The 62,657-nt window shown below is 43.1% G+C and overlaps 2 protein-coding genes across 2 annotated transcripts in view; one reads left to right on the top strand and one right to left on the bottom strand.

The window, feature by feature from the left end:
* Positions 1-40,713: 40,713 nt before the first annotated feature.
* Positions 40,714-41,804, bottom strand: LOC119295125. Its single transcript, XM_037573462.1, has 3 exons — positions 41,388-41,804; positions 41,132-41,281; positions 40,714-40,953 (listed from the first exon to the last, which is right to left on the bottom strand). The coding sequence occupies exons 1-3, from the start codon at positions 41,444-41,446 to the stop codon at positions 40,824-40,826; spliced, it is 339 nt and encodes a 112-aa protein (XP_037429359.1). The 5' UTR covers positions 41,447-41,804; the 3' UTR covers positions 40,714-40,823.
* Positions 41,805-62,463: 20,659 nt separating this feature from the next.
* LOC119292529 overlaps positions 62,464-62,657 on the top strand; it is a 5,689-nt gene continuing 5,495 nt past the window's right edge. Inside the window, exon 1 of the mRNA XM_037571340.1 lies at positions 62,464-62,649. Within this exon, the coding sequence (XP_037427237.1) occupies positions 62,464-62,649 (186 nt within the window). The remainder of the gene's footprint in view (positions 62,650-62,657) is intronic.

Raw genomic sequence — 62,657 nt, 5'->3', positions numbered from 1 at the left:
CGCGGTCGCCGAGCCCCGCCGAAACCGCCTCAACTCGCCCCGCCCTCGCCGGAGGTAGCCACCGCCGCCGCCGGCTGTTCGTCAATTTTTTTTAGAAAAACCATTCGTTTTTTTAAAAAAACCTAGATCTAGTTTTTTTAGACCGGTTTGGTTTTTTTTTGTTTAGTTAGTTAGCGGACGTTCGTCCGTACGTTCATTTTAACAAACGGTGTTTGTCGATTAGTCACACACAGCGAACGTTCATTCGTTAGCATGTTCGTCTCGTTTTGTTTTTCCAGGGTTTAATCGTGATTATTTCCGATTGGATTTCTGCCCTAATGTTTGATCTAGTATATCTTTTCGCTCGTTTATCGGAATCAGGTGATTCAAGCGCCTAGATCTTCGTCTTGAAGCCCTCTTTATGTTTAACCAGCTTGAATAAGATTTTGGTATTGTAAAAATTGACTTTAGTCCAGATTAGTAATCGGGTCTTGTTTCCTTCGTAGTTTGAGTTTCGTTTCTCCGTTTGATTTGATTCTTTTTGCAAACCGAAGTTCTTCAGTTGAACTTTCTGGTTAAATCTTCTTATTTGAGTTTTACTCGTGCTTCTAGTTGAGTGCTTATGTATGCTATTGTTTGTTTGTGATAGAATTCCCGGAGTGCGAAGCGTGCTACTACGAGTCTCTAGGTTTTGCGGATCATCAGCAAGGCAAGTAACACTTTGATCATACCCCTTTATTACCCAGTTTTTATGCATTAGTTTCAACCCTCAAACATTGCATGGTTAGGATCTGAATAACATGTGGGTTTGGGGAAGTAGATGATGAGGTAGAACCTATTTCCCTGTTTATTGTCAAACCTTTGGGAGTTACTTCTACGTTATGCTTAGGATTGCTATGCTATGCTCGCAGATGTGGATTGGGTGAGTGTATACATGACAGATGTAAGTATTGTTAATTAATGGTTAACTTAAGGTGGCTACTTAAAATCACATCTGGGTGGTTTGCTTGTGGGCACCTGGAGAATCCAGTGTTGTTCTAGGATATCCCGGGGTTCCGTGTGATCATCCTAAGGTCCGCCACCCAGGCTCAAAGGGATCATAAGATTTTTCATGCTAGAAACTTCCGTGTGCAGGCACAAGCTATTATGGGCTCTAGCATAGTTGAGTATGTTGTGTGACCTCTTTTAGTGGTAGACTAGCAGATGTAGGGGATGTAGGTTGGTACTGTCCACCCAGAGTAAAGAGTTAATGCTTCTGAAAGACTGTGTCTCATTCATCTGTTTCTCAAACACCGTGTAGTGCGAGAATTCCAACGGAGGAGATTGAGTCTTGTGTGGAAAAGTGCGCAAACATCTGCAGAGTGTACAAACTAATCATGGTTAGACGTGTCCCGGTTATGGACATCTTGAGTATCTGGTTCTTGGATTATCATGTTGATCTCATCACTCTAAATTTATTTTGATTGGGTAATTGATGATGCTTAATTGGGATTGAGTTGGAGGAACCTTCTCAATGTTTAACAACCACCATGATAGTTAAATGAAATTTATTCCTTTGTTGTAGGGAAAAAATTGGCTTTATGCAAAACTGTAACCATAGAGCTTTCCACCAGCCATATATTGCATGTAGTGATAGCCTTTATTCTGTTCATTACTCTATGTGTTACATTGCCAGCATATTCCATGTGATGACCTGTTTCGGGCTGCAACATATCATGTTGCGGACTTTTCAGAGGACGAGTAAGGTGCCATAGGTCGTTTTTGTTCACTCAGCTATGTCATTGGAGTTGATGGACTCACTTTATCTTCCAAGCCTTCCGCTGTTATCGTTTTTAGATGGCCTTAAGCCATATTATTGTAGTAAGTTCTCTTTTGAGACATTCATGTACTAAGTGTGTGATTGCAACTCTGTTATAAATCCTCAAGTATTGTGCGTGTCAACATTACCGATCCAGGGATGACACTGATGCACAGAGACTGGACTGTTTCAGGTCTAGTTGCTACAAGATGGTATCAGAGCACACGCTGACTGTAGGACACGACCACTAAGCTAAGACCATAGTACACTCTTCTCTACTAATTTCGGACTCCTCTCCCTTTTCTACTCTATAGGATAGCGGATGCAAGGAACAAGTTTGCACAACTGGATGAAGATACACCTTTTGGACGACACTTGGAGGAAGTCACTAGGTACCTGAACATCGGAATACCAAGCTTCACCGGGACCTACATCGCCACTTTACCAGAAGAGGAGCGTTGGATGATTCAAGTTCAAGTTCCAGGGAGGACGTTCATGCCAGTCACTGAGCCCATAGAGTTTTCCTTTGATGCACCAACCTGGAGTCTAGGAAAGAGCATGGCAGCCCACATCGCCATGGGACGCATTGGAGAAGTTTACCACAAGGATCTTAAGGACACTATCTACCAGATTTGTGGGCGTCGAGATGAGCAATGGGAGATGATCAGCACCAGGAGGGACAGGTCCATTGCAGCTTTCATCCAGGAGTTAAACCAACACATTCGCCGCCAGGAGAACCAGATGTGCGCAGGCATGATAGATCTGAAGAAGGCAATGACCAGGATTTCAGAGCTAGAAGAAGAACTCAAGTCTACACGCGATGGATATGAGGAGGAAATGACGATACTAGTGGAGAAGAATGACAACCTGACGAGGAAGCTAGGAGTGTTCATGGGAGACCTCGCGCCAGGAGGAGATGACGACGAATCCAAGGACTACATCATCATCGACAAGACCGACTCAGACCCCGATGATAGTGATGATGACTATGTTGATGAAGCTAGAGCAGATATTATGGAGTCTTCCACTGATCAAACTTTCTAGTCGGCCACCATATCAGTAGTAGTATTCCCCCATGGAACTTAGACCGATTGTATGCCCTTGTTTGAATTGATTGATGTGATATTGATTTTGTTTGTCTCATGTTCATATGGGTAGTGCTTTCCCTCTAGACCTCATTCTATTATGTTTTCTCATCTTTTCTAAGCCCGTCAGATGCCTCCGAGACGTGATAATGGATTTGCATTCCCACCGGAGCTCACTCAGCTGATCCAGCAGCAGAATACCCTGATGCAGCTACTAGTTCAGAATCAGAACCAAGGAACAACAACAACAACCCACCACCACCACCACTTGTTGATCACTTAGCCCGTTTCCTAAGGTTGAATCCGCCGGTGTTCTCCAGTAGCACCGAGCCAATTGTGTAGATGATTGGCTCCGCAAGATAGGAAGGGAGCTGACCACTGTAGGATGCACAGATGCGGAGAGTGTGTTTTGCCGCACACCAGCTTGATGGACCCGCAGCATCATGGTGGGAGAATTTCACAGCCACTTACCCCATTGACACTGTTACATGGGATCAGTTCCAGGAGGCTTTCTGCACTGCCCTGTTTCAGCAGGAGCTATGGCCATGAAGAAGCGCGAGTTTCGCAACTTGCGCCAAGGAGGACGCACAGTAGGTCAGTATGTGGATGACTTTAGTAAGTTAGCACGTTATGCCCTTGATGACGTTGCTACAGATGTCGCTAAGTAGGAGAAGTTTCTGGAAGGATTGAATGAGAGTTGAGCATGCAGTTGATGGTGGCAACCTTCAACAACTACCAGGAGTTGGTAGATAGAGCTCTTATGATTGAAGGGAAGAAGCAGCAGATAGACAGCTGCAAGAGGAAGTATGGACAAGGGAAGTACAATTCTGGAGCTCAGCAGAGACCCCATTTTACCCCGAACTCGGGAGGACACATTCACCATAACCATGGAGGCTATAATTCTAATGGAGGAATTCCACATAACCATAGTGGCCCCAAGAATGGGAATGAGAATGGAGGTAGCAACGGTCAGAACCGTTCCAACCTAGCAACACCCGCCAAGAAGGATCTAAGTCACATTACTTGTTTCAAGTGCGGGAAGAATGGACATTACGCCATGGAGTGTTCTGAAGTAAAGAACGGAAATGGCAATGGAAGCTCTGGGAAGAAGCCTAACCCTTTCAATAGGGGACAGGTGAACCACGTTAGCATGGAGGAGGTTGAAGCTCAACCAGATGCAGTAATAGGTAAGTTTTTGGTTAAGTCACTTATTGCATTCGTTCTTTTTGATACTGGTGCATCGCATTCATACATATCAAGGGGATTTGTGGATAAGTATAAGTTGCCAACCCAAGCCCTTAGGTCACCCATGTTAGTAACCTCGCCAGGAGCAGAGCATATGGCCATCCTATGGTGTGATCGGTTACCTTTAAGGATTGGTAACTATGTGTTCCCCTCATACCTAATGGTATTGGAGTCACAAGGACTAGATGTAATATTAGGCATGGACTGGTTATCGAAGTATCGAGGGAACAATGACTGCGCCAGTAAGTTGATTATGCTCACCACCTCAGAAGGAAGAAAGATTAAGTATGTATCCCGGCATATGCCGAAGAGGACTCAAGTGAATTCCTTATCAGGAGTTGAACAGGAGGAAGTACTAGTGGTGAAGGATTGCCCAGATGTATTTTCGGAGGAGTTGCCAGGCATGCCACCAGATAGAGACATTGAGTTTTTTATTGAACTTTTGCCAGGCACCGGGCCAATATCTAAGAGACTGTATCGGATGCCCGCACAGGATTTGGAGGAAATTAAGAAGAAGATTAAGGAGTTACTGGATAAAGGTTTTATTCGACCAAGTTCATCACATTGGGGATGTCCAGTACTTTTAGTGGAGAAGAAGGATGGGTCGTTAAGGATGGTTGTTGATTATTGTGCATTGAATGAAGTGACAATCAAGAATAAGTACCCACTGCCGATGATCAATTATTTGTTTGACCAGTTGCAAGGAGCTAAAGTGTTTTCCAAGACCGATTTACGATCAGGATACCACCAACTGAAGATTCACGAGCAGGATATACCTAAGACAGCTTTTACCACAAGGTACGGGCTATATGAGTATACTGTTATGTCATTTGGTCTGACTAACGCACCTGCCTATTTCATGAACATGATGAACAAAGTTTTTATGGAGTTTTTGGATAAGTTTGTCGTGGTGTTCATTGATAATATATTGGTCTACTCGGAGAATGAAGAGGAGCATAAGGAACATTTGCGTTTGGTTCTTGAGAAGCTCAGGGAGCATCAGTTGTATGCCAAGTTCAGCAAGTGTGAGTTTTGACTGAAGGAAGTTGGATTCCTTGGACATGTTATATCTGGAGAAGTAATAGCAGTAGACCCTACCAAGGTTGAATCTGTGACCAAATGGGTAGCACCCACATAAGTTGGGAAGATCAGGAGTTTTCTTGGACTCGCGGGATATTACCGGAGGTTCATAGAGAATTTCTCCAAGATTGCAAAGCCCATGACGGAGTTGTTGAAGAAGGACACCAAGTTCAACTAGACTTAAGAGTGTGAAGCCATTTTTCAGGAGTTAAAGAAGCATTTGGTTACAGCCCCAGTGCTGATTCTTCCAGATCAACGTAAGGATTATCAAGTGTATTGTGATGCTTCGTGTTGAGGACTTGGAGCAGTGCTTATGCAAGAGGGAAGAGTTGTTTCTTATGCCTCACGACAGCTTAAACCTCATGAGCTAAATTATGCCACCCATGATCTGGAGTTAGCGGCAGTAGTGCATGCTTTGAAGACGTGGAGACATTTTCTCATCGGAAACCACTGTGAGGTGTACACGGATCACAAGAGTTTGAAGTATATCTTCACGCAGAAGGAGTTGAATCTCAGGCAAAGGAGATGGTTGGAGCTCATTAAGGATTATGATATGAAATTGCACTATCATCCCAGAAAGGCTAACATAGTAGCTGATGCGTTGAGTCGCAAGAGTTATGTCAACACGCTCATAACCGGAGAATTACCCAAGGAGTTAGTAGAGGATCTTCGCGAGCTATGTTTGGAAATAGTTCCGAGAGGTTATGTAGCAGCATTGGAAATTCATTCCACTTTGATGGATAAGATCAGAGAAGCTCAGAAGACTGATAAGGAGATTGCCGAGATAAACGAAAGGATGAGCAAAGGAAAGGCCAAAGGATTTCGTGAGGATGAGCATGATACTTTATGGTTTGAGGATCGCGTATACATGCCTAATGACCCCGAGATCAGGAAGTTGATTCTGCAAGAGGCCCATGATTCACCATATTCCATTCACCCAGGAAACACCAAGATGTATCTGGATTTGAAGGAAAGTTTCTGGCGGACTGGAATGAAAAAGGATATTGCGGAGTATGTAGCCGTATGTGATGTATGTCAGAGAGTGAAGGCAGAGCATCAGAAGCCAGAAGGATTGTTACAGCCATTGCCGATACCCGAATGGAAGTGAGACAAGCTAGGCATGGATTTTATCATGAGATTGCCCAGGATTCGTTCAGGCTATGACTCGATATGGGTTGTAGTTGAACGCTTGACGAAAGTAGCTCATTTCATCCCAGTGAAGACCACCTATACAAGTGCTAAGTTGGCAAAGATATACATGACCAGGATCGTATGTCTGCATGGAGTTTCGAGGACCATTGTATCAGATAGAGGAACCCAGTTTACCTCAAAGTTCTGAAATCAGTTGCATGAAACTTTGGGTACTAGGCTAGAGTTCAGTACGGCCTTTCATCCATACACAGATGGACAGACCGAGAGAGTCAATCAGATTCTGGAGGACATGTTGAGAGCTTGTGGGCTAGATTATGGATCTAGTTGGGACGACAATTTGCCGTATGCAGAGTTTTCTTACAACAACAGCTATCAAGCGAGTTTGAAGATGGCCCCTTTCAAAGCCTTGTACGGAAGGAGGTGCAGGACACCATTATTGTGGGATGAAGTGGGAGACCGTCAGTTGTTTGGACCAGATTTGATTAAGGAGTCTAAAGAGAAAGTTAAGTTGATTCACGACAGACTCAAGGTAGCCCAGTCCAGGCAAAAGAGTTATGTGGATTCTAAACGCAAGGAAATAGTTTATGAAGTCGGAGACAGGGTTTATCTTCGAGTATCCCCACTTCGAGGAGTTAAACGTTTTGGAGTAAAGGGAAAGTTAGCACCATGTTTTGTGGGACCATACAAGTTTTGGAACATATGGGAGAGGTTGCTTACAAGCTGGAATTGCCAGAAGGATTGTCAGGAGTTCACTATGTGTTTCACGTTTCCCAGTTGAAGAAGTGCCACACGGAGATGGCCGATATTCCTCTGAGGGATACAGTGCCACTGGAAGCGATTCAGCTGGATAGGGATTTGACTTATGAGGAGAAACAAGTGAAGATTCTCGAGTTTGCCAGCCGAGTCACCCGCAGTAAGGTTATCAAATTTTGCAAAGTTTAGTGGAGCCACCATACCGAGGAGGAAGCAACCTGGGAATGAGAGGAAGGCCTACAGAAGGACCACCCACACCTATTCTCTAGCCAACCCGAATCTCGAGGGCGAGATTCATCTTAAGGGGGGTAGGTTTGTAACATACCAAATTTTCAATTTGGAATGTTATATATTAGATCATCTTTGCATATCATATTTTATTGCATTTTGGTTGATCCAAGAAATTTTAAGCAACTCAAGGACCCGCGGAGAGAGTTGGGGATTTCGTTATTTTCATATTTGAGTTTTCTCAAATATTGAGAAGAGGATTATTGTGGTTTTAATTATTTTTCTCTCCTAAAATATTTCCAATGTCAAATTAAATGAGAGGAGATAATATGACTTCTCCAAAATAAAAGAAATATGGGAGGAAAAATATTAAAATCAATTTTATTTCTTTTTGAAGTTTTATTGCTATTTTATTTGCATTACAAAAATATCCATATTTTCAAAATTGCACTTTAGGCCAGAAAAATGTTCACTTTGCTCTAAATATTCCATTTAGACGGTGAAAATTTGTTTTGGCATTTTAGAAAAAAATATGTTTTTTCTGTTCGGTGGAATTTTATTGAAAAAAGAGTTGTTTCGGGCCGCATTGGGCCGCAGCCCAGCCGGCCCGTACCGCCGCCGCCTCCGCGCGCCGTACCCGCGTCGGACTCCGGTAGGAGTCCGGGTAGCCTTCGCCGCTCGCTGCCCCCTCTCCCAAGTCGGAGACCACGGGGGGAGGGGGGCTTTATAAGCCGCTGCCCCAGGCCCCCTCTCACCAACCCGAGCCGCCCCGTCACCTACGCCCCACCACCGCCGCCGCGCCTCCCGCCCCTGCCGCAGCCGCCGCCCGCGCCGCGCCGCCGCCCCTCGCTGCCCCGCTGCCACTGCTGAGCCCCGCCGGAGCCGCCTCGCCTCGCCCCGCCGGAGCCAAAGGTAGCCACCGCCGCCGCCGGCCGTTCATCGTTTTTTTTAGAAAAACCGTTTGTTTTAAAAAAAACCAGATCTAGTTTTTTTAGATCGATTCGGGTTTTTTCGGTTTAGTTAGTTAGCGGACGTTCGTCCGTACGTTCATTTTAACAAACGGTGTTTGTCGATTAGTCACAGATAGCGAACGTTCATTCGTTAGCATGTTCGTCTCGTTTTGTTTTTCCAGGGTTTAATCGTGATTATTTCCGATCGGATTTCTGCCCTAATGTTTGATCTAGTATATCTTTTCGCTCGTTTATCAGAATCAGGTGATTCAAGCGCCTAGATCTTCGTCTTGAAGCCCTCTTTATGTTTAACCAGCTTGAATAAGATTTTGGTATTGTAAAAATTGACTTTAGTCCAGATTAATAATCGGGTCTTGTTTCCTTCGTAGTTTGAGTTCTGTTTCTCCGTTTGATTTGATTCGTTTTGCAAACCGAAGTTCTTCAGTTGAACTTTCTGGTTAAATCTTCTTATTTGAGTTTTACTCGTGCTTCTAGTTGAGTGCTTATGTATGCTATTGTTTGTTTGCGATAGAATTCCCGGAGTGCGAAGCGTGTACTACGAGTCTCTAGGTTTTGCGGATCATCAGCAAGGCAAGTAACACTTTGACCATACCCTTTTATTACCCAGTTTTTATGCATTAGTTTCAACCCTCAAACATTGCATGGTTAGGATCTGAATAACATGTGGGTTTGGGAAGTAGATGATGAGGTAGAACCTATTTCCCTGTTTATTGTCAAACCTTTGGGAGTTACTTCTACGTTATGCTTAGGATTGCTATGCTATGCTCGTAGATGTGGATTGGGTGAGTGTATACATGACAGATGTAAGTATTGTTAATTAATGGTTAACTTAAGGTGGCTACTTAAAATCACATTTGGGTGGTTTGCTTGTGGGCACCTGGAGAATCCAGTGTTGTTCTAGGATATCCCGGGGTTCCGTGTGATCATCCTAAGGTCCGCCACCCAGGCTCAAAGGGATCATAAGATTTTTCATGCTAGAAACTTCCGTGTGTAGCCACAAGCTATTATGGGCTCTAGCATAGTTGAGTATGTTGTGTGACCTCTTTCAGTGGTAGACTAGCAGATGTAGGGGATGTAGGTTGGTACTGTCCACCCAGAGTAAAGAGTTAATGCTTCTGAAAGACTGTGTCTCATTCATCCGTTTCTCAAACACCGTGTAGTGCGAGAATTCCAACGGAGGAGATTGAGTCTTGTGTGGAAAAGTGCGCAAACATCTGCAGAGTGTACAAACTAATCATGGTTAGACGTGTCCCGGTTATGGACATCTTGAGTATCTGGTTCTTGGATTATCATGTTGATCTCATCACTCTAAATTTATTTTGATTGGGTAATTGATGATGCTTAATTGGGATTGAGTTGGAGGAACCTTCTCAATGTTTAACAACCACCATGATAGTTAAATGAAATTTATTCCTTTGTTGTAGGGAAAAAATTGGCTTTATGCAAAACTGTAACCATAGAGCTTTCCACCAGCCATATATTGCATGTAGTGATAGCCTTTATTCTGTTCATTACTCTATGTGTTACATTGCCAGCATATTCCATGTGTTGACCTGTTTTGGGCTGCAACATATCATGTTGCAGACTTTTCAGAGGACGAGTAAGGTGCCATAGGTCGTTGTCGTCCCCTTAGCTATGCCGTTGGAGTTGATGGACTCACTTTATCTTCCAAGCCTTCCATTGTTATAATTTTTAGATGGCCTTAAGCCGTATTATTGTAATAAGTTCTCTTTTGAGACATTCGATGTACTAAGTGTGTGACTGCAACTCTGTTATAAATCCTCAAGTATTGTGCGTGTCAGCATTACCGATCCAGGGATGACACTGACGCACAGAGACTGGACTGTTTGAGGTCTGTTCGCTATACCCAGTATTGGAGAGGTATCTCTAGGCCCTCTCGGTAATGCACATCATATGAAGCCTTGCAAGCAATGTGACTAATGAGTTAGTTGCGGGATGATGCATTACAAAACGAGTAAAGAGACTTGCCAGTAACGAGATTGAACTAGGTATGAAGATACCAACGATCGAATCTCGGGCAAGTGACATACCGATGACAAAGGGAATAACATATGTTGACATAGCGGTTCGACCGATAAAGATCTTCATAGAATGTGGGAAACAATATGAGCATCCAGGTTCCGCTATTGCTTATTGACCGGAGAGGTGTCTCGGTCATGTCTACATAGTTCTCGAACCCGTAGGGTTCGCACAATTAACGTTCGATGATGATATCTATTATATGAGTTATGTGTTTTGGTGACCAAAGGTTGTTTGGAGTCCTGGATGAGATCACGGACATGAGGAGGAGTCTCTAAATGGTCGAGTTGTAAAAATTGATATATTGGAAGGTAGTATTCAGACACCGGGAAGGGTTCCGGAGTGTATGGGGTACATACCGGAGTGCCGGAGGGGTTGCTGGAACCCCCCGGGGAAAGATATGGGCCATATGGGCCATAGGAGGGAGGCTAACCAGCCCACAAGGGACTGGCGCCCCCCTCCCGACTAGGGAGGAGTCCGAATTGGGCAAGAGGTGGGGGCGCCACCCCTTTCCTTCTCCCTCTCCCACTCCTTCCCTCTTTCCCCCTCCGGTAAAAGGAAGGGGGCGAATCTAACTAGGAGTCCAATTGGGACCTTCCCACCTGGGGCGCGCCTAGGATCGGCCTCCTCTCCCTCCCTCCTTTATATACAGGGGGATAGAACACACACCAATTGCTCCAAGCCGTGTGTGGTGCCCCACTCCGCAGTCTATGGCTCCGGTCATATTTTTGCGGTGCTTAGGCAAAGCCCTGCGCGGATCACATCACCATCACCTTCACCATTCCGTCGTGCTGATGGAACTCATCTACTCCTTCGACCCTCTGCTGGATCAAGAGCTTGAGGGACGTCATCGCGCTAAACATGTGCAGACCTTGGAGGTGTCATACGTTTGGTAATCGATCGATCGGAACGAGAAGACGTTCGACTACATCAACCGCGTTGAGCAATCGCTTCCACTTTCGGTCTATGAGGGTACATGGACACACTCTCCCCCTCTCGTTGCTATGCATCTCCTAGATAGATCTTTCATGAGCATAGGATTTTTTTTTTGAAATTGCATGCTATGTTTCCCAACAGTGGTATCAGAGCCAGGTCTATGAGTAGATGATATGCACGAGTAGAACACAAAGAGTTGTGGGCGGTGATCGTCATACTGCTTACGACCAATGTATTATTTTGATTTGGTGGTATTATTGGATGAAGCGGCACGGACCAACCTTACATGACCACGTTCATGAGACCGGTTCCACTGACAGATGCTACCTCTTGAGCACTGCGTTGGATTTCCCCGAAGAGGAGAGGATGATGCAGTAAAGTAGTGTAAGTATTTCCCTCAGTTTTTGACAACCAAGGTATCAATCCAGTAGGAGATCACGCTCAAGTCCCTCGTACCTACACAAAACGATAGCTACTCGCAACCAATGCGATTAGGGGTTGTCAGTCCCTTCACGGTCACTTACGAGGGTGAGATCTGATAGAGATGATAAATAATATTTTTGGTATTTTTGATATAGAGATGCAAAGTAAAAAGTAAAAGGCAAAGTAAAATAAAACAAGTAAATAAAGTAATGGAGATTGATATGATGAGAATAGACCCGGGGGCCATAGGTTTCACTACTGGATTCTCTCAAGAGCATAAGTATTCTACGGTGGGTGAACAAATTACTGTTGAACAATTGATAGAAAAGTGAATACTTATGAGGTTATCTAGGTATGATCATGTATATAGGCATCACGTCCAAAACAAGTAGATCAAAACGATTCTGCATCTACTACTATTACTCCACTCATCGACCGCTATCCAGCATGCATCTAGAGTATTAAGTAAAACAAAGTAACGCCTTAAGCAAGATGACTTGATGTAGAGGGATAAATTCATGCAATATGATAAAAAACCCATCTCGTTATCCTCGATGGCAACAATACAATACGTGCCTTGCAACCCTTTCTATCACTGGGTAAGGACACCGCAAGATTGAACCCAAAGCTAAACACTTCTCCCATTGCAAGAACTACCAACCTAGTTGGCCAAACCAAACGGATAATTCGAAGAGACTTGCAAAGATAACTCAATCATACATAAAAGAATTCAGAGAAGAATCAAATATTGTTCATAGATAAGCTGGATCATAAACCCACAATTCATCGGTCTCAACAAACACACGGCAAAAAGAAGATTACATCAAATAGATCTCCACAAGAGAGGGGGAGAACATTGTATTGAGATCCAAAAAGAGAGAAGAAGACATCTAGCAAATAACTATGGACCCGAAGGTCTGAAGTAAACTACTCACACTTCATCGGAGAGGCTATGGTGTTGATGTAGAAGCCCTCTGTGGTGGATGCCCTCTCCGGCGGAGCTCCGGAACAGGCCCCAAGATGGGATCTCGCGGATATAGAAGGTTGCGGTGGTGGAATTAGGTTTTTGGCTCCGTATCTGATCTGACGGGGGTACGTAGGTATATATAGGAGGAAGGAGTACGTCGGTGGAGCAACAAGGGGCCCACAAGGCAGGGGGCGCGCCCTCCACGCTCGTGACCTCCTCTCGCACTTCTTGGAGTAGGGTCCAAGTCTCCTGGATCACGTTCGGTGAGAAAATCACGTTCCCGAAGGTTTTATTCTGTTTGGACTCCGTTTGATATTCTGTTTCTTCGAAATACTGAAATAGGCAAAAAACAACAATTCTGGGTTGGGCCTCCGGTTAATAGGTTAGTCCCAAAAATAATATAGAAGTGGAAAATAAAGCCCAATATAGTCCAAAACAGTAGATAAAGTAGCATGGAGCAATAAAAAATTATAGATACGTTGGAGAAGTATCAATAGACATGCAACTAGTTTTGCATAAAGGTAGCTTACGGGTGTCTGTTTCTCCAACTTTAGTCGAATCGAATTTGACTGCGGCCGATCCTTGTGAAGGTTAAAATAGCAAACTTGATAAATCACCGTTGTGGTTTTTGTGTCGTGGGTAAGAAAGGTTCTTGCTAGAAGCCCGTAGCAACCACGTAAAACTTGCAACAACAAAGTAGAGGACGTCTAACTTGTTTTTGCAGGGCATGTTGTGATGTGATATGGTCGAGACATGGTGTGATATACGTTATTATATGAGATGATCATGTTTTGTAAAAGTTATCGGCAACTGGCAGGATCCTTATGGTTGTCGCTTTATTGTATGAAATATAAACGCCATGTAATTTCTTTACTTCATCACTAAGAGGTAGTGATAGTCGTAGAAGCAATAGTTGGCGAGACGACCACGACGCTACGATGGAGATCAAGGTGTCAAGCCGGTGACGATGGAGATCATGACGTTGCTTTGGTGATGGAGATCAAAAGCACAAGATGATGATGGCCATATCATGTCACATATTTTGATTGCATGTGATGTTTATATTTATGCATCTTATTTTGCTTAGTATGGCGGTAGCATTATAAGATGATCCCTTAACTAAAATTTCAAGGTATAATTGTTCTCCCCGAGTAGGCAAAAAACAGCAATTCTGGGCTGGGCCTCCGGTTAATAGGTTAGTCCCAAAAATAATATAAAAGTGGAAAATAAAGCCCAATATAGTCCAAAACAGTAGATAAAGTAGCATGGAGCAATCAAAAATTATAGATACGTTGGAGATGTATCAAGCATCCCCAAGCTTAATTCCTGCTCGTCCTCGAGTAGGTAAATGATAAAAAAGAATCTTTGATACGGAGTGATACTTTGGCATAATTTCAATGTAAATCTTCTTAATTGTGGCATGAATATTCAGATCCGAAAGATTCAAGACAAAAGTTCATATTAACATAAAGGTAATAATACTTCAAGCATACAAATTAAAGCAATCATGTCTTCTCAAAATAGCATGGTTAAAGAAAGTTATCCCTACAAAATCATATAGTCTGGCTAAGCTCTAACTTCATCACACAAAGTATTTAATCATGCACAACCCCAATGACGAGCCAAGCAATTGTTTCATGTTTTACTAATCTCAAACGTTTTCAACTTTCACGCAATACATGAGCGTGAGCCATGGACATAGCACTATAGGTGGAATAGAATGGTGGTTGTGGAGAAGACAAAAAGGAGAAGATAGTCTCACATCAACTAGGCATATCAATGGGCTATGGGGATGCCCATTAATAGATATCAATCTGAGTGAGTAGGGATTGCCATGCAACGGATGCACTAGAGCTATAAGTATATGAAAGCTCAACAAAAGAAACTAAGTGGGTGTGCATCCAACTTGCTTGCTCACGAAGACCTAGGGCACTTTTGAGGAAGCCCATCATTGGAATATACAAGCCAAGTTCTATAATGAAAAATTCCCACTAGTATATGAAAGTGACAACATATGAGACTCTCTATCATGAAGATCATGGAGCTACTTTGAAGCACAAGTGTGGTAAAAGGATAGTAGCATTGTCCCTTCTCTCTTTTTCTCTCATTTTTTTATTTGGGCCTTCTCTTTTTTTTATGGCCACTCTTTTTTTTCGTCCGGAGTCTCATCCTGACTTATGGGAGAATCATAGTCTCCATCATCCTTTCCTCACTGGGACAATGCTCTAATAATGATGATCATCACACTTTTATTTTTCTTACAACTCAACAATTACAACTCAATACTTAGAACAAAATATGACTCTATATGAATGCCTCCGGCGGTGTACCGGGATATGCAACGAATCAAGAGCGACATGTATGAAAATTATGAAGGTGGCCTTGCCACAAATACAATGTCAACTACATGTTCATGCAAAGAGCAACATGACAAAAGTAATGTGTGTCATATGAATAGAACGGTGGAAAGTTGCATGGCAATATATCTCGGAATGGCTATGAAAATGCCATGATAGGTACGTATGGTGGCTCTTTTGAGGAAGGTATATGGTGGGTGTATGATACCGGCAAAAAGTGCGCGGTATTAGAGAGGCTAGCAATGGTGGAAGGATGAGAGTGCATATAATCCATGGACTCAACATTAATCAAAAGAACTCATGTACTTATTGCAAAAATTTAGAAGTCATCAAAAACCAAAGCACTACACGCATGCTCCTAGGGGGGTAGATTGGTAGGAAAAGACCATCGCTCGTCCCCGACTGCCACTCATAAGGAAGACAATCAATAAATAAAATTATGTTCTGACTTTATCACAAAGCGGTTCACCATACGTGCATGCTACGGGAATCACAAACTTCAACACAAGCATTCTTTAAATTCATAATCACCCCAACTAGCATTGCTTTGATATTATCACCTCCATATCTCAAAACAATTATCAAGCATCAAACTTATCTTAGTATTCAACGCACTCAAAAGAAAGTTTCACATATCTTGAATACCAAGTATATTAACATTAAGCAAATTACCATGCTATTAACAACTCTCAAAATAATCTAAGTGAAGCATGAGAGATCAATAGTTTCTTTAAAACAAATCCACCATCGTGCTCTAAAAGATCTAAGTGAAGCACTAGAGCAAAAAACTATCAAGCTCAAAAGATATAAGTGAAGCACATAGAGTATTCTAGCAAATTCCAAATCATGTATGGCTTCCTCAAAAGGTGTGTACATCAAGGATGATTTTGGTAAACTAACAAGCAAAGACGCAAATATTACACGACGCCCCAAGCAAAACACATGACATGTGGTGAATAAAAATATAGCTCCAAGTAAATTACCGATGGAAGTAGACGAAAGAGGGGATGCCTTCTGGGGCATCCCCAAGCTTTGACTTTTTGGTGTCCTTGGATTATATTGGGGGTGCCATGGGCATCCCCAAGCTTAGGCTCTTGCCACTCTTTGTTCCATAATCCATCAAAAGAATTCACCCAAAACTTGAAAACTTCACAACACAAAACTCAATAGAAATCTCGTGAGCTCCGTTAGTGAAAGAAAACAAAAGACTACTTTAAGGTACTGTAATGAACTCATTATTTATTTATATTTGTGTTAAACCTACTGTATTCCAACTTGATTATGGTTTATAAACTAATTTATTATCCATAGATGCATTGAAATAAGCAAACAACACACGAAAAATAGAATCTGTCAAAAACACAACAGTCTGTAGCAATCTGTAACTAACGCAAACTTCTGGAACTCTAAAACTTCTACCAAAATAAGAAGTACTGGACAATTTGTTTATTGATCATCAGCAAAAAGAATCAATGCAAAATCACGTTCCTGTAATTTATTGAATTTTTTCTCTTGAGCGTAAAGTTTCTGTTTTTCAGCAGAATCAAATCAACTATCATCATAGCTTATCCTATAGGTTCTACTTGGCACAAACACTAATTAAAACATAAAACCACATCTAAACAGAAATTAGATGGATTATTTATTCCTAAATTAAGCAAAAACAAAAAACACAAAATAAAATTGGGTTGCCTCCCAACAAGCGCTATCGTTTAACGCCCTTAGCTAGGCATAAAAGCAAGGATAGATCTAGGTTTTGCCATCTTTGGTTTTTAGTTTTTTAGCGGAGCCATGCTCGAGTCCGGGGGGTTCTTCCCGCTTCCCTTCATACTCGGAAATTTTTAGATCTAAAGAATCCAACCTCTTATTACAAAGAGTAATCAACATGTTCATACGGTGAAGATTTCCGCTAATACTTTTAAGAGGCTCAAGAGATTTTTGTAAAAAAATTGTTACTTCAAATCTTCTCAAACACTTGGGTTTTTTCCTGGGTAGGATGAGATCCTCCCTTTTGGGGTAGTGTTCCCACTATTCCCTCTATAATTTCATGTGCAATACTGGGATCAATCTCAATGAAATTTCCCTTGGCCATATAGTCCAAGAGTTGTCTATACGTCATATTTAACCCAACATAAAAATTACGAAGAAGAATTCTATAGTTCACCTCTTGGGTGCACTCACGATAAGATTCCAACATCCTATACCAAGCATCTTTTAAATTTTCTCCTTGCCATTGCTTGAAGTGAAGAACTTCAAACTCGGGAGACATAGGAGTGGATATGAGACTAGTAATGATTACGAGCAAGCAAACTTAACACACAAGAAAAAGGCGAAAGAGAAAGAGAGGAGGAGATTGGGAAAGAGAGGGCGAATAAAATGGCAAGGGTGAGGTGGGGGAGAGGAAAATGAGAGGCAAATAATGTAATGCGAGAGATAGGGATTGTGATGGGTACTTGGTATGGTTGACTTTTGCGAAAACTCCCCGGCAACGGCGCCAGAAATTCTTCTTGCTACCTCTTGAGCACTGTGTTGGATTTCCCCGAAGAGGAGAGGATGATGTAGTAAAGTAGCGTAAGTATTTCCCTCAGTTTTTGACAACCAAGGTATCAATCCAGTAGGAGATAATGCTCAAATCCCTCGTACCTACACAAAATTATAGCTACTCGCAACCAACGCGATTAGGGGTTGTCAGTCTCTTCACGGTCACTTACGAGGGTGAGATCTAATAGAGATGATAAATAATATTTTTGGTATTTTTGATATAGAGATGCAAAGTAAAAAGTAAAAGGCAAAGTAAAATAAAACAAGTAAATAAAGTAATGAAGATTGATATGATGAGAATAGACCCGGGGGCCATAGGTTTCACTAGTGGCTTCTCTCAAGAGCACAAGTATTCTACGGTGGGTGAACAAATTACTGTTGAGCAATTGATAGAAAAGCGAATAATTATGAGGTTATCTAGGTATGATCATGTATATAGGCATCACGTCCAAAACAAGTAGATCGAAACGATTCTGCATCTACTACTATTACTCCACTCATCGACCGCTATCCAGCATGCATCTAGAGTATTAAGTAAAACAGAGTAACGCCTTAAGCAAGATGACATGATGTAGAGGGATAAATTCATGCAATATGATAAAAACCCATCTTGTTATCCTCGATGGCAACAATACAATACGTGCCTTGCAACCCTTTCTGTCACTGGGTAAGGACACCGCAAGATTGAAGCCAAAGCTAAACACTTCTCCCATTGCAAGAACTACCAATCTAGTTGGCCAAACCAAACAGATAATTCGAAGAGACTTGCAAAGATAACTCAATCATACATAAAAGAATTCATAGAAGAATCAAATATTGTTCATAGATAAGCTGGATCGTAAACCCACAATTCATCGGTCTCAACAAACACACCGTAAAAAGAAGATTACATCGAATAGATCTCCACAAGAGAGGGGGAGAACATTGTATTGAGATCCAAAAAGAGAGAAGAAGCCATCTAGCTAATAACTATGGACCCGAAGGTCTGAAGTAAACTACTCACACTTCACCGGAGAGGCTATGGTGTTGATGTAGAAGCCCTCCGTGGTGGATGCCCTCTCCGATGGAGCTCCGAAACAGGCCCCAAGATCGGATCTCACTGATACAAAAGGTTGCGGCGGTGGAATTAGGTTTTTGGCTCCGTATCTGATCTAACGGGGGTACGTAGGTATATATAGGAGGAAGGAGTACGTTGGTGGAGTAACAAGGGGCCCACGAGGCAGGGGGCGCGCCCAGGGGAGGCGCGCCCTCCACCCTCGTGACCTCCTCTGGCACTTCTTGGAGTAGGGTCCAAGTCTCCTGGATCACGTTCGGTGAGAAAATCACGTTCCCGAAGGTTTTATTCCGTTTGGACTCCTTTGATATTCTGTTTCTTCGAAATACTGAAATAGGCAAAAAACAGCAATTTTGGGCTGGGCCTCCGGTTAATAGGTTAGTCCCAAAAATTATATAAAAGTGGAAAATAAAGCCCAATATAGTCCAAAACAGTAGATAAAGTAGCATGGAGCAATCAAAAATTATAGATACGTTGGAGATGTATCAACAGACATGCAACTAGTTTTGCATAAAGGTAGCTGGCGGGTGTCTGTTTCTCCAACTTTAGTCGAATCGAATTTGACTACGGCCGATCCTTGTGAAGGTTAAAATAGCAAACTTGATAAATCACCATTGTGGTTTTTGTGTCGTAGGTAAGAAAGGTTCTTGCTAGAAGCCCATAGCAACCACGTAAAACTTGCAACAACAAAGTAGAGGACGTCTAACTTGTTTTTGCAGGGCATGTTGTGATGTGATATGGTCAAGACATGATGTGATATACGTTATTATATGAGATGATCATGTTTTGTAAAAGTTATCGGCAACTGGCGGGATCCTTATGGTTGTCGCTTTATTGTATGAAATATAAACGCCATGTAATTTCTTTACTTCATCACTAAGCGGTAGCGGTAGTCGTAGAAGCAATAGTTTGCGAGACGACCACGACGCTACGATGGAGATCAAGGTGTCAAGCCGGTGACGATGGAGATCATGACGTTGCTTTGGTGATGGAGATCAAAAGCACAAGATGATGATGGCCATATCATGTCACATATTTTGATTGCATGTGATGTTTATATTTATGCATCTTATTTTGCTTAGTATGGCGGTAGCATTATAAGATGATCCCTTAACTAAAATTTCAAGGTATAATTGTTCTCCCCGAGTATGCACTGTTGTGAAAGTTCTTCGTGCTGAGACACCACATGATGATCGGGTGTGATAAGTTCTATGTTCAAATACAACGGGTGCAAGCCAGTTTTGCACATGCGGAATACTCGGGTTAAACTTGACGAGCCTAGCATGTACAGACATGGCCTCGAAACACTGGAGACTGAAAGGTCGAACGTGAATCATATAGTGGATATGATCAACATAGAGATATTCACCATTGATGACTACTCCATCTCACGTGATGATCGGATAAGGTTTAGTTGATTTGGATCACGTATCATTTAGATGAATTGAGGGATGTCTATCTAAGTGGAAGTCTTAAGTAATATGATTAATTTAATTTAATTTATCATGAACTTAGTCCTGATAGTTTTTGCATATCTATGTTGTAGATTAATGGCCCATGCTACTATTCCCTTAACTTTTAATGCGTTCCTAGAGAAAGCTAAGTTGAAAGATGATGGTAGCAACTACATGGATTGGGTTCATAACTTGAGGATTATCCTCATTGCTGCATAGAAGAATTATGTCCTTAATGCACCGCTGGGTGAAAGGCCTGCTGCAGGAGCAAAAGCTAACGTTATGAACATCTGGCAAGATTTATCTGATGACTACTCATTAGTTCAATGTGCCATGCTTTACGGCTTAGAATCGGGACTTCAAAGATGTTTTGAACATCATGGACCATATGAGATGTTCCAGGAGTTGAAGTTAATATTTCAAGCAAATGCCCGAGTTCAGAGATATGAAGTCTCCAACAAGTTCTATAGCTGCAAGATGGAGGAGAACAGTTCTGTTAGTGAGCACATACTCAGAATGTCTGGGTACCATAATCACTTGACTAAGCTAGGAGTTAATCTTCCAGATGATTGTGTCATTGACAGAGTTCTTCAGTCACTGCCACCAAGCTACAACGGCTTCGTGGTGAACTACAATATGCAAGGGATGGAAAAGACTATTCCCGAGCTCTTCGCAATGCTTAAGGCTGCAGAGGTAGAAATCACGAAGGAGCATCAAGTGTTGATGGTTAACAAGACCACTAGTTTCAAGAAGAAGGGCAAGGGAAAGAAGGGGAAGTTCAAGAAGAATGGCAAGCAAGTTGTCACTCCCAGGAAGAAACCCAAAGTTGGACCCAGGCTTGAAACTGAGTGCTTCTACTGCAAAGAGACTAGTCACTGGAAGCGGAATTGCCCAAAGTATTTGGCGGATAAGAAGGATGGCAAAGTGAACAAAGGTATATTTGATATACATGTTATTGATGTGTACCTTACTAATTCTCGTAGTAGTGCCTGGGTATTTGATACCGGTTCGGTTGCTCATATTTGTAACTCAGAATAGGGGCTACGGATTAAACGAAGATTGGCTAAGGACGAGGTTACGATGCGCATCGGGAATGGTTCCAAGGTCGATGTGATCGCCGTCGGCACACTACCTCTACATCGACCTTCGGGATTAGTGATTATATTATATGTGGATGACATATTGTTGATTGGAAATGATATAGAATTTCTGGATAGCATTAAAGGATACTTGAATAAGTATTTTTCAATAAAATACCTCGGTAAAGATATTTATGTATTGGGCATCAAGATCTATAGAGATAGATCGAGATGCTTAATAGGACTTTCACAAAGCACACACCTTGACAAGATTTTGAAGGAGTTCAAAATGGATCAGTCATTGAAGGAGTTCTAGCCTGTATTGTAAAGTGTGAAGTTCAGTAAGACTCAAAGCCCAACCATGGCAGAAGATAGAGAAAGAATGAAAGTCATTCCCTATGCCTCAGCCATAGGTTCTATAAAGTATGCCATGCTGCATATCAGACCTGTTATGTGCCTTGCCATGAGTTTTGGCAAGGGGGTACAATAGTGATCCAGGAGTAGATCACTGGACAGTGGTCAAAATTATCCTTAGTTACCTAAGAGGACTAAGGAAATGTTTCTCGGTTATGGAGGTGATAAAGAGTTCATCGTAAAGAGTTACTTCGATGCAAGCTTTTACACTCATCTAGATGACTCTAGGTATCAATCTAGATACGTATTGCACGTGGTAGCAATTAGCTAGAGTAGCTCCATGCAGAGCATTGTAGACACAGAAATTTGCAAAATACATATGGGTCTAAATGTGGCAGGCCCGTTGACTAAGCCTCTTCCACGAGCAAAACATAATCAGCACCAAGACTCCATGGGTGTTAGATTCATTACAATGTAATCTAGATTATTGACTCTAGTGCAAGTGGGAGACTGAAGGAAATATGCCCTAGAGGCAATAATAAAGTTGTTATTTTATATTTCCTTAATCATGATAAATGTTTATTATTCATGCTAGAATTGTATTAACCGAAGACTTGATACATGTGTGAATACATAGACAAAACACCGTGTCCCTAGTATGCCTCTACTTGACTAGCTCGTTGATCCAAGATGGTTAAGTTTCCTAGCCATGGACATGTGTTGTCATTTGATGAATGGGATCACATCATTAGGAGAATGATGTGATGGACAAGACCTAGCCATTAGCTTAGCATAATGATCGTACAGTTTTATTGTTGCTGCTTTCTTCATGTCAAATACATATTCCTCCAACTATGAGATTATGCAACTCCCGGACACCGTAGGAATGCCTTATGTCCTATCAAACGTGACAATGTAACTAGGTGATTATAAAGATGCTCTACAGGTATCTCCAAAGGTGTTTGTTGGGTTGGCATAGATCGAGATTAGGATTTTTCACTCCGAGTATTAGAGAGGTATCTCTGGGCCCTCTCGGTAATGCACATCATATGAAGCCTTGCAAGCAATGTGACTAATGAGTTAGTTGCGGGATGATGCATTACGGAATGAGTAAAGAGACTTGTCGGTAACGAGATTGAACTAGGTATGATGATACCAACGATCGAATCTCAGGCAAGTAACATACCGATGTCAGTGGGAAACGACACCTATGGGATCACAAGAATCCCTACTACGGTTGCAGGGCGCGGGATCGTGAGAAGAGCGGGACTAGTAATCAGCACAAGGGTGGTTTACCCAGGTTCGGGCTGCAAAGATGCATAAAACCCTACAGTCCTGCTTTGGTGGTTGTATTCAGTGTTCTTGAGCTCTCGAACTAGCTATGGGTGCTGCCTGGTTCCAAAGAGCCGAATCCTTTTCCAGTGCGCCATGGGCCTCCTTTTATAGGCGAAAGGGGCTGCCACAGTGGCACACAAGAGGTGGAAAGTTCTATAGTGCTGCGAGCTTATCGCTCGTATTACAGGACAAGACGCATTAAATGTGTGGCTTAGGTGTCCCTTCACTTTATCGGGGGCGGGGGCGAGGCCCGTCCCGTCCGTCGCTGCTCCTCCTCGCTTCGACACGCTCCCTGGCCAACGATGCATGCGGTGCCATGTATGCAGGCAAGTAGCTGAGGTGGCACGGTGGTGGAGCCTCCACGAAGGGTTGCATGCTGCCACGCAGGTGCCTGCCCAGCTGGTTGGGTCGGCAGCTGCATGTGAACAGCAGTGGAGACTTGGCTAGCATGGGCCTGGCAGTGGCCCCGCCGGTGCCCTTTGTAAGGGTCTTGTCGGGTGGCCCGACAAGGGTCTTGCCGGGGGTCTCGTGGGCTTCCTCGGCAAGAACCTTGCCGAGGATGGTTGCCTTCCAATCCTCATCTGATCTTGAATAATCTTTGTCTTCACAAAGATCTGCATGCCACCATGGAGATGCCTACCGAGCCCTGTCCCAACGTAGTTGTTGGTGTTGGAGACTATGGGCTTCAAGGGTGGCTCACTCCGTTGGTGTGGGCGAGCTGCCCCGGCAAGGGTCTTGCCGGGGCCGCTCGGGCTGCCCCAGCAAGGGTCCTTGCTAGGGAAACCTGCTTCGCCCATCCGATCTTTGTGGCCTCCGTCCTTGATGTTGCTTCATTTTTCTTGTGCCTTCGGTTTATATCCAGCTTCCCTTCCTTGCCCTGCTATGCGTGGTCATGGCGCGTGGCTCTGACTGCCCGTGCGCAAGTAAAGGGGTCAAAAGGAGAACCCCTACTTTTGTACACCGACAACCGATGACAAAGGGAATACCATATGTTGACATAGAGGTTCGACCGATAAAGATCTTCGTAGAATATGTGGGAACCAATATGAGCATCCAGGTTTCGCTATTGGTTATTGACCGGAGAGGTGTCTCGGTCATGTCTACATAGTTCTCAAACCCATAGGGTCTGCACGCTTGACGTTCGATGACGATATGTATTATATGAGTTATGTGTTTAGGTGACCGAAGGTTGTTCGGAGTCCCAGATGAGATCACGGACATGATGATGTGTCTCAAAATGGTCGACAGGTAAAAATTGATATATTGGAGGTAGTATTCAGACACCGGAAGGGTTCCGGAGTGTATCGGGTACATGCCGGAGTATCGGAGGGGTTACCGGAACCCCCGGGGAAAGATATGGGCCATATGGGCCATAGGAGGGAGGCTAACCAGCCCACAAGGGGCTGGCGCACCCCTCACCTGGGAGGAGTCCGAATTGGACAAGGGGTGGGGGCGCCTCCCCCTTTCCTTCTCCCTCTCCCACTCCTTCCCCCTTTCCCCCTCCTGTAAAAGGAAGGGAGGGCGAATCCAACTAAGAGTCCAAGTGGGACTCCTTCCCACTTGGGGCGTGCCTAGGGCCGGCCTCCTTCCCGTCCCTCCTTTATATACGGGGGGCGCCCCTAGAACACACACCAATTGCTCCAAGCCGTGTGCAGTGCCCCCTCCACAGTTTATGCCTCCGGTCATATTCTCGCGGTGCTTAGGCGAAGCCCTGCGCGGATCACATCACCATCATCGTCACCACGCCGTTGTGCTAATGGAACTCATCTACTCCTTCGACCCTTTGCTGGATCAAGAGCTCGAGGGACGTCATCGCGCTGAACATATGCAGAACTCGGAGGTGTCGTACGTTCGGTACTCGATCTGTTGGAACGAGAAGATGTTCGACTACATCAACTGCGTTGAACAAACGCTTCTGCTTTTGGTCTAGAGGGTATGTGGACACACTCTACCCCTCTCATTGATATGCATCTCCTAGATAGATCTTGCATGAGCTTAGGAATTTTTTTGAAATTGCATGCTACTTTTCCCAATAGTTACAATTGCCTATTTATCTGTTCTCAGTTGTTTTGTGATATGAATGATGTCATACTATGCTTACCATATTATAAACTTTGTCTCTTTATCCTTAGCTATCAATACAATGTGAAGAAATAAACAATACATTAGCCATGGTACATGGTCATATGTTTGGAACCTGGTTTTATTATGTACTTTGCAATAAAATACAGCTAATATTTTACACGGGTTCACCAGAATAAGTTGTGCATATAGACCAAAGCTATTTATTTTGGTTTTGCTGCCTCCTTAATATCTTCTCTTCTTGTTCTACTAATGTAAAAACTCAACTTTTCAGCAAGCTGTAGAACAATTGGTGGAACCGCCACCTTCTGAAGGTGATGAGGCAACTATAACCGCAATGTCACCTCTTGCTGCAGTGGGTCAGTACTTGTCCACTAACAGTCCCAAAAGCACGTTCCTACGTAATACTGGGTTGGTTGTTAAGGCAATCTCGTCCAAACTGCCTCATGATCAAGATATGCATGCTCAAAACAATGTTATATTTGCGCTCCAGACACAAGTCCATTCCCTAACAGAGACCCTTTGTGAAACAAGGACAGCCATTGTTCGATGTCGTCAAGATATGCATGGTTTTGAAACTAGACTATCAGACATTTGCTATGTTGTTCAGGAGCCTAGGAGAAATGAAGGCGAAGGTTATGGTGCTCCATTGGATAGTACAACATGAAAACATAGCAGTCAGGTCAAATGAATTGAGCTTCTGAACTTCTGGTGATGCATTTATCTCCCGAACTGTTAACTTATATGCCAACATTCCTTTTGTTTTATGGTTGTAATTTGTTTTGTTGCAATACAAAATTTGTTCTTAACATGCAGCCACCAGCTTAAGAAAATAGCAAGCCATTTTTGTATAGTGTAGGGTGTTCCCTATATTTGCACCAGTGGTGAACTTTGATGCCCATTGGATGTAATCTGTGCAATCGCCTTAATAGCCTAGCATTAGTTTCTGGCTTATTTATTTCCTCGTCTTCTTTTTCCTTGGTTTGCTAGTGGCTGCAACAACCATGGGCCATATACGAACCGTGGTAACCTTGAGCCTGCTACAGGCCGTAGGATCCATGGGCCTCCTATGGGCCGTCGGATAAATGGGCCTCCAACGGGCCATACAATCAGTGGGCCTCATGCCGTCAGATGTATGGGCCCACATGGGCCATAAACAGGCGTAAGTGGTATCGGGCCAACACGGTAATGAGTCGTTAACAGGCCAGAAGATAGCAAAGGCTTATTTCTGTCACAGGCATAACGGGTCGTTAATGGGCTAGAATATATGACGGGATGGAAACGGTGCAATGGGTTAACTGGCCACAAATGGGCTGATTCTAACCACGGGCCGAATTTGGCCCATTAGGGGAACAGGCAGTAATGGGTCGGAAGTAATCGAGGGCCAGAAAGGAGCCCAAGAACGTATGGGCCATCAGTAGGCCGAAAGCTAACACGGGCTGGAAACAGCCCATGTGGATCATGGGTCGTTAATGGGTACAAAGAAATTTACTGTTCATTATGGGCCAGAGTCATCGTGGGCCACTAAAGGGCCCAAAGATATGAAAGGCCTCATATGGGCTGAAAGATGTCGTGGGCCATACATGGGCCAAAAGTGAAATGGGCTCGTGTTATATTCGACGGCCCACATGACGTTGTTGGGCCGATTTCGGGAAGGCCCTAACGGATCGTGAGTTATTGGGCCGTAAAATGGGCTATATGCGAACAGACCGTTAACAGGCTTTTCATGGGCCTGCCCGCTAGCTTTTGACCAAGTCAAACGGGTCGACCTTTGTAAGCTAAATGGGCCAGTGTTGGGTCGTCGCATGTGTCGACATATCATAGGCGCCTATCTAACCCAATGACGAGCCGTCACATGTTTCCTTCGACCAATGAGAATTTTACACGTGGAAAATCCCCATTGGTCCGGGCTGTTAATGGGTTATCGGATCCAACACCGGACCCGATAGCTTAACAGCGACCCGTTATGGTGGATGCCATGTGCCGGTTACCCTTGAAGAAAGCACTTCCATGACTCGCCATTTATCATCATGGAAGTGAACACTTCCGTGGTGATAATTTTGGTATTGTCATGGAACACTTCTACGATAGCACAGGTATGACTATCTTGATTCTGTCATAAAATCGTCATGGATGTACATGCATGACAGAAAACGTGACCTACTGTGACAAACTCATATCATCACGAAAGTGTATTTTTTGTAGTGTAGTGCACCTATACAATTTACCATTGTATTGGGTGTGTTGGGAACACAAGAGACTCTTTGTTGTTTGGTTGCATGGTTGTTTGAGAGAGACCATCTTCATCCTATGCCTCCCACGGATTGATAAACCTTAGGTCATCCACTTGAGGCAAATTTGCTACTGTCCTACAAAACTCTGCGCTTGGAGGCCCAACATGAGTCTACAAGAACAAGTTGTGTAGTAGACATCAGCTAGCAATTGCTTGAGTTCATACCAATAAGGCATATAGCCAATACTTGTTCTACAGGAACATGTGTGTAGCCTAGGACTTGGCACATGAGGTAAAGTTTTGCCCGCTAAATGAGAACATGTACACGATGCAGTTCTCGTGCCTCGGTGACTGGAAACGAGTCATGCATGATGGTCCATGGGCTTTCAAGGGAAAGGTTATGGTGATTAAACCCTACGACGGATTTAATCATCAATCTAGCTGAACAAGATGGAATGTGGGTCCAGATTCATGATTTATTATAGCTGTTTTTCATGTGATAAAATCCCTAGCATCTACAATGGGAGAATTTATATATGTTGAACCCAAATCCCAAGATTTTGAGGGTAATTTTTTCTGTGTTCGAGTCAAGGTGGATATCACACTACCTCTCAAGAATGCGGTGTCACTGGTCATCAAGAAGAAGAGGGAGATCTACAGGGTCAAATACGAATGCCTCCCCGATTGGTGTGCCGTATGTGGTAACCTAGGCCATTTGCATAAAGAGTGTGGGAACTGAGTCCATCCCCCCTCAACTATGGTGTTCAAAGATCTATGGGTCAACTGGTTTTGCGGTTCTAGGAGGGGACATGGACAAGGCCTCAGTAACGGAGGCGGCTGAGGTAGCCGCGATGGCCGTACAGGTAGAGGGGCTGGATGTGGGGCCGGCCAATATGAGCATGTTTATCCAATGGAGCAGGATGAGGATCCAGCAGCTGAAAATCTTGATGAGGACATAGGTGCGGGAGATGGGAACAGGAAAAGGGGTGCAGCACAGGTCCAACCCAATGCTCTGACGGGAGCCCTCCTTCTTTGTCCATTGGGAAAGATAGTTTACTTGCACTTCCAGGTCCAACGGTGCCACAAATCCCGTAATCCAAGCAGGATCCAAAGCGGAACAAGCCTACTCCACCAACAATTGAGAAATTGATGTGTGAAGAATGGGGTAGCAAACAAAAACATCAATATGCATTTGGCGGGCCCCACCTCGGGGTCACGCCTAGCACAATGAGTCTTTCTTGTTGGAACTATCGCGGTGCGGGCAAATGTGCGATAGTTCGAGAGCTTCATGAGCTAACGAAGCAGTTTGCCCCCTCTGTATTATGCATACTTGAAACTCAAATAGAGGGTTCTAGGGTGGAAAATATGGTAGGATCTCTAGGTTACAATATTTTTTTTGCTATCAGCAGTTCCAGTAAAAGTGGGGGTTTGGGCATTTTCTGGAATGATGAAATAAAGCTTGAGGTTGTTGGTTTTTCGCAATACCATATTGATGTCATAATGGATGAACTTGTTGATGTTAGAACAAGGGTGACTTTTGTTTGTGGGAAAGCCCGGGTTAATGAGAGATACAAGACTTGGGACACGCGGGGGGGTAGGGGGATTGTTGGAACCAACGACCTTCCCTGGCTAGTCCTGATACATCTCCAACGTATCTATAATTTTTTATTGTTCCATGCTGTTATATTATCATCCTTAGATGTTTTACAATCATTTTATAGTCATTTTATATCATTTTTTGGTACTAACCTATTGACATAGTGCCTAGTGCTAGTTGCTATTTTCTGCATGTTTTTTACATCGCAGGAAATCAATATCAAACAGAGTCCAAACGCAGCAAAACTTCTTGAGGATTTTTTGGGCCAGAAGACATCCAGTGGGTCAAGGAAGCACCTGGGGGTGCCTCGAGGGGGGCAGCACCCACCAGGGCGCGCTAGGAGGCCCAGGTGCGCCCTGGTGGGTTGTGCACAGCTCGTGTGCCCCCTGAACCGCCTCTTTGCTCTATAAATACCCCAATATTCTAGAAACCCTAGGGGAGTCGACGAAAATCAATTCCAGCTTCCGCAGAGTCCAGAACCACTAGATTCTATCTAGACACCATCACGGAGGGGTTCACCACTTCCATTGGTGCCTCTCCGATGATGCGTGAGTAGTTCTTTGTATACCTACGGGTCCGTAGTTTAGTAGCTAGATGGCTTCCTCTCTCTCTTTTGATTATCAATACAATGGTATCTTGGAGATCCATTTGATGTAAGCCTTTTTGCGGTGTGTTTGTTGGGATCCGATGAACTTTGAGTTTATAATTAGATCTATGTTTTTATCCATGAAATTTATTTGAGTCTTGTTTGATCTCTTATATGCATGATTTCTTATAGCATCATATTTCTTCTCTGATATTTGGGTTTTGTTTGGCCAACTTGATCTATTTATCTTGCAATCGGAAGAGGTGCTTTGTGATTGGTTTGATCTTATGGTGGTTGATCCCAGTGACAGAAGGGGAAACGACACGTATATATCCTTGCCATTAAGGATAACAGGATGGGATCTATTATGGGGTCTATATCTACATAAATAGATCTTCTCTGATATTTGGTTTTTTTTTTGGCCAACTTGATCTATTTATCTTGCCATGGGAAGAAGTTCTTTGTGATGGGTTCGATCTTATGGTGCTTGATCCCAGTGACAGAAGGGGAAACGACATGTATGTATCGTTGCCATTAAGGATAACAAGATGGGATCTATTATGGGGTCTATTTCTACATAAATAGATCTTGCCTACATCATGTCATCGTTCTTATTGCATTACTCCGTTTCTCCATGAACTTAATACACTAGATGCCTGCTGGATAGCGGTCGATGTGTGGAGTAATAGTAGTAGATGCAGGCAGGAGTCGGTTTACTAATCGTGGACGTGATGCCTATGTAATGATCATTGCCTGGAAATTGCCATGATTATTTGAAGTTCTATCAATTGCCCAACAGTAATTGTTTTCCCACCGTTTGCTATTTTTCTCGAGAGAAGCCACTAGTCAAACCTACGGCCCTCGGATCTCTTTTCATCATATTTACCTTTGCGATCTATTTTCCTTTGCATTTATTTTCAGATCTATTAAACCAAAAATACAAAAATACCTTGCTGCAATTTATTTGTTCTGCGATCTACTTATCCTATCTACCCCTTTTACCTCACATTATTTGCCTATCTTGAGGCTCCGTACCCGAAAGGGATTGACAACCCCTTTAACACGTCAGGTTGCGAGTATTTGTTATTTGTGTGCAGTTGTTGTTTACATGGTGTGAGGAGGTTCTCCTACTGGTTCGGTAACCTTGGTGTCATCATTGAGGGAAATACCTACCATTGCTATATTGCATCATCCCTTCCTCTTTGGGGAAATACCGACATAGTTCTAGCAGACATCAAAAGGAATTTCTAGCGTCGTTGCCGGGGAGGATCTTCAACAACAACCAGGTTCCTAATCACAAATCCCATCTCCTTGTAATTTACATTATTTTCCATTTGCCTCTCGTTTTCCTCTCCCCCAATTCACAAAAATTTGCCCTTTTTTGCCCTCTTTTTCGTTTGCCTTTTCTCGTCGGATCTCTTGTTTGCCGTGTTTGCTTGTATTGTCATGTGCCTTCTACTTGCTTGCATCTTTGCTTGCTAAAAATCTATTGATATGGATCCTCATCCACTTGCTAATCTTTTCAAAAGATCCAATTACGATGAACCAATTGATAGTGAATTGAGTTTACTAGATTATCTTTATGATGTTTTGGTTGAGATTTATGAATCTGAAAATTGTGATGAAGTGTTAAATGAAGGAATTTATAAAGTGATTCATGATAGCTCCTTGAATAAAAAGCATGATTGCAGTGATGTTATTACAAATTCTATTAATGTCAATTGTGCTAATAATATGCAAAACCCCAAGCTTGGGGATGCTAATTTTGATATACCAACTACTTATTGCAATGATCATGATTGGGGTGATTCTTCTTATGATCTTGAAAATTTATTTAAGCCTCATGATGAATATGTTTGCGATAATATTGAACGTGGGTTTGGAAGAGTGTCAACTCTAGGTAAAAATGATCCCACTACTTTGGAGCATGATCAATCTCATGAATTTTTTGATAAAAGTGGGATTAGAGAGGTCGTGACTTTATTTGATGAACCCATTATTTTGGAAGAGTGTCAACTTTGCATGCATGTGGATCATGTAGAGAAAATATTATCTGATAGCTATATTTTTGAATTTGAACATGATCCCACATGTAATTATTTTGAGAGAGGAAAATATGGTTTTAGAAGTTTTCATGTTACTAAATTACCTCTCACTATGTTGAGATTGTCAATGTTTAATTCCTCTTCTTTGCATATGTTAGATGTTTCTTGTCTTGATAATTTGTTTGCTTATAAAATTCCTATGCATAGGAAGTATGTTAGACTTAAGTGGGTTTGTCACATGTTTTATGATTCTTTCTTTGTGTCACAATTATTATCTTTCATGTGAGCATCAACAAAATCTTATGCCTAGCTAGGGGCATAAAATTATAGCGCTTGTTGGGAGGCAACCCAACTTGTATCTTTTTGCCTTTTGGTTTCCTTGCTGTTTTCAATAAAAATCCCAATTATACCTCTGTTTAGATTTGTTTTTGTGGTTTAAATTAGTGTTTGTGCCAAGCAAGGCCTTTGGGGAGATTTGGGTGAAAGTTGATTTGATCTTGCTGAAAAACAGAAACTTTTGTGCTTACGAGATTATTTTTCATTTTTAACAGAAGAGTGATTTTGAGTTGATTATTTTTTAAGAAGATTAATAAACAAATTAGTCACGTCCACTAATTTATTTTAGATTTTTTGGAGTTACAGAAGTATTAGAAATATTCAGATTGCTACATACTAATCTATTTTTGACAGAGTCTGTTTTCTTTGCGTTATGTGCTTGTTTTGATGATTCTATGGTTTTATTTGATGAGTTTTTGCCATATAAAAGTTGGAATACAGTACATATAATGCAAAAATAAAATAAGAATAGGTTTGAAACAGTACTTATAGTAGTGGTTTGCTTTCTTATACTAACGGATCTCATGAAGGTTTTGTTGAGTTTTGTGTGATTGAAGTTATCAAGTTTTGGGTGATCTTGTGATGGATGAAGGAATAAGGATTAGCAAAAGGCTAAGCTTGGGGATGCCCGAGGCACCCCAAGATAATATTCAAAGAAGTAGCAAGCAACTAAGCTTGGGTATGCCCCCAAGTGGCATCCCCGCTTTCTTCTAACAACCATCGGAATTTTACTTGAAGCTATATTTTTATTCGTCACATATTATGAGTTTTGCTTGGAGTGTATTGTATGATATGAGTCTTTGCTTGTTTTGCTTTGTGTTTTAAGTGTTGTATCCTTGCTTGGCACACCCTTTTGAGAGAGCCAAAGATTATGCTATGCTTGCTTCTATGCTTCACTTAAATTTTAGAGCCATGGATTTTCTCTAGTGCTTCACTTATATCTTTTTGAGCATAATGTGCTTTGTTATTTTTGAAGAAATGCTCTCATGCTTCACTTAGATTTATTTGGGAGTTAATTAAGTTTTAAGAAATTCTCTTTTGCTTCACTTAGATTATTTTGAGAGAAAGAAAAAAATTATGCTCATGATCTTCACTTATATTTGTTTGAGCTTATCAAAAGCAACATATGAAAATAGTCCCAAAGTGATAGATATCCAAGGGTGATATAATAAAAACTTTCATGAAGATCATTGGACAAAATAAACTTGATTCTTAGTAATGGTTTTGAGATATGACGATATGATATGTGAGTCATGTTAATGTGTAATTGTGCTTTAGTAAGAATATTGATGTTAAGGTTTGTGATTCCCTATGCAAGCACGAAAGTCAATAATTATGCAATCAAATTTATATCCTACTTATGGTGCATTATTCGGTATTAGTTATTCTTAATGCTTGGGTACGAGATTTTTCGCTTTTTGGTTGGTCGCTTCTCAATCTTTTTGCTAGCCTTCATTTTGCACTAAGTATGATCACTACTTGTGCATCCAAAACCCTTTAAACCAGTTTTGCCTTATGAGTCCACTATACCTACCTATATGCGGTATTTCCATGTCGTTCTAAGCAAATTTTCATGTGCCATCTCTAATTTTCAAAATTAATTTCTCTTTTGTGTGCTCTACCGCTCGCGAGGCGGTGAAGGGTGACCAATGTTTTCCATGCTAGTTGTGTTATTCTCACGATGAGTGTTTATTCACTTGTCATTGCACGAGAGTACGACAAAGGTATTAGGGATGCCCAGTCCTGAAATGAAAAATGAATTTACTTTATGTTGACAAATAATAAATTCCTTGGAAAGTGTTGGTATGGAGGGCACCCGTGGATACGGTTAGCCATGGAAAGTGAAAGTAATGGTGGAGAAGGGAATAAACTTTATTTTCTGTTTGGGAACCGCCTATGATGTATCTAGCATGCAAAGTATTGAGAACTCTAAGTCATTTTGTTGGTGGTAAAAGTATGCCTCTCAAAAATATTTTTATCTCTCAATTTAAGCTTTGAGCTCTGGCACCTCTACAAATCCCTACTTCCCTTCGCGAAGGGCCTTTCTTTTACTGATGCAATTTTTATTTTGAATTTGAGTCTCGATCTTCTCTTATAAAGCACCAACTAAGGGGCACTATGATTGTATTTGAGCATTGGGTGTAGCTAATATTCGAGTGTGTTTCATGAATGGATCATTGATTGAGCATAATGGGCTAGGGATAACTTGCTTTAGTGTTGATATTTTGAAAGACATGGTTGCTTGTTGATATGCTTGAGTATTAAAGTCTTCATGTCAAAACTAGACTATCGCTTTGAATCATATAAAAGTCCAAATGTCCATGCTATAAAGAAAAGAAATGTGATGAACATGTTAGGCAGCATTCCACATCAAAAATTCTGTTTTTATCATTTACCTACTCAAGGACGAGCAGGAATTAAGCTTGGGGATGCTGATACGTCTCCAACATATCTATATTTTTTGATTGTTCCATGTTGTTATATTATCATTCTTGGATGTTTTACAATCATTTTATAGTCATTTTATATCATTTTTTTGTACTAACCTATTGACATAGTGCCCAGTGCCAGTTGTTGTTTTCTGCATGTTTTTTACATCGCAGGAAATCAATATCAAACAGAGTCCAAACGCAGCGAAACTTCTTAAGGATTTTTTTGGGCCAAAAGATATCCAATGGGCCAAGGAAGCACCTGGGTTGCCTCGAGGGGGGTAGCACCCACCAGGGCACGCCAGGAGGCCCAGGCATGCCCTGGTGGGTTGTGCCCACCTCGGGTGCCCCCTGAACCGCCTCTTTGCTCTATAAATACCCCAATATTCCAGAAACCCTAGGGGATTCGATGAAAATCAATTCCAATCGCCGCAGAGTCCAGAACCACCAGATCCAATCTAGACACCGTCATGGAGGGGTTCACCACTTCCATTGGTGAATCTCTGATGATGCATGAGTAGTTCTTTGTAGACCTACGGGTCCGCAGTTAGTAGCTAGATGGCTTCCTCTCTCTCTCACTTTTTATTATCAATACAATGGTCTCTTGGAGATCCATATGATGTAAGCCTTTTTGCGGTGTGTTTGTTGGGATCTGATGAACTTTGAGTTTATGATCAGATCTACGTTTTTATCCATGAAAGTTAGTTGAGTCTTCTTTGATCTCTTATATGCACGATTTCTTATAGCCTTGTATTTCTTCTCTGATATTTGGGTTTTGTTTGGCCAACTTGATCTATTTATCTTGCCATGGGAAGAGGTTCTTGGTGATGTGTTCGATCTTACGGTGCTTGATCCCAGTGACAGAAGGGGAAACGACACGTATGTATTGTTGCCATTAAGGATAACAAGATGGGATCTATTATGGGGTCTATATCTACATAAATAGATCTTGTCTACATCATGTCATCGTTCTTATTGCATTACTCCGTTTCTCCATGAACTTAATACACTAGATGCATGCTAGATAGCGGTCGATGTGTGGAGTAATAGTATTAGATGCAGGCAGGAGTCGGTCTACTAATCTTGGACGTGATGCCTATATAATGATCATTGCCTGGGTATCGTCATGATTATTTGAAGTTCTATCAATTTTCCAACAATAATTGTTTTCCCACCATTTGCTATTTTTCTCGAGAGAAGCCACTAGTGAAACCTACGGCCCCCGGGTCTCTTTTCATCATATTTGCCTTTGCGTTCTATTTTCCTTTGCATTTATTTTCAGATCTATTAAACCAAAAATACAAAAATACCTTGATGCAATTTATTTGTTCTTCGATCTATTTATCCTATCTACCACTTTTACCTCACGTTATTTGCCTATCTTGAGGCGTCGTACCCAAAAGGGATTGACAACCCCTTTAACATGTTGGGTTGCGAGTATTTGTTATTTGTGTGCAGGTGTAGTTTACGTGGTGTGAGGAGGTTCTCCTAATGGTTCGATAACCTTGGTCTCATCACTGAGGGAAATACCTACCGTCTCTATACTGCATCATCCCTTGCTCTTTGGGGAAATACCGACGTAGTTCTAGCAGACATTAGTCCTAGGTGATTTCAATGAGGCATTACATGGGCACGAGCATGATGGGGTGGAGCAGTGAAGTCAAGCTCAAATGGATGCTTTCCGGGATGCTCTAGACACTTGTGGTCTATCAAATATTGGCTATTCTGGCATCAAATGGACATTCGAGAAGAGGGTTGCAGGAGGTACATTTACCAGGGTCAGATTGGATAGGGGCGTGGCCAACCCAACGTGGTCCATCGCCTTCCCCACTGCCATCCTTGAGCACAAGAGTATAGCTACAAGAAATCACGTACGCATCCTGGTTCAATTTTCGGACGTGCATGCATGCAACAACAAGGTCCCGCGATCGTTTAAATATGAATTGAGCTGGGAGCGGGGCCCGTCTCTAGCGTCAGTAGTGGGGGCAAATGCAATAGTGCTAGCGGTGATTCAGTTCAGTCGCTCAGCAATAAGCATGAGGAGTTGTCGGCCAATCTATCCACTTGGGATTGAATGCATTTTAGGAATGTGCAGCGCGACATGACGCGTCTGAAAAAGGAGCTACAGGAGCAGCGGGAGATCCCAAACAGATCTCGCCCCACGCATGCAGAAATAAAAAACATTAACAGGCTGACTGAATTATACCACGGGGAGGAAAATTTATGGCATCGGCGAGCGCGTATAGAGTGGTTGATGCATGGTGATAAGAACACATATTTTTTCCATCTCAGGGCTAATCATATATGAAGGAAAACTCAAATTAAATAATTAATGAGACCTGATGGATAGATGACGAAAAATGTTCTAGAGATGGAGAACATGACAACTGCTTGTTATGAATAACTCTATACTTCAGAGGGGGTTCACAGTATGGAACAGGTCCTTGATATGGTACCTAATAAAGTCACAAAGGTCATGACTGAAATGTTGAATGCTCCATATAGTCAAGTGGAGGTAAAGACTACCTTGTTCCAAATGTTCCCCATAAAAGCGTCGGGGTCGGGTGGCTACCCTGCGCACTTTTTTCAGCATCACTGGAATGTGTGTGGTGACAACGTCACCAAGGTGGTTTTGAAAATTGTAGAAGGAGCTGAGTTGGCTAAGTGCATCAATGAGACTGTTCTGGTTCTTATTCTCAAGGTAAAAAATCCAACTCTCTTGTCTCAATTTCGCCCAATTAGTCTCTGCAATGTTCTCTATAAGATAACATCAAAGGTGATCTCCAACAGAGTAAAGGTAGTTTTACCTGATATTATATCAGAGGAGCAGTCAGCTTTTGTGCCAGGTAGATTGATTACTGACAATGTCATCACAGCTTATGAGTGCTTGCATTTTATGAAGAGGAATAAGGCAAAGAAACATCAAGCATGTGGTCTTAAACTTCACATGATGAAGGCTTATGACAGAGTGGAATGGTCCTATTTGAGGGCCATAATGATTAAACTGGGGTTTACAGAGAGATTGGTGCATATTGTTATGAGTCTGGTAACCACGGTAAAATTCTGTCATGTTCAATGTTAAGAAACTCCAACAATTTAAACCATCATGAGGAATCAGATAAGGGGACTCGATATCTTCATACTTGTTCTTGTTAGCATCAGAGGGGCCATCGTGCCTTTTGAAATCTAAAAGTGAGTCATCCAATTTGCATGGTCTGCAGGTTGCTCCTTCGGCGCCACCGGTGAACCATCTCCTATTTGCTGATGACAACTTGTTGTTTTTCAAGGAAAACAGTGTGGGGGCTAACGAGGTGTACCATGTTTTGGATACCTATTGCCACGTAATAGGGCAGCGCATCAACTATTCCAAATCTTCTGTTTTTTCGGCAAGGGAGTACCTGAATCGGTGAGGCGGGAAATCAAAGATGTCTTAAATGTTCCTAGTGAAACTCTCAATGAGAAATATTTGGGGATGTCGTATGATATCAGAAGCTCAAAATATGGTGCCTTCAAATATTTATAGGATTGATTATGGAGCAAGGTCCATGGGTGGATAGAGAGCACCATGTCAACGGCTGACAAAGAAGTTCTTGTGAAATCTATTGCACACGCCATCCCAGTTTTTTCCATGTCATGCTTTAAGCTCCCAAGAGGGCTATGTGAACACCTGAACATGATGATCAGGAAATTCTGGTGGGGCAGTAAGGATGGGAAGCGCAAGCCACATTGGGTCACTTGAAAAACTATGTCATAGCCTAAAGGGATGGGGGGCTAGGATTCAAAGATCTTGAGCTTTTTTTAACCTAGCCATGCTAGCTAGACAGGCATGGCACCTACTGCAGACACTGGAGACTCTTGGTGCCCGCTTTCTCAAAAGCATCTACTACCCTAATTCAGACATACTTGAAGCTTCGCTGGGAGGGCATCCGAGTCGGGTATGGAGAGCTTTGATTGAAGAAGAGACACTCTAGAAAAGGGTTGATTAAACGCATTGGAATGGGGCTACAACCAACATTTGGAATGATAACTAGCTGCTGAGAGACGAGATGCTACGTCCATATGGTTGTATTGGGCTGAATCCACCGACTATGGAGACTGAACTCATAGTTAACATGTCGGCAACTTGGAACAGGCAGCTAGTGGAAGTGGTGTTCATGCCAATGGATGCCCATGTTATACTTGGTATACCATTATGCACCCGGAATATCCAAGACATTTGGGCATGAAATCATGAGAAGCATGGCGTTTTTCGGTGAAGTTGGCATATAAGATGCTAGTAGCAACAAAGCAGCGCAGGGAGGCATGGCTACAGGGATCAGCCAGACCATCAAGTTCCAATGCAAAAGAGGGGGCATGGAAGTCGCTATGGAAAACTAGTGTCCCAACCAAGATCAGAATGTTCTTATGGAGATTATCAAAACACTCTCTACCAAACAATGATGTAAGAGCACACAGGCATATGACTGACTACAACCAATGCAGCCTATGTGGTGTGTAGGATTCATGGTGCCACTCCCTCTTGGAATGCTCGACATCTAGGAGTGTATGGGTGTTATCAGATGAAGATTTAACACATAAAATCACAAACATAACCGAGCCTAGTGCGAAACAATGGCTATTCAACTTGATGGAAATGCTCCCGCATGACCAGCTTGTTCTTCTTGCGGTGATGTTATGGCCTACCTGGCATGCTAGGCGGAAGGCCATTCATGAGGCAGTTTTCCAAAGTCCACAGATGACCCATAGTTTTGTCACCAGATTCATAGATGACCTCAACATCATAGGTCAGAAATAGCACAACATCCCAGAAGGGGGGCATATATCATGCAACAACTCGAAGAGTTCCCAAGAGGCCCCAGGTGGGTTACCACAAGATCCATGTCGATGCTGGAGTGTTGAGCGGAAGGGGGGGAGGAGGAGCGACTGTCTGTAGGGACAGAGACGGCAACTACATTGGGATCTCGGCCCATGTCATCGAGGGAGTTCTTGACCCTGCTACCTTGGAAGTTATAGCCTGTAGAGAAGCACTTTCCCTAGTAGAAGATCTGCATATACACAACCTCATCACAACGTTAGACTACAAGCAAGTAATATCGAACATCACCAAGAATGCCAGGGGTACATACGGAGCAATCATAAGTGAGATCAAGCTCCAAGCATCAAATTTCCAATGTAATTTTCTTTTTGAAGGTCGTGCTACAAGTTATGAAGCACATAACTGAGGTAAATTTTTGCTTGAGAGGTCCTGGTCGCAATGTTTGGTATGGCCAGCCCCACGACCAACATTGTATCCCACTTCATGTGGATTTTGAAGAATACAAGCAAAAGGGCCATTGCGTTGCAACAGGAGAAAAAAATCATAATCTCTTTTGGCGATGACAACATATTCTTCACATCTCATCGCATAATTTTGAAAATTTGTTCACAAATGCAAGAAAATGTTTCTTTTTATAAATTTATTCAAAAATTGAAGCAATGTTCAAATTTTGAAAAAAAAAATATCATGGTTGTCAATTTTTTTGGTAATTCAAAGAATTATTTGGAATTTCAAGAAATGTTTTTTAGAATGCATACTATAAAATTCTAATGCACCCCGGCAGTTAATTCTTCAAAATTCACGGAGATATATAGTTACAAAGGCTCATAAGCATTACTGTTTTACTGCATACATTCGATTATTCGTGAATATTTTTCCAAATTTGGGAACATTTTTAAAAATAATGACCATTTTTTACTATTTACAAACATTTTTGAAAAATTGTGAACACTTTTTTATATTACAAACGGTTTTAAGCATTTTCTTTTGAATAGGCGAACAATTCTTGAATAGACGAACATATTTTTCAAATTGGTGGATTTTTTTTGAAAATTCACGAACATTTTCTGAATCAGCAAACATTTTATGAATCAATAAACCCTTTTGTAATTCTTGAACTGTTTTAAAAAAATTTAGGATATTTTTTTAAATGCATGAACATTTTTTGAATTAGCAAACATTTTGTTCAATTTCATTAATAATTTTTAAAACATGATTTTTTCAAAATCATAGACATTTATTGATTTTGTGAGAAAAAAAATCGAAATTGCGAACATTTTTGTTGAATATGTGAACATTTTTAGAAAAATCCCGAGTATTTTTTGAATTCACAACCATTTTATGTTTTCTTGAACATTTTATTTCAAAATTCTCAGTTTTTAAATTTCAAAAGTTTTTTGAAGTTCCAAATTATTTGAAGTATAAAAACAAAAATGAAATAGAAAAATAAAGAAAATAAAACGAAACTAAAGAAACATGCCGCACATGGGTCGGCCTGAACGGGTGAGTTGTGTCTTCTCCAGCGCGCAGGGTGCAGTATAGTAGGTCCTTATGCTTGGGCAGGCCTAGGCAGGGATTCCCTGCAGAATGTTTTTTGTCACTTATATGTGGCATTGGTGGGTAATGTTTTGTAATTTTGGAGGCAATTTTAATGACGTACTGCCATAAGCAATAACCTTTTATTATCTCTCCCTAATAATAAAGCGGTGATTACTTCTGGTCATACGTCGTCTGTGTTTTTACAGAAAAGTCCTTGTGTTTTCTGAAAATTCAACCCACAGTCCCTTTTTGAGTGAATCTGAGAAAATGTTTCGCTTTTTACAAAAAAAAAACTACATTTGTAAGAATTCAATCCGCAATCCTCTGTTTTATCTTGTCCAGGCGCTCGCTTTCCAGCAACGGCGCCGCTGTGACCCTGTCCGCCGCCGCGAGTCCTCTCCTACCTCCTTCGTTGTAACCTTCTCAATCTCCATGTCGTGATTTAGTCCCACCTCGCTCCTGTGCAACCAATTCAATCAAGTTATATACGCACGCGACTTTGCCGCATCATAAATCAAGAAGCGTAGGAGGGAAACAGAATGAAGCAATTAATCCCGCAAGAGGGAAGAGGGAGCGAAGGGAGCTCCAAATCAAACAAGCACAATCGATAGGCAATAATCACAGTTGTGGCCCAAACCAAATCTGGGAGCGGAGAAGGTCGGACGAGGGTGCAAGGTCGCAACGGCGCGCGTTGGAGGGTGCAAGGTCGCAACGGCGCGCGTTGGTCCACAGGTTCTGGCGACTTGACGCGGGCGACACAATTGTTGTGGTGGAGTTGTGTTGCTTCCTGTTTGAGAAAGAGAGAGAGAGAGAGAGAGGGGGTGAGGGGAGAGAGAGAGATGAGACTAGTGAGTAGGGATGGGAGGGAGAAGCACGGGGAGGAGTTGGCTCACCGGCGGGGTTGGAGGGAGGGGTGGGGGTTCTGCTGCTGCAAATCGAACCCCAGATCCATGCACCCCTTGAGATCCTCCACGCCATCGCCCCTCAGGCTCCTGGCACGCCCCACGCCTGAATCCCCGGCGCTGTTCAGGGCCCCTACTTCCCCGGCAAGCACGACCAGCCGCGCCCTTCATGGCCATGCTGCCTCCCAGTGCGCACTGCACCACACCTCCTCCGCCTCTGGCCCCTGAAGTGGTCGTTGAGCTTGCTGGGCTGCTCGCTCGCTCGCTCTTCTCACACGATAGCTCCGTGTCTTCCACTCTCTCTTTTTCTCTCTTTCGCTTTGTGCATATGTGTGAAGCACAGATGCAGATAGATGGGGATGAGAAAGAGAGATGGATGGATATACTTAAGCGGTGGAGGTGATCCTAAAAAAAGCGGTGGAGGCATACATGTGGTGTATGTGTAGGTCGTCCGACCGTACATGATGGGGTGGAGACGGAGTATGGACAGATGCATCAGGAGATAGTATACATGTTTTTCTTGTGTTTGATTCAAGCCTTAATAGTGCCAAATAAAACCTTGGGAATGAAATATCTCTCTCTCATAATAAAGTGGCGATTGCTTCTGGTCGTACGTCGTCGGTGTTTTTACAGAAAAGTCCTTATGCTTTCTGAAAATTGGACCCACAGTCCCCTTTTTTAGTGAATCTGAGAAAAGGTTTCGCTTTTTACCCAAACAACCTACATTTCTAAGAATTCAATCCGGGATCCTCTCTTTTATCTTATCCAGACACTCGCTTTCCAGCCACGGCGCCACTGTGACCCTGTCCGCCACCGCGAGTCCTTGACGACCTCCTCCTCCGTAACCTTCTCAAGCTCCTTGTCATGATTTAGTCCCACCTGGCTCCTCTGCAACCAATTCAATCAAGTTATATACGCACACGACTTTGCCTCATCAGAGGTCAAGAAGCATAGGAGGGAAACAAAATGAAGCAATTAATCCCTCGAGAGGGAAGAGGAAGCGAAGGAAACTCCGAACCAGACAAGCACAATCGACGGGTAACAACCACAGTTGTGGCCCAAACCAAATCTAGGAGCAGAGAAGGTCGGACGAGGGTGCAAGGTCACAACGGCGCGCGTTGGTGCACAGGTTCTGGCGACTTGACGAGGGCGACACAATTGTTGTGGTGGAGTTGTGTTGCTTCCTGTTCGAGAGAGAAGAGACAAGGTGAGGATAGAGAGGGGAGACAAGTTGGTAGGGATGGAAGGGAGAAGTGCAGTGGGGAGTTGGCTCACTGGCGGGGTTGGGGGTGGGGGTTCTGCTGCTGCTGCTGCTGCAAATCGAACCCCATATCCACGCACCCCTTGAGCTCCTCCAAGTCATCACCCGTCAAGCTCTTGGCAAGCCTGCCTAAATCCCCGTCCACGCCCCTCCATGACCACGCTGCCTCCCACTGCGCACCGCACCACACCTCCTCCGCTTCTAGCCCCTGCGGCGGTCGTTGAGCTTGCTCGGCTGCTCGCTCGCTCTTCTCACGTGATAGCTACGTGTCTTCCACTCTCTTTGCCGCTTTGCGCATATGGGTGAAGCACAGATGTAGATAGATGGGGATGAGAAAGAGAGATGGATGGATATGCTTAAACGGCGGAGGTGATTCTCAAAAAAAGCGGTGGAGGCGTACATGTGGTTGATACATCTCCAACGTATCTATAATTTATGAAGTATTCATGCCATGTTTGCAATAGTTTTATATGATTTTGTTATGATTTGATTAGAACTAACCCGGACTGACGCTGTTTTCAGCACAACTACCATGGTGTTGTTTTTGTGCAGAAATAAAAGTTCTCGGAATGCGTTGAAAATCAACGGGGAATTTATTTGGAAAATATAAAAAATACTAGAACAAAGAGTTACTGGAGGGGAGTCCCGTGGGCCCCACGAGGGTGGAGGGCGCGCCCCCCACTAGGGCGCGCCCCTGTGCCTCATGGACTCTCCGTGGGTCCCCCTGACTTGTTCTCGACGCCAATCTCTCCTATAAATACCCAAACCTCCAGAAGATAACCCAGATCAAAAGTTTCGTTGCCGCAAGCCTCTGTAGCCACGAGAAATCAATCTAGGCCCTCTCTGGCACCCTGCCGGAGGGGCCATCATCACCGGAGGCCATGGGGAAGAATCCCGAAGGGGCGATCATTGCCATGAAGGCCAAGATCCAGAGGGAGAACCTCTCCCCATCCAGGGGGAGGCCATGGGGGAGGAAGCACAAGGGGGGCAACTCTCCTCCTCTCTCAGTGGCGCCGAAGTGCCATCGAGAGGGGAATCATCGCCGCAGTGATCGTCTTCATCAGCATCACCATCATCATCGCCATCCTCATCTCTTTTACGCGGTCCACTCTCCCGCACCCCGCTGTAATCCCTACTTGAACATGGTGCTTTATGCCATGTATTATGATTCAATGATGTGTTGCCATCCTATGATGTCTTGAGTAGATATCCTTTGTCTTTGGGTTGATTGATGATCTAAATTGGTAAGAGTTGTATGTTTTATTTTGGTGTTGTCCTATTGTGCCCTCCGTGTCGCACAAGCGTGAGGGATTGCCGTTGTAGGGTGTTGCAATACGTTCATGATTCGCTTATAGTGGGTCACTTGAGTGATAGAAGCATAAGCCCGAGTAAGGGGGTTGTTGCGTATGGGATAAAGGGGACTTGATATGTTAATGCTATGGTTGGGTTTTACCTTAATGATCTTTAGTAGTTGCGGATGCTTGCTAGAGTTACAATCATAAGTGCATATGATCCAAGAATATAAAGTATGTTAGCTTATACCTCTCCCTCATATGAAATTGCACTCACAACTACCGATCTTGTTAACAATTGCCTAGGACAATTCCGCACACCGACCCATCATTATTCCACACTCGCTATTTATGACACTTAAGTAATATATTCTAACTCCATGATAACATCACCTACTTTTATATTTTATCTCTCTGATATCATGCAAAGTTATCCTCTTCATACCCACAACGTAGTTTTATTTCTCGTTTCTAGTTGGAAGCAAATGTTTGGTGTATGTAGAGTCGTACCAATGGCAGATAGGACTTGAGAGAATATTGATCTTGCCTTTAGCTCCTTGTGGGTTCGACACTCCATACTTATCACTTCCACCATTGTGAATTGCTACGATGATTCCCTGCACTTGGGGATTATCAAGCTCTTTTCTCGCACCGTTGTCGGGGAGCAATAGCGTGTGGTTGATATTCTCGTGTGTGCTTGTTTGCTTTCTTCACTAAGTAGATTTTTGTTTTACCTTTTTGTTTTTGTTTTGCTTAGTTGTGGGTGAAACATACAAAAAAAATCAAAAAATGAAAATAAAAAAAGATTCACTTGCCTCATATGTCTAATTTTTTTTCAAAAAGAGAAGTGATTGAAAAGTTATGCATTGGAGAAGTGAGGGTCGACCTTGAACACTTGTGTTCATGCTCATGGAAACAATGTAGAATTTTTCATGGAAGTTTCTCTAAAAATAATTATCCCATTGTATATATCCATTGTATTATAAAAACAATGTGCCAAGCTTTGGTTTTAGGATGATTAGAGTGCTTGTTTACTATGTGCAGTACAAAAACAGAAACTTTGGCTGTAGCGCGTGAATTTAGATTTTTTACTGGAAAGTCAAATGAGTCTGAAATTTTTTGCACATTACTTCTGTACAATTTTTTTAAATTGCCATATATTTTTAAGAATTTTTGGAGTTACAAAAGTATACTAAATTTCCAGATTACTACAGGCTATCATGATTTTGATAGATTCTGTTTTCTATGTGTTGTTCGCTTATTTTGACGAATCTATGGGTATTATCGAGGGGTATGAACCATGATGAAGTTGGAATGCAGTAGATATGGTGCCGGTATGAAATTGGAATGAGTTTGCAACAGTACCTAAAGGTAGTGATTTGCTTTATTATACTAACGGATCTCACAAAGTTTTTGTTAAGTTTTGTGTGGATGAAGTGTTCGAAAAACGAGAAGTTACTGATGTGAGAAGAATAAAGAGAGGCAAGAGTTCAAGCTTGGGGATGCCCAAGGCACCCCAAGTAAATACTTGAAGGATACTCAAGCATTTAATCTTGGGGATGCCCCGGTTGGCATCCCATCTTTCTTCTTCAACAATTATCGGTATACCTGGGTTTTTGTTTTGTTCACATAATTTGTGTCCTTCGTGTTTTTCCTTTTTTTAGGAACCATGCTAGTATGAGATAGCCCTTCATTGATTTATAGAATGCTTTACGTGCTTCACTTATATCTTTTGAGTATGATCATATAGAATGCTCTTTGTGCTTCACTTAAATCTTTTGAGTATGGTTTTATAGAATGCTTCATGTGCTTCACTTATATATTTTGAGCTTCGATATTAGTTAGTCTATATTAATTGTAGAATGCTCCATGAACTTCACTTATATCTTTTGGAGTATGAATAATACTATCATCGAAAGTGGGTTTGGAAGAGTGTCAACTTTAGGAATTAGTGATCCCACTATTTTGGAGGGTGTTGAATCTTAGTGTGATATTTATGAAAGTGGATTTGGAGAGGTCTTGACTTTAGTTAGTAATGATTCCACTATTTCGGAAGAGACTCCAATTGATTATGAGAACAAAGTTGCTACCTATGATTGTTATTGTGATGACACATATGCTATACGGGAATATGCCATGAAACTTGTCATCATCATTTTAATTTTCAATTGGATTGTGCCTCACATGGCAGTTATTTTGTCGAGTTTGCTCCCACTATTCCGAATGAGAAGAATTTTGCTTATGTGGAGAGTAGTAAAATTTTTATGCTTGTAGATCATGAAAAGAATGCTTTATGTAATGATTATTGTTGAATTCATTTATTATGCTACTGAAAATTATTACGAGGGAGGAATATATGCTTGTAGGAGTTGCAATAATATCAAGTTTCCTCTTTATGTGCTTAAAGTTTTGAAGTTATACTTGTTTTGCCTTCCTATGCTAGTTGATCCTTGTTCCTATAAACTGTGTGCTCACAAAATCCCTAGGCATAGGAAGTGGGTTAGGTTTAAATGTGCTAGACATATTCTTCATGATGCTCTCTTTGTGTCTCAATTCTTATCTTTTATGTGAGCATCATTGAAATCATCATGCCTAGCTAAAAGGCATTAAAGAAAAGTGTTTGTTGGGAACAACCCAATATTTACCCTTACTATTTTTATGTGTTCACATGATTAAGCTACTGTAGTAATCATGTATTATAGCTTTTGTTTCAATAAAGTGCCAAGTAAGACCTTTGGGAAGACTTGGGTGAAAGTTAATGTGATCTTGCTGTAAAAAACTGAAACTTTGTGCTCACAAGATTAGTTGTCATTTTTTACAGAAGAGTGTTTTTGAGTTGATTATTTTTGCATAGAATTAATAGAAAATTTCCTCGCGCCCACCAATTTATTTCATAATTTTTGGAGTAGCAGAAGTATGATTGTTGTTCATATCATTACAGAATGTTCTGTTTCTGACAGATTCTGTTTTCATTGCATAGTTTGCTTGTTTTCTAGCTTCTATGGCTTATATTTCTCAATATAAATTGTAGAAATGATATGGTACAGTAGGAATTGTGTGAGAACAATTATGAATCTTGTTTTTGACAGTACCAAAGTGAATGGTTTACTCTTTATCATACTAACCCATCTCACGAAGTTCCGTTAAGTTTTGTGTGATTGAAGTTTTCAAGCTTTGCGTGAGATATCGATATGAGGAGAATAAAGAGTGGAAATACCCTAAGCTTGGGGATGCCCAAGGCACCCCAAGGTAATATTCAAGGAAGACTCAAGCGCCTAAGCTTGGGGATGCCCCAGAAGGCATCCCCTCTTTCGTCTTCAAAACTACCAGTATACCTTACTCGGAGCTATATTTTTACTTGTCACATGATATGTGTTTTGCTTGGAGGGTATTTTCAATTTACTTGCTATTTGAATAAAATCATTGGATATGAAATCTTGAATGAAAAATAATCCTCCCATGGCTAGTTAATTATTTGACTACTCAGTGTTCTTCACTTATATCTTTTTGGAGTAGTTTGTCATTTACTCACGTGTTTCACGTATATCCTATGAGTAAATGGTTGAATGAATTAAATATCATAAATCTGAATTTATATATATGTTTCATATGCTTATAACATGGGGAGTAATGACTTCACACATAATAAGTATAGGTAGTAAACTTATTGAAAGTTAGCAAACGCAGAATTGGTCACTTGAATAATTCATGAAAGAATATTGAAGGAAGAGAGATTTCACATATAAATATACTATCTTGGACATCTTTTGTAATTGTGAGCACTCACTAAAATATGACATGCTAAAAGGTTGATGTTGGACAAGGAAGACAACTTAATGAGTTATGTTTTCCTATATCCGAAACATTATATTGTCTTGGATCATCCAACATGTTGAGCTTGCCTTTCCCTCTTATGCTAGCCAAATTCTTTGCACCAAGTAGAGATACTACTTGTGCTTTCAAACATTCCTTAACCCAGTTTTGCCATGAGAGTCCACCATACCTACCTATGGATTGAGTAAGATCCTTCAAGTAAGTTGTCATCGGTGCATGCAATAAAAATTGCTCCCTAAATATGTATCATATATTAGTGTGAAGAAAATAAGCTTTATACGAAATTGTGATAGGGAAAAAATAAAAGCAACAGACTGCATAATAAAGGTCTTTATCACAAGCGGCAATATAAAGTGATGTTCTTTTTCATTAAGATTTTGTGCATCCAACCATAAAAGTGCATGACAACCTCTGCTTCCCTCTGCTAAGGGCCTATCTTTTACTTTTACCTTCTACCCTTATACAAGAGTCATGGTGATCATCACCTTTCCTTTTTACACTTTTTCCTTTGGCAAGCACTTTGTGTTGGAGCGATCCATATATATATATATATATATATATATATATATATATATATATATATCCACTTGGATGTAGGTTTTCATAAATTATTATTGTTGACATTACCCTTGAGGTAAAAGGTTAGGAGGCGAAACTATAAGCCCCTATATTTCTCTATGTCCGATTGAAACTTTGAACCCATAAATATCACATGAGTGTTAGCAATTGTGAAAGATTAAATGATAGTTGAGTATGTGGAGTTTGCTGAATCAAAGCTCTTACATAGACCCTTCCCAAAGAAAAGATGAATTGCGATTGTTTGATGACTAAGAGCATGGTTTGTTGGCTTTCAAGAAATTTTATGATCTATACTTTAACATGTGAATAGCTTGTTACTTGATCATGAGAAGTTTTATGAGGTAAGCTATTGTTATGATATATAATGATGCTAGAAAAAGTTATTGAAACTATCATTGATCAAACTTAAGCACTTGCTAGCATTCACACTTCATAAATTATTTCTTTTATCATTTACCTACTCGAGGACGAGCAGGAATTCAGCTTAGGGATGCTGATACATCTCCAACGTATTTATAATTTATGAAGTATTCATGCCATGTTCACAATAATTTTGGTATGATTTGATTAGAACTAACCCGGACTGGCTCTGTTTTCAGCAGAACTACCGTGGTGTTGTTTTTGTGCAGAAATAAAAGTTCTCAGAATGCGCTGAAAATCAACGGAGAATTTTTCTGGAAAATGTAAAAAATACTGGAACAAAAAGTTACTGGAGGGGAGTCCCGTGGGCCCCACGAGGGTGGAGGGCGCCCCTCTAGGGCGCGCCCCTGTGCCTCGTGGACTCTCCGTGGGGGCGCCTGACTTGTTCTCGACGCCAATCTCTCCTATCAATACCCAAACCTCTAGAACATAACCCAGATCGGAAGTTCTGCCGCCACAATCCTCTTTAGCCACAAGAAATCAATCTAGGCCCTCTCTGGCACCCTGCCGGAGGGGGCCATCATTAGCGGAGGGCATGGGGAAGGATCCCGGAGGGGCCATCATCGCCATGAAGGCCAAGATCCAGAGGGAGAACCTCTCCCCATCCAGGGGGGGCATGGGGGAGGAAGCACAAGGGGGAGAACCTCTCCTCCTCTCTCTCGGTGGCGCTGGAGTGCTATCGGGAGGGGAATCATCACGGCGGTGATCGTCTTCATCAACATCACCATCCTCATCTCTTTTACGCGGTCCACTCTCCCGCATCCCGCTGTAATCCCTATTTGAACATGGTGATTTATGCCACATATTATGATCCAATGATGTGTTTCCATCATGTGATGTTTTGAGTAGATATCCTTTGTTTTTGGGGTTGATTGATCATCTAAATTGGTATGAGTTGTATGTTTTATTTTGGTGTTGTCCTATTGTGCCCTCCGTGTCGCGCAAGCATGAGGGATTGCCGCTGTAGGGTGTTGCAATACGTTCATGATTCGCTTATAGTGGGTTGCTTGAGTGACAGAAGCATAAACCCGAGTAAGGGGATTGTTGCATATGGGATAAAGGGGACTTGATATGTTAATGTTATGGTTGGGTTTTACCTTAATGATCTTTAGTAGTTGCGGATGCTTGATAGAGTTCCAATCATAAGTGCATATGATCCAAGAAGAGAAAGTATGTTAGCTTATGCCTCTCCCTCATATGAAATTGCAGTGACGACTACCGATCTTGTTAAAAATTGACTAGGACAATTCCGCACACCGACCCATCATTATTCCACACTCGCTATTTATAATACTTAAAGTAATATATTCTAACTCTGTGATAACAACACCTACTTTTATATTTTAGCTCTCTGATATCATGCAAAGTTATCCTCTTCATACCCACAACGTAGTTTTATTTCTCGTTTCTAGTTGGAAGCAAACGTTCAGTATACGTAGAGTCGTATTAGTGGCAGATAGGACTTGAGAGAATATTGATCTTGCCTTTTACTCCTTGTGGGTTCGACACTCCATACTTATCACTTCCACCTTTGGGAATTGCTACGATGATTCCCTGCACTTGGGGATTATCAGTGGTGTATGTGTGGGACGTCTGACCACACGTGATGGGGTGGAGACGAAGTATGGACAGATGCATCAAGAGATAGTATAAATATTTTTCTTGCGTTTGAGCCAACCATCAATAGTGCAAAATAAAACCTTGGGAATGTAATATCTCTCCCTAACAATAAAGCGGCCATTGCTTCTCGTCGTACGCCATCGACATTTTTACAGAAAAATCCTCGTGCTTTCTGAAAATTCAACCAACAGTCCCTTTTTGAGTGAATCTGAGAAAACTTTTCATTTTTTCAAAAAAAAAACTACATTTGTAAGAATTCAATCTGCGATCCTTTGTTTTATCTTATCCAAACGCTCGCTTTCCAGCCGCGGCGCCGCTGTGTCCCTGTCCTCCGCCGCGAGTCCTCTCTGGCCTCCTCCGCCGTAACCTTCTCATTATCCCTGTCGTGATTTAGTCCCACCTCGCTCCTCTGCAACAAATTCAATCAAGTTATATACGTAGGCGACTTCGCCGCATCAGAAATCAAGAAGCATAGGAGGGAAACAGAATGAAGCAATTAATCCCGCAAGAGGGAAGAGGGAGCGAAGGGAACTCTGAACCAAACAAGCACAATCGACAGGCAACAACCATGGTTGTGGCCCAAACAAAATCTGGGAGAAGAGGAGGTCGGATGAGGGTGCAAGGTCAGAACAGCGCGCGTTGGTGCGTAGGTTCCGGCGACTTGATGCCGACGACACAATTGTTGTGGTGTATTTGTGCTGCTTCCTGTTCGAGAGAGAAGAGAGGGAGTGAGGAGAGAGAGAGAGATAGGAGACCAGTGGGTCGGGATGGGAGGGAGAAGCGCGGGGAGGACTTGGCTCACCGGCGGGGGTGGGGCGATGGGGGTTTCTGCTGCTGCTGCAAATCATACCCCAGATCCACGCACCCTTGAGCTCCTCCGGGTCATCGTCCGTTAGGCTCCTGGCATGCCCCACGCATGCCTAAATCCCCGGCGCCGTCCAGGGCCATCTTCCTTGCGAGCTCCACCGGTCGCGCCCCTCCATGGCCACGCTGCCTCCCACTGTGCACCACACCACACCTCCTCCGCCTCTGGCCCCTGTGGTGGTCGTTGAGCTTGCTGGGCTGCTCGCTCGCTCTTCTCACGTGGTAGCTCCATGTCTTCCGCTCTCTCTTTCTCTCTGTCGCTTTGCGCATATGGGTGAAGCACATATGCAGATAGATGGGGATGAGAGAGAGAAATGGATGGATAAGCTTAAGCGGTGGAGGCATACACGTGGTGTACGTGTAGGCCGTCCATGTTGGAAATATGCCCTAGAGGCAATAATAAATTAGTTATTATTATATTTCCTTGTTCATGATAATCGTTTATTATCCATGCTATAATTGTATTGATAGGAAACTGAGATACATGTGTGGATGCATAGACAACACCATGTCCCTAGTAAGCCTCTAGTTGACTAGCTCGTTGATTAACAGATGGTTACGGTTTCCTGACCATGGACATTGGATGTCGTTGATAACGGGATCACATCATTAGGAGAATGATGTGATGGACAAGACCCAATCCTAAGCCTAGCACAAAGATCGTAGTTCGTATGCTAAAGCTTTTCTAATGTCAAGTATCATTTCCTTAGACCATGAGATTGTGCAACTCCCGGATACCGTAGGAATGCTTTGGGTGTACCAAACGTCACAACGTAACTGAGTGGCTATAAAGGTGCACTACAGGTATCTCCGAAAGTGTCACTCCGGTTAATGGAGAAGTATCTCTGGGCCCACTCGATAAGACATCATCATAATGTGCACAATGTGACCAAGGGGTTGATCACAGGATGATGTGTTACGGAACGAGTAAAGAGACTTGCCGGTAACGAGATTGAACAAGGTATCGGTATACCGACGATCGAATCTCGGGCAAGTACAATACCGTTAGACAAAGGGAATTGTATACGGGATCGATTGAGTCCTTGACATCGTGGTTCATCCGATGAGATCATCGTGGAACATGTGGGAACCAACATTGGTATCCCGATCCTGCTGTTGGTTATTGACCGGAGAACGTCTCGGTCATGTCTGCATGGTTCCCGAACCCGTAGGGTCTACACACTTAAGGTTCGATGACGCTAGGGTTATAAAGGAAGTTTGTATGTGGTTACCGAATGTTGTTCGGAGTCCCGGATGAGATCCCGGACATCACGAGGAGTTCCGAAATGGTCCGGAGGTAAAGATTTATATATGGGAAGTCCTGTTTTGGTCACTGGAAAAGTTTCGGGTTTTATCGGTAACGTACCGGGACCACCGGGAGGGTCCCGTGGGTCCACCAAGTGGGGCCACCGGCCCCGGAGGGCTGCATGGGCCAAGTGTGGGAGGGGACCAGCCCCAGGTAGGCTGGTGCGCCCCCCCCCCCCCACAAAGGCCCAAGGCGCCTAGGGTTTGGGGGAGGGGGCAAACCCACCTAACTTGGGGGGCAAGTTTCCCCTCTCCCCCCCTTGGCCGCACCCTAGATGGGATTGGGGACAGCCGCACCCCTTGGGGTGGAAACCCTAGAGGGGGCGCACCCCCCTCCCTCTCCCCTATATATAGTTGAGGTCTTGAGGGCTGCAATGATATGAGTTTTGACCTCCTCTTGGCGCAGCTCTACCTCTCTCCCTTCTCCTCTCCCGCGGTGCTTGGCGAAGCCCTGCAGGATTGCCACGCTCCTCCACCACCACCACGCCGTTGTGCTGCTGCTGGACGGAGTCTTCCTCAACCTCTCCCTCTCTCCTTGCTGGATCAAGGCGTGGGAGAGGTCATCGGGCTGTACGTGTGTTGAACGCGGAGGTGCCGTCCGTGCGGCACTAGGATCTCCGGTGATTTGGATCACGACGAGTACGACTCCTTCAACCCCGTTCTCTTGAACGCTTCCGCATAGCGATCTACAAGGGTATGTAGATACACTCTCCTTCCCCTCGTTGCTGGTTTCTCCATAGATAGATCTTGGTGACACGTAGGAAAATTTTGAATTTCTGCTACGTTCCCCAACAGTGGTATCAGAGCTGGGTCTATTGCGTAGATTCTTTGCACGAGTAGAACACAAAGTAGTTGTGGGCGTTGATTTTGTTCAATATGCTTACCGTTACTAGTCCAATCTTGTTTCGACGGTATTGTGGGATGAAGCGGCCCGGACCGACCTTACACGTACTCTTACGTGAGACAGGTTCCACTGACTGACATGCACTTGGTGCATAAGGTGGCTAGCAGGTGCCAGTCTCTCCCACTTCAGTCGGAACGGATTCGATGAAAAGGGTCCTTATGAAGGGTAAATAGCAATTGACATATCACATTGTGGTTTTGCGTAGGTAAGAAACGTTCTTGCTAGAAACCCATAGCAGCCACGTAAAACATGCAAACAACAATTAGAGGACGTCTAACTTGTTTTTGCAGGGTATGCTATGTGATGTGATATGGCCAAGAAGAATGTGATGTATGAGATTGATCATGTTCTTGTAATAGGAATCACGACTTGCATGTCGATGAGTATGACAACCGGCAGGAGCCATAGGAGTTGTCTTTATTTATTGTATGAGCTGCGTGTCATTGAACAACGCCATGTAATTACTTTACTTTATTGCTAACCGTTAGCCATAGTAGTAGAAGTAATAGTTGGCGAGACAACTTCATGAAGACACGATGATGGAGATTATGATGATGGAGATCATGATGATGGAGATCATGGTGTCATGCCGGTGACGATGATGATCATGGAGCCCTGAAGATGGAGATCAAAAGGAGCAAAATGATATTGGCCATATCATGCCACTATTTGATTGCATGTGATGTTTATCATGTTTATGCATCTTATTTTCTTAGAACGACGGTAGTAAATAAGATGATCCCTTATTAAAATTTCAAGAAAGTGTTCCCCCTAACTGTGCACCGTTGCGAAAGTTCGTCGTTTCGAAGCACCACGTGATGATCGGGTGTGATAGATTCTTACGTTCACATACAACGGGTGTAAGCCAGATTTACACATGCGAAACACTTAGGTTAACTTGACGAGCCTAGCATGTACAGACATGGCCTCGGAACACAAGAGACCGAAAGGTCGAGCATGAGTTGTATAGTAGATACGATCAACATGAAGATGTTCACCCATGATGACTAGTCCGTCTCACGTGATGATCGGACACGGCCTAGTTGACTCGGATCATGTAATCACTTAGATGACTAGAGGGATGTCTATCTGAGTGGGAGTTCATGAGATGAACTTAATTATCCTGAACATAGTCAAAAGCCCTTTGCAAATTATGTCATAGCTCGCGCTTTAGTTCCACTGTTTTAGATATGTTCCTAGAGTAAATATAGTTGAAAGTTGACAGTAGCGATTATGCGGACAATAGAAAGCTTATGTCCTTAATGCACCGCTCAGTGTGCTGAACCTCGAACGTCGTCTGTGGATGTTGCGAACATCGGACATACATGTTTTGATAACTACGTGATAGTTCAGTTAAACGGTTTAGAGTTGAGGCACCAAAGACATTTTTGAAATGTCGCAGAACATATGAGATGTTCAAGAGCTGAAATTGGGATTTCATGCTCGTGCCCACGTCAAGAGGTAGGAGACCTCCGACGATTTTCTTAGCCTGCAAACTAAGGGAGAAAAGCTCAATCGTTGAGCTTGTGCTCAGATTGTCTGAGTGCAATAATCACTTGAATCGAGTGGGAGTTGATCTTCCAGATGAGATAGTGATGTTTCTCCAAAGTCATTGCCACCAAGCTGCTAGAGCTTCGTGATGAACTATAACATATCAGGGATAGATATGATGATCCTTGAGGTATTCGTGATGTTTGACACCGCGAATGTGGAAATCAAGAAGGAGCATCAATTGTTGATGGTTAGTGAAACCACTAGTTTCAAGAAGGGCTAGGGCAAGAAGGGGTACTTCACGAAACGGCAAATCAGTTGTTGCTCCAGTAAAGAAACCCAAGGTTGAACCCAAACCCGAGACTAAGTGCTTCTATGATGAGAGGAACGGACACTGAAGCAGAACCACCCTAGATACTTGGTAGATAAGAAGGCAGGCAAGGTCGATAGAAGTATATTGGATATACATTACGTTAATGTGTACTTTGCTAGTACTCCTAGTAGCACCAGGGTATTAGATACCGGTTCGGTTGCTAAGTGTTAGTAACTCAAAATAAAAGCTACGGAATAAACGGAGACTAGCTAAAGGTGAGCTGACGATATGTGTTGGAAGTGTTTCCAAGGTTGATGTGATCAAGCATCGCACGCTCCCTCTACCATCGGGATTGATGTTAAACCTAAATAATTGTTATTTGGTGTTTGCGTTGAGCATAGACATGATTGGATTATGTCTATCGCAATACGGTTATTCATTTAAGGAGAATAATGGTTACTCTATTTATTTGAATAATACCTTCAATGGTCTTGCACCTAAAGGAATGGTTTATTGAATCTCGATCGCAGTGATACACATTTTCATGCCAAAAGATAGTAATGATAGTACCACTTGCTTGTGGCACTGCCATGTAAGTCATATTGGTATAAAACGCATGAAGAAGCTCCATATTGATGGATCTTTGGACTCACTCATTTTTGAAAAGTTTGAGACATGCGAACCATGTCTATTGGTGTATACGCATGAAGAAACTCCATGCAGATGGATCGTTTGGACTCACCTGATTTTGAATCACTTGAGATATGCAAATCATACCACATGGGCAAGATGACTGAAAAGCCTCGTTTTTCAGTAAGATGGAACAAGATAGCAACTTGTTGGAAGTAACACATTCTGATGTGTGCAGTCCAATGAGTGCTGAGGCATGCAGTGAATATCGTTATGTTCTTACTTCACAAATGATTCGAGTAGATGTTGAGTACATTTACTTGATGAAACACAAGTCTGAATTATTGAATGGTTCAAGTAATTTCAGAGTGAAGTTGAAGATCATCGTGACAGGAGGATAAAATGTCTATGATATGATCATAGAGATGAGTATCTGAGTTACGAGCTTTGGCACGCAGTAAAGACATTGTGGAAATTGTTTCACAATTAATATCGCCTGGAACACCATAGTGTGATGGTGTGTCCGAACATCATAGTTGCACCCTATTGGATATGGTGCGTACCATGATGTCTCTTATCGAATTACCACTATTGTTCATGGGTTAGGCATTAGAGACAACCGCACTCACTTTAATAGGGCACCACGTAATTCTGTTGAGACGACACCGTTTGAACTATGGTTTGGAGAAACCTAAGTTGTCGTTTCTTGAAAGTTTGGGGCTGCGACGCTTATGTGAAAGAGTTTCATCGTGATAAAGCTCGAACCCAAAAACGGATAAATACATCTTCATAGGATACCCAAAATGGTTGGGTATACCTCCTATCTCAGATCCGGAAGCAAAAGTAGTTGTTTATAGAAACGGGTCCTTTCTCGAGGAAAAGTTTCTCTCGAAAGAATTGAGTGGGAGGATGGTGGAGACTTGATGAGGTTAATGAACCATCACTTCAACCGGTGTGTAGCAGGGCACAGGAAGTTGTTCCTGTGGCACCTACACCAATTGAAGTAGAAGCTTATGATAGTGATCATGAAACTTCGGATCAAGTCACTACCAAACCTCGTAGGTCGACAAGGATGCATACTACTTCAGAAGTGATACGCAATCCTGTCCTAGAGGTCATGTTATTGGACAACAATGAACCTACGAGCTATGGAGAAGCGATGGTGGGCCCGGATTCCGACGAATGGCTCGAGGCCATAAAATCCGAGAGAGGATCCATGTATGAAAACAAAGTATAGACTTTGGAAGAAATACTTGATGGTCGTAAGGCCGTTGGGTACAGATGGATTTTAAAAGAAAGAAAGACAATGATGGTAAGTATCACCATTAAGAAAGCTCGACTTGCCGTTAAGATGTTTCCCGACAAGTTCAAGGAGTTGACTACGATGAGACTTTCTCACTCGTAGCGATGCTAAGAGTCTGTTGGAATTGGATTAGCAGTTACTGCATCATTTATGAAATCTTGCATATAGGATGTCAAAACATTGTTTCCTTGATAGTTTTCTTGAGGAAAGGTTGTATGTGATACAACCAGAAGGTTTTTGACGATCCTGAAAGACGCTAACAAGTATGCAAAGCTCCAGCAATCCTTCTAAGGGCTGGAGTAAGCCTCTCGAAGTTGGAATGTACGCTTTGATGAGATGATCAAAGATTTTGGGTCTATACAAAGTTTATGAGAAACTTGTATTTCCAAAGAAGTGAGTGGGAGCACTATAGAATTTCTGATAAGTATATGTTGTTGACATATTGTTGATCAGAAATGATGTAGAATTTCTGGAAAGCATATAGGGTTATTTGAAAAGTGTTTTTCAATGGAAGACCTGGATTAGGCTACTTGAACATTGAGCATCAAGATCTATGAGGATAGATCAAAAACGCTCAATGGTACTTTCAAATGAGCACATACCTTGACATGATCTTGAAGGTGTTCAAGATGGACCAGTCAAAGAAGGAGTTCTTGCCTGAGTATTAAGGTATGAAGTTAAGAGTTAAAGCTCGACCACGGCAGAAAAGAGAGAAAGGACGAAAGTCGTCCCTATGCTTCAGACATAGGCTCTATAGTATGCTATGCTGTGTACCGCACCAGAAGTGTGCCTTGCCATGAGTCAGTCAAGGGGTACAAGAATGATCCAGGAACGAATCATTGGACATCGGTCAAAATTATCCTTAGAGGAATAAGGAAATGTTTCTCGATTATGGAGGTGATAAAGAGTTCGGCATAAAGGGTTACGTCGATGCAAGCTTTAACACCTATCCGAATGGCTCTGAGTAGCAAACCGGATATGTATAGTGGAACAGCCATTTGGAATAGCTCCAAGTGGAGTGTGGAAGCAGTATTTACAATATGACCTAGAGATTTGCAAAATACATACGGATCTGAATGTTGCAGACCCATTGACTAAAACCTCTCTCACAAGCAAAACATGATCAAACCCCAGAACTCATTGAGTCTTAATCACATGATGATGTGAACTAGTTTACTGACACTAGTAAACTCTTTGGATGTTGGTCACATGACGATGTGACCTGTGAGTGTTAATCACATGGCGATGTGAACTAGATTATTGACTCTAGTGCAAGTGGGAGACTGTTGGAAATATGCCCTAGAGGCAATAATAAATTAGTTATTATTATATTTCCTTGTTCATGATAATCGTTTATTATCCATGCTATAATTGTATTGATAGGAAACTAAGATACATGTGTGGATACATAGACAACACCATGTCCCTAGTAAGCCTCTAGTTGACTAGCTCGTTGATTAACAGATGGTTACGGTTTCCTGACCATGGACATTGGATGTCGTTGATAACGGGATCACATCATTAGGAGAATGATGTGATGGACAAGACCCAATCCTAAGCCTAGCACAAAGATCGTAGTTCATATGCTAAAGCTTTTCTAATGTCAAGTATCATTTCCTTAGACCATGAGATTGTGCAACTCCCGGATACCGTAGGAATGCTTTGGGTGTACCAAACGTCACAACGTAACTGGGTGGCTATAAAGGTGCACTACAGGTATCTCCAAAAGTGTCTGTTGGGTTGGCATGAATCGAGACTGGGATTTGTCACTCCGGTTAACGGAGAGGTATCTCTGGGCCCACTCGGTAAGACATCATCATAATGTGCACAATGTGACCAAGGGGTTGATCACGGGATGATGTGTTACGGAACGAGTAAAGAGACTTGCCGGTAACGAGATTGAACAAGGTATCGGTATACCGACGATTGAATCTCGGGCAAGTACAATACCGTTAGACAAAGGGAATTGTATACGGGATCGATTGAGTCCTTGACATCGTGGTTTATCCGATGAGATCATCGTGGAACATGTGGGAGCCAACATGGGTATCCAGATCCCGCTGTTGGTTATTGACCGGAGAACGTCTCGGTCATGTCTGCATGGTTCCCGAACCCGTAGGGTCTACACACTTAAGGTTCGATGACGCTAGGGTTATAAAGGAAGTTTGTATGTGGTTACCGAATGTTGTTCGGAGTCCCGGATGAGATCCCGGATGTCACGAGGAGTTCCGGAATGGTCCGGAGGTAAAGATTTATATATGGGAAGTCCTGTTTTGGTCACCGGAAAAGTTTCGGGTTTTATCGGTAACGTACCGGGACCACCGGGAGGGTCCCGGGGGTCCACCAAGTGGGGCCACCGGCCCCGGAGGGCTGCATGGTCCAAGTGTGGGAGGGGACCAGCCCCAGGTGGGCTGGTGCGCCCCCCCACAAAGGCCCAAGGCGCCTAGGGTTTGGGGGAGGGGGCAAACCCACCTAACTTGGGGGGCAAGTTTCCCCTCTCCCCCCTTGGCCGCACCCTAGATGGGGTTGGGGGCAGCCGCACCCCTTGGGGTGGAAACCCTAGAGGGGGCGCACCCCCCTCCCTCTCCCCTATATATAGTTGAGGTCTTGAGGGCTGCAATGATATGAGTTTTGACCTTCTCTTGGCGCAGCCCTACCTCTCTCCCTTCTCCTCTCCCGCGGTGCTTGGCGAAGCCCTGCAGGATTGCCACGCTCCTCCACCACCACCACGCCGTTGTGCTGCTGCTGGACGGAGTCTTCCTCAACCTCTCCCTCTCTCCTTGCTGGATCAAGGCGTGGGAGAGGTCATCGGGCTGTACGTGTGTTGAACGCGGAGGTGCCGTCCGTTCGGCACTAGGATCTCCGGTGATTTGGATCACGACGAGTACGACTCCTTCAACCCCATTCTCTTGAACGCTTCCGCATAGCGATCTACAAGGGTATGTAGATACACTCTCCTTCCCCTCGTTGCTGATTTCTCCATAGATAGATCTTGGTGACACGTAGGAAAATTTTGAATTTCTGCTACGTTCCCCAACAGTCCAACCACATGAGATGAGATGGAGACGGAGTATGGACAGATGCATCAGGAGATAGTATAAATTTTTTTCTTGCGTTTGAGCCAAGCCTTAATAGTGCAAAATAAAACCTTGGGAATGAAATATAATTTTCCAAATTAAACAACCTTTGACAAAAAAAACAACATACTCAAAATCATTGGAAATGAAATATTCTGATAATTTTATAAAATACTATAAAATTTAAATGAATTATTAAACTCTAGAGGAGTACGTAAGAATCACATTCTATGTTTCTCCTGCTAAAAGATTATTCCATGCACCACTACTCTTTCATTCGATGAAGTGAGGAGGTTAAGTATGCACCAACGAAGGACTTTAGGGTGGCAACACAACCGCATATGCACCTTATAGAGATGAGGGTAATCTTATTTCAAAGTTTGTCAGACCACGTGAAGCAAGTTTTGTGAATTTTTTTCCGCATGTTGCAACAAATGGGCTAGGGAGTGATATGATTATATTTTCCCCATTGTAACGCATGAGCATTTGTGCTAGTTAAAAAAAGGTAGAGATAAAGTAAGCGATTTCCCTCGGAAAAGAGCAGCGCCAAATAGAGTTTGGGATAAACAACTAGGATTCTTGGAAAAAGATATGCGTTCAAGATTCTGGCAGAATTTGGGAGGAAGTCCGATCCGAAAGAATTGGCCGAAAGGACTGGGCCCCAAGGTCATGTAGCACATTCTATCTGCTGAATGGGCCTCCCATCTCGTTCGCTCGCGCCCCTGTGCGTTTCAGAGACATTTTGCCGCTGCGAGCGAATTCTAATTCTTTTGGTGGATCCCAATCATAGTTGGCCAAACGGGCCAACCCGGCACAACACAACCCATCCTAATTGTGCTTGGCCCGGCCCGGCCTGCCAAGGCACGATTATTATATGGGCCATGTCGTGCCGGCCCGCGTGCTTCAGCCTACAGCCCAGGCACGACCCAACTGCTAATCGGGTCGGCCCACCAGCACGCCAAGCCACTAGTCTACCTGTTATTTGGTGTACTGGGCGTTTTTAGCATTTTTTTACCTGTTGAGCCATATAGAGATATATAAAAAAAATAAAAAAGATAATTGGGCTGTGCCGTGCCGGCCCGCATGCTCAGCCTAGCAGCCCAAGCACGGCCATGGGCGTGCCGCGTGCCGGCCCTGGCCCGTTTAGCCAGTGCCGTGCCTGGCCCATAGCGGGCCGTGCCAGTGTATTCACGGCCAGCTACGCGTCTACCGGTAGACGTCTAGTAAACAGCCACCACCCCGACAGCCGTCGGATCTCCGTGCGCGAGCCGTCCGATCTAACTCCTCGCACTCGCCTCGTCGCCTTCTCGACACACTAATTCCCGAAACAACAAACCAGTTGCAGAAACAACGGCCGCATTACAGAAACAATCCTGAAACAATGATCGCGTTGCAGAAACAATTCCTGAAACAACGGTCGCGTTGCAGAAGTAATTCCTGAAACAACGGTTGCGTTGCAGAAACAACTACCATGTTGCAAAAATTTGGAGATTGCGGAAACAATTCCTGAAACAACTGCCGCGTTGCAGAAACAATTCCTGAAACAACGGCTGCTCCTGCTTTGCCGACGGTGACGGGGACCTTCGGCGGGCTCGCGCTGCGGCAGAGGCGGCGAGGCGAACGCGCATCATCCGCCAGGGATGACTACACCGTGGTCCCAGCCTCACGTTCACCGACCGCTCGGGCCCGACCAGCCTTGTCGCTCCGCCGTGGTCGGGTGCCCACAACCGGCGATTATGTCGTTGTCGTCGCCTTCTCTCGCGCCTCCCTTCTGGCCGGACTGCAACATGTGCCCAGTTACAAGAATGAGAGTAGGTTACGAAAACACTTTGCATGGTGAGATGAGATAGCCTTCGGGTGAAAGCTGGGTCAACACATGGATAGAAGAAAGAACATCTATGGCCAACGTTTCATTAGAGATAAGGACGAAGGAGAGATATGATATGCTGGGCCCATGAAGACACGTGGCAAACGCAGGATGCGGTAGACGTGAGAGAAAACATCGGTCGGTTGACCACCGGCTTTTCCCATTTCCAATCGCCCATCCGCCTCCAAATTCAGTCTCCGTCGCCGCCTCCCTTTGGCTCTCTCCCTCCCAAAATTTCCCCAAATCTGTCGACCTCCCTCCGTTTCCCATTTCGAACCCCACCAGAAAATCTCACCCCACATCCGCAATGCCGCCCGCGCGCCGCCGCCGCCGCACCGCCCCCGCTGCCGGCGACGACGGGTCTGCCCCCTCCTCTTCCGCCGACCTCCTCGCCCTGGCCGCCACCCTCCTCCCCACCCCCGCCGCCGCCGCGGCTCTCAAGACCCCGCCCCACCTCAAGCACACCGTCCACTCCCTCCCCGACTCCCACCCAGTCCTCCT

The sequence above is a fragment of the Triticum dicoccoides genome, chromosome 4B (genome assembly GCF_002162155.2).
Source record: "Triticum dicoccoides isolate Atlit2015 ecotype Zavitan chromosome 4B, WEW_v2.0, whole genome shotgun sequence".
Taxonomy (NCBI): Eukaryota; Viridiplantae; Streptophyta; class Magnoliopsida; order Poales; family Poaceae; genus Triticum; species Triticum dicoccoides.
The sequence above is the reverse complement of the archived record's forward strand: the minus strand, read 5'-3'. Positions and strand labels throughout refer to the sequence as shown.

Bases quoted from the DNA above. Each gene is read 5' to 3' on its own strand.
- LOC119295125 (XM_037573462.1), bottom strand. From the start codon at position 41,446: ATGGATCTGGGGTTCGATTTGCAGCAGCAGAACCCCCACCCCTCCCTC. The intron at 41,282-41,387 runs GTGAGCCAACTC...TTTCTCAAACAG, and splicing joins CCCTCCCTCCAACCCCGCCG to GAAGCAACACAACTCCACCA. The intron at 40,954-41,131 runs GTTTGGGCCACA...TTGGTTGCACAG, and splicing joins CTTCTCCGCTCCCAGATTTG to GAGCGAGGTGGGACTAAATC.